Source organism: Acomys russatus, chromosome 32, assembly GCF_903995435.1.
Source record: "Acomys russatus chromosome 32, mAcoRus1.1, whole genome shotgun sequence".
NCBI classification, from domain to species: Eukaryota; Metazoa; Chordata; class Mammalia; order Rodentia; family Muridae; genus Acomys; species Acomys russatus.
Genome location: NC_067168.1, coordinates 5,031,657 through 5,103,745, shown reverse-complemented (window position 1 = coordinate 5,103,745; position 72,089 = coordinate 5,031,657). Strand labels below are relative to the sequence as shown.

At 39.9% G+C, this 72,089-nt stretch overlaps 1 protein-coding gene across 1 annotated transcript; it reads left to right on the top strand.

Annotated features, from left to right (window-relative positions):
• Positions 1-17,065: 17,065 nt before the first annotated feature.
• On the top strand, positions 17,066-63,410 carry Fam83b (family with sequence similarity 83 member B). The gene is made up of 4 exons (XM_051140527.1): positions 17,066-17,566; positions 50,680-50,844; positions 51,620-51,744; positions 60,914-63,410. Exons 1-4 carry the CDS (start codon positions 17,123-17,125, stop codon positions 63,222-63,224), a joined length of 3,045 nt encoding a protein of 1,014 aa, XP_050996484.1. The 5' UTR covers positions 17,066-17,122; the 3' UTR covers positions 63,225-63,410.
• Positions 63,411-72,089: the final 8,679 nt, after the last annotated feature.

The following is a 72,089-nucleotide window of genomic DNA, read 5'->3' as shown; positions in this document are numbered from 1 at the left end:
GAAAAGTTTTACTTTAATACACTATACATTTCCAAAAATCTACAACATTGTACAGAGGTTGAATACAAAGCAAATTTTACAAAGGGAACTCTATATAGTACATATTACAGTGCATATAATGATTATAAAAAAATTAACAGCCTCACTTTGACAGTTAAATAAAACATTAAACAGTGTATCTTCAGCATTTTACATCTTTAAAATGCCTGCTTTCTTTCACTAGAAGCTATACACAATGACCTTCGGAGTGAGTCAGGGAGGTTCTTCTTTGCCATGGCCACTCAATTCTCTCTGTGCTTACATTGTCCCTAACTTATGAGGTGAGCATCACCACAATATGGACGTTGGTTTTTCCATAGCCCTAAAACACAGAACTTCACCATACATCATGGTACTCCGTTGTGGGAGCAAGGCAATGAACGCAAATGATCGTGTAGGAGCAGCGTGCATGCCGACCGCCTGGTGGGCAGTGAGTTGGTTTACTCTGCAATTGGTGGATGGTGATCTAGGGTTATGTGAAAGAAAAAGTACTTTGTGCATCAGTGTTTATGTGAACGATTCCAGGCAGTTCAAAGGTCATGTGCTTAGGAACTATTACCTGTTGATAGCTGCTGGGGAGGGAGAATCATTCGTTCTTTTAACCTGTGCCCCTGGTAGGTTTCCCATGCTCCGGCATATGGCCCTGCACCTATGCACGTGTAGATGAGCACTAACTGGATTTAGTAGATTGCCAAAAAGAAAAAGAAACAGAAAAGAAAAGGAGAGGACAAGAGGGGCCATGTTGGAGAAGATGGGGAGGTGGTAGAGGTGGGAAATGGGGAGAGAAGTGAATCACGCCAGGTCTCATTGAATACATTTATGAAATTCTCAAGAATGAAAAAGAATTAGTGTATCTATATTTTTAAAAGTCTGACAAAGTGTAGACAAAGATATAAGGGCAGTCCATTTGTATGGATTGTTCATCCTTCTTTTAAAAAAAAATCACAGTAGTGTAACTGCAATTAAGAAAATTCAAAGTTTTAATATATATGTGCAGTTTCTATGTCAAGCAAAAAGAAGGAAGAAACATCATTCCATCCATCGGAAGTGTCATCAGAAGGGCGCTGGTAGAAAGCGTTGTTCTTGCAGCAGAGGGCTAGTCACCTTGATTTAAATCAAAAGCCATGACTCAGTTCTGCTGTTAATAGTGAGTATCCCAGCATCTTGACGTAACATACCTGGTGGAGTAGAGTCACTCTCATTGAGCATGTTAAATCTTGTGTGTCAAGGAGCTGCCATTTGAAATGCAAGAGGAGAAATGAAGGAAGCCTTTCCAAGGTCACGTGGTGCAAAATGAGTCTCTAAACTACAGGACCAGAGCCTTTGAGCATCCTAAGTGTGACCCACATGCCTGACCTTGCTGTGAAATCAGGACTTTGAGCAGCGAGAGAGAGAGAGAGAGAGAGAGAGAGAGAGAGAGAGACAGAGACAGAGAGACAGAGAGAGACAGAGAGAGAGACAGAGACAGAGAGAGACAGAGAGAGAGAGAGAGAGAGAGAGAGAGAGAGAGAGAGAGAGAGAGACTTTAAATGCATGCATATAGGCAAGTTGTTCTAAACAGACACCAAGGAGCCAGAACTCGAGACCTACGTGGCCTTGCTGTCCCCTCTATCACTGTCAGTCTGACTTGTGCTGTAAGAACAGATTGCAGAGAAAGAGAAGTATTAAAAGCATTTTCGAGTGTGAGTGGTTTAGATCTGTGACAGAAGTCTACGGACACTGCCTTGGTTTCAGCGTTACATCAAAGCCTTCCAGGGCAGCTCTGCCCTTGGGAGTCCACAGGCCAAGACATCCACACCCAGCAGCAGTTTTGCACATGTAAAGACAGCACTTTATTAACTCACACTTAAGTGTGCAAGTGGACTATAAACAAATGAAAGAAACCAATAAGCTGATTGAGAAAACAAGCCCGACAGAGAGGAGGCTAGTTTCTGATTTTCATTGAGAGTTTCTACAAATAAAAATAAGATGAAAACTGGTTTATTTCCACTATGGTGCAGCTGCCTCAGTGAACCTGCTTAAAAGGGAGGCCTGAGGTCCGTGACTAGCGAGGAGCAGTGACCTCCGAGTGATCCCGTTACATGCATGATTGTTCTCGCATGTTAAAGTCTTTCCATGGGAGACGTAATATCAACATTTACACTTTTCTTGGCCCTTTAGTTTCACAAATTTGTCTTCACTGACATCATTTCCAGCTTCTTTTAGGAGCCTGAGGTTGGTCTAGAGGAATAGCTCAGCAGGTAAGAGCACCGGCTGCTCTTCCAGAGGACCAGAATTCAGTTTCTGGCATCCACACTGGTGGCTCACAAGTGTCTGTAACTCCAGTTCCAGGAGATCCAACGCCTTTTCCTGGACTCTGCAGGCAACACACACACAGCTACACAGACTGGCATACATGCAAAACACCCATACATATAACATAATGAAATCAAAATAAAATTTTAAAAAAGAGCCTGCAGCTGTTTGGTCTGACCTTGCACATTTTGACATGTAATTTGTAGACTTTCACTCTTTCATAGATGAGATTCATTGCTTTTGTTAAAATTATTTGAAACACCGTTTGGAGAGTTCTTGTTAGAGCATTTATTTGCCTTGCCACCCTATATCATACGTCTGTAAATGCCAACATGTCCCTAAAATGACATTTTCTTAAGTAGATTTAAAAAGTGGGACAGCAGTGTTCATGACACATGTCAAACATTTTAACACCAAAGACCACATCTGGCCTGTGGTCTTTTGTCTAAATATGTTGTAAATTTTATTAAGGTTCCGACATTTGGGGAATTGTAGAGAGTGTTGTAAAGTGAGGAAGAGAACCAAGGCAAAACCAAGATGGGAGGCACAAGTTACACTCCTTATTTCTCCTGTATAGTTGCACAGTGAATAGAATTGAAAGTTGTTACATAAGAGAACAGTCCTTATCTTAGACAGCATTGCCAACTCACCAGTAAGTTAGCACACACCCCCTCAGAAGCTGTCCCAGTGAGCCAATGCGTGTGACGACATTTCACAGAGCAAGTACTACATATTAAATAAAGTGAGACTAAGCATGGCATGAGGATGGGTCCCCTTTAAATCAAGTTGTCTGGAAGAGCTCTCTCAGGAGATGGTAATGGGCGCCAAGAAATCAGTGTGAACACAAACCATTCTAGGCACGTGGCACAGCTAGCACAACAACAGTGAGTAACTGGGATGCTAAACAGAAAGACTGTATCTCTGTTGCGTGTCCAGGAAGCCCTCCGCAAGCCAATGGACATATGGGTGGGGACGCTGAGCAGAACAGGCAGCGGCTAAGGTTGGCCCGTGGCCCGTGGCCTGTGGATGTGACATTGGGTGAGGTTGTTTTGGGTGAGCAAAGAGAGGGAAGCAGGGAAGCAGAGCTCCTTCATCCCAACGCTGGCGACGAGGAAAGAGGCACCTCTGATGACGAGCTTTGAGGGAGTTCTTAAACTTTCCCAGATCCTAGCATTAGGATATGAGTCAGAGGCTTTCAGAGACCTTTGACACTCTTAGTTATCACTGTTTAAAAACCTTTCCCCCACATCTGTAGTGTCTTGAAGGAAAAGACATTCTTCTGCGCCATCCTGCTACTGCTTTGGCCTGTCACAGAGAGAGCTGGAAGATCGATTTATTTAATAAATCGATTTCTCATTGCTATTTCTTTAAGATACAAAATAGTCTCATTCTCTCTCTCTCTCTCTCTCTCTCTCTCTCTCTTTCTCTCTCTCTCTCTCTCTCTCTCTCTATCTCCCTTTCTGACAGGTTGAGTGTGTTGTGATTATGTTTACTACCCAGGGCTTCTTCTCATTCCCTCCTTTCACTCTGAACAAACTCCTTCAGACCTAGTCCCTCAGTGGCTATGCCTTTAGCGACAATGGCATTACTTTCTCCAGCAACCATTGATGTCATACACTCCTCAAGAAGGAATGGGACTTAGTGGGCAGCTTGTCTATCAGTAGTGGAAGATTGGAGGGCCCAGTTCTGGACAGATGTCTATAGCTGCTATGTGTTCATGGTTGACACAGCAATGTCCTATCTGGCTTTTCATGTCGCTCTACCCTATCCTCTGGCTCTTCAATTCTTTCTTCAGTGGTGTTCACTGAGCCTAGTATGTGAGTGGTGGGTTGTATAACGTGGAACATTCATCAGTCTCTTATTCTTAGCATGTCGACCAGGTTTGAGTCTCTGCACCAACCATCCTCTGCAGAAAGGGAAAGGGCTTCTTCAGACTGAGAACTGTGTTGGTGTGTGAGTGTAAACATAAATATTTAGAAGGCAGCTTAACAGCAAAGCAGTTGGTTACCTCTAAACTGCTGCCACTATTGCACCCATGGGCATACTTTTTATAGTGGGTAAGTATTGTAGCATTTGTATTCTTTTTTTTATTGAAAAATAAAATCATTCATATTACATCTCAATTGCTATCCCATCCCGTGCATCCTCCCATTCCTCCCTCCCTCCCTCCCTCCTACTTTCACCCCATTCTCCTTCCCTATGACTATGACTGAGGGGGACCTCCTCTTTTTGAATATGATGCTAGGGTATCAAATCTCTTCTTGGTAGTCTGCTATCCTTCCTCTGAGTGCCATTGGGCCTCCCCATCAAGGGGACATGGCCAAATATGGGGCACCAGAGTTCATGTGAAAGTCAGTCCCCACTCTCCACTTAACTGTGGAAAATGTCCTGTCCCTTGGCTAGATCCGGGTAGGGGTTTGATGCTGACTGCATATATTGTCCTTGGTTGGTGCCATAGTTTGAGCAGAACTCTTGGGCCGGGATCTTCCCATCAAGATATTCGTCTTGTAGGTCTCTAGGACCCTCTGGATCCTTCTATTTCTCCATTCTCCCATACTTTTCTCACCTAGAGTCCCAATAGGATGTCCTCACCTCTATCCCACTTTCCTGGTAAGTGAAGAATTTCATGGGACATGCCCCTTGGGCTAGTGTGCATTATAAATGAGTATATACCATTTGAGTCTCTCTGCTTCTGGGTTAGCTCACTCATTATGATCATTTATAGTTCAATCCATTTGTCCACAAATTTTGGAAATTCCTTGTTTTTAATAGCTGAGTAGTATTCCATAGTGTAAGCGTACCACAGCTTCTTTAGCATTTGTATTCTTTACCTAGACAAGATTCTGGATTAGTTTTCTGCCTCCCCCGCCCGTCCACCAGCTCCCCCAGTACTAGGCATGAGATCTTTGGCACCATGAACGCAGCCAGTAGTGGCTCTCCAGATCTGTTTCTTCTCAGTTTTCTGTGACCTATAATCAAAGAGTGTGGTGTCAAAATAGAATCTGAACTCTAATATAGTTTCCTCCAGTTTCATCTTAATGATACACAAAACTACAGAACTGTAATTAATTTTAATTCTCAGTCTGCCCAGTAACATAAGTTTATATAGAAACAAAACACATACAAGAAACAAGAAAAACGAGTCTTGCTCACATCTCATTGGAATCACTACTTGTATTGAAAACACAGTCTAAGGTCTTCATAATGAGTAACTTAAGTGTACAAAAGCTGTTTGCAGAGTGACTTAGACGTACTTAGGAAATGGAAACACAGGGTCTAAGTGATGTCTCTTTCATTCTTAGAAGGCTCCACTGAAGCTAATATTTGGCCTTTGAGTCCACCCTATGCGTTCAACGGGGCTGCTTTCAGGTGCACAGTGTGTTCTCACTGTTCTTTTGGAAGCCTGGTGTTTTGTACTACCACGACACTGCCCTTTAATACAAAACGCTGTGTCTTGAATCTTAAGAAGTTCTGCATCAATCGTTTGATTTTTAAATTAAGCTGCAGTATGTCCTAATGCATCATACTGGAGTTACTAAGGTAGTACATTATTATTATTATTATTATTATTATTATTATTATTATTATTATTATTATCATTATTATTATCATTATTATTATCATCATTATTATTATTATTAATCATTACCCAAGTATTTAACAGTTACTAGTGAGCATTCTGCATTGTGCTTAGACAGGCATGATTGATGCCCTCATTGTAGAAGACAGTTGGCTATTGATCTGGGTAGGCAGTGCTGTGACAACTCTGTGCAGGGACTTCCAATGACGTGCATCCTATTCTGTTCTGTTCCTTCTTCCCCTCCCTCCCTCCCTCTCTCCCTCCCTCCCTCCCTTTCCTTCCTTCACCCCAGTAGCCTCACCTTCTGGATGCTCTGTACTGTTTACATCACTGTGTAACGATCATTAAACAGATTTATATGTAGGATTCTGGATCACAGACTGCCAACAGTTAAGTGCATGGAAAGACTAAGTGGCTAAAGTTAAAAATAACTTCTGAGGCACTTCTTTGAAGATTTAATTTTCCTCCATTGCAAAATAGTATATATTCATCAATAAACGTCTTTAATTAATAAATGTGGAAAGAGGTTTCAAAAATTAAAATCTTCTCCAGTAATACCATTTACAGAAAAACACCTATGTGAGCTGGGTGCGCTGCTACAAGTCTGTAATATTAGAACTTAGAAGATAGAAACAGAAGGGCCCAGAGTTCAAGACCAGCCTTTGTGTAATAGCAGTTTTTAGATTACTGGGCTAGCCTGGGCTACTTGATGTTGGCTTGTAACTAAGGGCTAAACAGAGCACATCTCCTTCTGCCTTATAGACATCAGCAAGCACCTCTCCAGGGTGTCTTCCAGCCTGTGGCAAATTCCCAAGACAAAGGTGCTTCTGGAAAGAAATGCTAAGTCCCACAGGCCAGATAGCTTTATCTCTCTCTCTCCAGGAGCCTTTCCTGACTGTTGATTCTGGGATCTCAGCCCCTACAGGAGAGGTAAACAGTCCCTCTGAGTTTGTAAAGCAAACTCCTGATTCTTGGAGAATGAAAGGCATCTAGAAACTTAGAGGCCTCAGGTACGGAAGGGATGGGACTCATCCTTGGACTGTCCAGTAAACACACCTTTGGTGCCCTTCTTCCATTCCTCCCCCACAAACTATATTCCTTACATATTTCCCCACAGTGTGAGACACTCTCCACCCCCTTCTCCAAATGAAGAAACTATATTCCCCTGGCTTCTCCTTCTCCTTTCACATTCTGCCACACTCTCTCTGCCATTAAATAAACCTTGTTGTCCTAAGGATCGCCTTCTTGCTCCCTGCCCACTACCTTATGTGATCCCTTTCATATGAGAGTCATTCTCAAACTGCGAACCAAATAAATAAATACTAAAAATCCACTTTCATTTGTGGAATTATTCGTTTTGTTTTTCTGACAAAATTTTCCTCTAATTATATGTGTGCTTTGATTTAATACGTTTTAGCCTACTTGTTATCTAGGATTACTACTATAGCTAGTAGAATTTCTAAGTGTTACTAAAAGGCATACACAAAGCTTCTGACCTTCTGGCTTTGTTTTTGCATTCAGAGGCTAGGATGTTTAGTTTGCATCCACAAACCAGCAACCAAACCAGAAGTGAAGCTTGCACATACTTCCTCCTTGAGAGGTGTTGACTCCCGAGGGACAGCCATGCCCCAGTGCCTGGGAACTCCTCTTTCCCTCCTTTCCTGTCTCTTACCTGGGTGCCTCTTCCATCGGCTATCTTCCTTGGGAGGTGTTGACTTGCTAGGGGCAGACTAGGGCCTGGAAGCTCCCCTTCGGCCCTGTTTTCCTGTATCTTGCCCTGTCTTTCTCTTTCATTTGCATCTTTCTAAATTGCACCCTGTGTGATAATCCAGTGTGAAAATTTTCAAGTTGATTTAAAACACTTATGAAAAATATAGAAGTTCCAGAACATACTAAGCAATCTTGAAGGAGAAAAAAAAAAAAATAAGGTGAGGACTTCTATTATTTGACGTTAAGCTACAACACCCAAAAAATGCTAAAACTGACATATAAACCAATGAAAACACCCGAGAAAGAGAAGCGAACACTCAGAAACAGAAAGTCTTTTATGTAGTATGAGGCTTTCAGTGGACAGATAAGCATTCCAAGCTTTGGAGGGTATGATAAGAAACAGGTCTTCTAACCACTGAGATGTAACAAGAATAAATTAATTTAAAAAAAAATCACAAAAAAGAAGAAACAGGTCTTTTCCATAAATAGTCTTGAAACAAACGGACATGCATATGAAAAACAAATGCACTCTTACAGTGTACACAGAAAGTAATTCAAGAGGAAATGTAGACCTAAAATATAGAAGTAAGGCTGTCATCTGCTTAGAGAGAGTGTTCCTCCCAGACATAAAATGCATTCTGTGCATTACTTCAGAATTCCTTGACTTTTGTTCCACTTTCCTTGCCCTTAATGAGGATGCCGGAGCGGCTCATGTTATGGATGGAATTTTTATTCGATGAGCAATTAATATTTCATTCTCTAAATTATACTGAAATGTATAAAATAGGTCTCATAAAAATCCAGTATTTATAAAATTCAGGGGAACGGTAATCCACAAAATGATCACTCGGTTTCTTCTGCCTGTAAATATTCTGTGCATCTGTAAAATGTTGGAGGAAGTATTGGCCCCTGGGTGAAATGTTTAAAATCTAGAAGCAGATGGCCTGGAATCTTATCTGAGGTCACGGGTTTCCAGGCTGCTGGTCATGATTACAGGTGTGCTGTGGCCTGAGCCTTCAGGACACAGAAGGGAACAGCTGGAGGAAATATAAGCTAGCCTTGGAGCACAACTGCACAGCTCACCAGACAACAGGAGGAATCCACCTCCAGCCAGGAAGATGGGCTTGGGGGGCACTCTAACTGGTCACTACCCAACATAAGTCACCGAGGTGCTTTGAATCAGTGGCACCTGCCAGGTATTGAAAAATAGAAAAAGAAAGGGCTTAGTGAAGAAAAAGGGTGGAAATTTATAATTTTATGTTTATTTTATATTATTTTATATAAGTTTATTTTTTATGTAAAAATATTCACTGTGCAAAATAATGAGTCTTATTATGGCATTGTGTGTGTGTGTGTGTGTGTGTGTTTGTGTGTGTGCACATGTCTATATTTCTTCACTTTTGCTGTTGTTGTTATTGACAAGGTCTCTCATCTGAAACTCCCCACAAGAGTGGTTTCCAGGGAGTCCCAGTGACCTGCCAGTCTTTGTCTCCCGGGTGCTGAGACCACAAGCACAGGCCATCTATTGTACCCAACATGTTTTAGCATAGGTTTCAGGACTGAACTCTAGCTGACATTTTGCCTCATTGGTACCTGAAATAATTCATTAGGTTATTGCCTGGCAACTTTAAGCGCTATTTCATAGCAAGAAAAAAGGTGAGAAGCTGCATCTCATTTTATCTTTACAGACACTTTCTGAGGTTAAAACTGTTAAATTTACCTGTCTTCCTGGTGAGCATTTTGAGTCTTTGAGCCTTTACATTACAGAACTGAGGTCTCAGCAGAAGTCAGACCTGAGCCACGTTCCCACTAGGCCATCTGCGTTTTCTCATTGGGTCCTTAAAATAATTCTGATTCTTTATTTCACGTAATTGATCACTTTCTATATTAAGAATTCTCATTTTTCAACTAGTGTACATTAAACAATGAGCCACACAACTTGTGCAGTCTTGTATTTGTGTAACTTTCGGATGTTAGTTCACACTTCAGAATTTACTTTAGCTGACTTTGACACAGTTTTATTGTTCTTTTGGTGGGCAAATGAGGACTTAAGTATGTCACGTAAATGTGATATTACTGAGTTAACCCCCACCCCCAGCTCACCACTGTTAATGTTTATTATTTTGCCACGTTAGCACCGTTGTATGTGTGTGTGTGTGTGTTTTTTTTTTTTTTTTTAGTGTTTTCCTGGCATCCCTGTTTGTATGTATTTATCCATACATCGAAGTTTGCTTCGATTACTAAGGACAAACCAACATTGGAACACTTTAGTATAGCACAACAGACAATGGCACCAGGATGGCCATGTTCCATTCATTGTAGCTGCTAGAGTACAGAAAGGTTGGTGGACAGAAACTCAGGAATAGTTTGGGAATCTGTAAAAGCTTTGCTTACCTTATTTTCCTTCTAAACTTAGTGTGGAAAAATCCTGTGTGATTGCTTATGTGATTAAGCTTTTTACACAGCTGCCTTATTGTTTTTCTTATGAATGACTTTGTGAGAATTCCTCAGTATGGACTTCTAAATAATGCTTATATTTTAATGTTGCCAGTATTTACCATGGATTTCCTGCCAACCCAATATCTGCAGTTACCATATTAGATCAATGGCAAATGTATTGGATAACAACAAATATAAAGAAACCCTGAAATTATATTGATGTGAAAGTGATATTGCTACTTCCATCTTCTAACTTAAAAAGTTAAGGAAATTAAAAAATAATTAGATATTGAGTGGCTAGAATTTGCTTTGAGGTTAATAAAGTGAATCTGAGGTGTTCTAGGTTGACCTTTCCATGACCTCAAAAAGGTAAGGAGTTCTACTCACTGGACTGTTTGCACCCAGGCCCTGTGGCAAAGTGGGGTTTTCCTACAGGGGTCCCTTATGCTGACTAACATGTGCTTTCGAGCCGTTTCACTGTAAGTGTAATTATGAAGCCACTTTAAAATGATAATGACATTGGATATCAGAAATAGATATTACTTATATTATAATGAGTTTGTAATTTAATTATAGCATCTTAAATGTTTTATCATTCTAAATTTTTAGTAATCAAATTTGAAGAGAAACGCAATCCTTATACATAATAAATTAAAGTTAGAAGGGATCTAGGATTTTTTTAATTTATTTTTTTAAATATACTTTATTGAATAAAAGAATATTGATCTTGACCTAACAGAAAGATTGTTCCATATGATTTTCATTCAAACAACAATTTTATGCAGAATTATATAATATCAGGAACAATATTTTGTCTATTAATAAAAACATTCTCTAACTATAATAAGAAAATATTATTTAGTATTATACTTAGAATATGTTCAAACTTATAGAGTTTTCAAAAATACTTAAAATAACCATTGGCATTAACGTGTCCTAAGTGTAAATACTGATAGATTTATGTGTGTTAATACCTTTATATGTTGATTACAAGTAAACTTTAACATAAATAATTTTATTTAAAGCTAAATTTTCTTGGGACAGATTGTTTTATGTTTAGAACTTATTCAGTGACATAAATGTATGATTTCATGCAACATTTTGGTCCATACAGATACTGCAATGCTTTAAAACCAGCTTGCTGGAGTTGAGTTCAGATGAAGTTTGTAGATTAGTTTTAAATCTACTTATGTACAAGAGACAAGTTAGCATGTCCGAGATTAAAGAGCACACATGTTCATGGCCTTTTCATTTTAGGGGCACATCAAACGTGAATTCACCTTCATGAGAGCTGCACAACAGAGAGCAGGTGGAACGCTCTGTGGTTCTTTCTGCGTTGCCTCACATCTTCCTTGGTTAGCTCTACAGTGTTGACCTAGATACTCCCCTCTGACTCTGAGTTCACACTTCACTGCCTTCTTCCTAAAGTTACATTTGCATGGAAACTTTAAACCATTTCATTTTCTAGTTGATAGATCTTCAAATGTCTGGCAGCATCTTGGGGCTGTAAGATGGAAATGCAGACACAGCTGCCTGTTTATTCCCGTCTGTCATGTGTCTCTATAGGAATTCTCACTAGCATGCGCCTTAGACGTCTGTGCTTTACCTTACTCCGTCCTCCCTATCACTACTACTTACCACCTCCAGGCAGTGCACATTTTTTTTTTATTCATCTGTCATGGCAATGTTCACCAAAATGCTCCATGCACCACAGGAAAAGATAAAGGCTTTGAAACTTTGAAACATAAAGTCTGATGTCAACATTCACGTTTTTCTGTACATTCCTAAGTGAAAATTCACACAATATATTCTGATCACAGTTTTCCCTCTGCCATCATACCAGATTTTCCTACCTCCCACCCATTAAACTCCAAGCCTTTCTTGCTCTCACTTTAGGAAAACAGAGACAGAGACAGAGACAAACAGAGAGAGAGAGAGAGAGAGACAGACAGACAGACAGACAGATAGAGACAGAGAGAGAGAGAGGTGAAGATAATGTAAAAGAAACACATACACAGATATATTAAAGCACAGAATTAGAAATTTTAATATACAGACAAGACATCAGTACAATAAAAACAGTGTCCAAAACAAAGCAATATAAGACAAAAGTCTACAAGCACACCACTGAGTTCATTCCATGCTAGCTTCTTCTGCTGGACATGGGGACAAACCTTAAATGTGGCTTATACACCCAGTAGGACTCCATTGGAGAAAGCTGAGTTTTCCCTTTCTAAGCTGTTGCCAAGAGATAGGGTCGTGCTTAGGGATGGATGATGATGGCCATTTCTCCCTCTAAGCACTGGGACCCTGTCTGTCTTGAACATGTGTAGGCCTCATGTGTGCTGCCATAGTCTCTGAGTTCATGAGTCTGTCAGTCCTGTTGTGTCTACAGGACATGGTTTCTTGGTGTCTTCCATCCCCTCTGGCTCTTAAAATCATTCTGTCCCCTCTTCTGCAAAGTTTCCTGAGCCCAGAGGGAAGGGGTTTGATGGAGGCATCCCTTCCAGGACTGGGTGTTCCCTCACTCTCTGTACATATCTGTGGATTTTGGTATTGCTATCCATCTACTGCAGGAGGAAGCATCTCTGACAATGGTAGAGCTGATTTCCCAAAGAAATCTGTGAGATACCGCTCTCTGGCTTGTTTTATAGTCTTTGTAGTAACAGAATTTACATTTAAAATATCTATGTGCTTGCTATCAATGGCACGTCAAATTTGATACCTAGAGTATTTATACTTTATGATGCGTGGACTTTAAGGGCGTTTTCCTAGAATGAATCACTTTACTATCAGTGAATCCCACTAGTCAGCTCAATTTCTATTTTGCACTGAGACTTTCATTTTTCTTAACTCATTATTTCCACATAAAAAGAATGCATGCTTCCTAGCTATATTAGTTATTATTAATGAAGTACTCTTGAGTTTTGTGTTCGGAGCCACACCTAATTAAATTAGTACTCTAATAAACTTTAAGGGAAAGTTCAGAAAAATTCTTTAACTCTGTAATCCTGTCTGTAAGTAAATATAGACACTCTTTAGTTTCAATATGCATTTGTGAAGTGATATTGGTTTGTATTCTCTCTTAAAATCTGTTTGTAGCTGTTTTCCTTGTAAACAGCTCTTGTGATAAATCGATCTGGAGGGACACTGTTCACAAAGAAAAATATCGAATATGTTGTTATCCTAAGTCTTGTGTGTAATATCCAAACTCCTTACAAGTGGCTTGTGCACTTTCCCACAACTGCCTCCAATGTGGCATTCACACTGACTATTAAATGAACCTCCTATTATCTCCCTTTCTGGAATAGTTCAAAGTGCAGTTTTGTTCCCTTCTGACTAGCCTTTCACGTGACATCATCGGTTTTCTTTGTGGTCTTTTTCCTTTTACCCTTTATGGCTTCACACTGTATACACAGTTTAGCAATTAATTTTGCACAATTGCAAAATTTTCATATGCAGAATAAAAGCCAGGAATGAATGATGTTTTTAAGGAACTTTATGAACTTAACTTCCAAAATGGTTAACAGGCATCCAGGCATCTATCTTCACATATTAGAGAGATTCAAAAGTAAAGTTCTAAGAGTTAAATAAAATTGACCCTCAAATCTGGACTTTTTTTTTATGAACAAGTAGTTAGTTACCAACCACTTTTTACAATTAGATGATAGCTGGGATTTCTCATTCAGCCACACAGAGGCGTTATCAGGTGAAGACTGCTGCTCAGCAGACACAGGAAACTGTAGCTGAGACAGTCATTGAAAACAAGCTCTGTCTCCTTGTCCAAAAAGAGCATTAAATGAATATTGGAAAAGTAAGACTTAGTAAGGTGTCTTGTTCACTTGTTGTTGTTGTTGTTGTTGTCATGAAATATCTGAGGTAGAGTAATGTATAAAGAAATGTGTTTCCATCACATTCCTATAGGGCCAAGAGCTTGGTTTCCCATTAGGGCCTCAAGCCTTATCAGCTCTTAGAGAAAGGTGAAAGGGTAAAAGGAGTCTGTGTGTGGAAGGAGCAGCTGTGCTCAGAGGATGTTGACCTCCTTGAGAGCCACCCATTCTTATGCTAAAGAATTCAATTGCAAGGGCTCTAACTTTGCCTCAACCCCACCCTCTTGTCCTCAACCCGTCTCTACTGACAGTCTGCTCTTTTGTTTGTTTTGGTTTGGTTTGCTGACAGGGTTTCTTTGTAGCTCTGGCTGCCCTGGAACTCACTCTGTAGACCAGGCTGGCCCTGAGCTCCTGGCCATTCATCTGCCTCTGCCTATTGCCTCCAGGAATTAAAGGTATGCACCACCACCACAGCCCTGGTAACAGAAAGTCTACACTTCATAGAGTTCCGGGGACCTAATCACTGTTGTAGTCCCCTCTCTTGATGGTCCTAACTTGAAAGTCCTAACACCTTTTATTACTGTTCTATTAGAGACCAAATTTTCAACACTTGAAGCTCTGAGGTGGGAAAGGCTCAAACTACAGAGCTTGTACGAGGATAGCAAAGTGGTAACTTTTCAAATTCACAGCACTGGCATTTTGTGCCATGTAGTTCCCTACGGTGAGCGTCCATTCTGTGCCCCCGCCGCTTCGCAGCTTCCGTGGAAGGATCCTTGATCTCTCTTCCCACTAGATACCAATAGCATCCCTTCCTGCAAGTGGTTGCATTTGAAAACTCCTCTAGATATTGTTCTCTGGTGCAAGTCCCCATTAAGTAGTGAACTAGAAGGAAACGTGATCAGGAAAACACCAGATACCTATAGTGTTATGACTCTGCTTCCGGCTGCCTACCTGTGATGTCATTGCCCACCTCCCACTGGGCGTGCCCCTACCTAAGATTATAAAAGGACAGACCTACCTTATCCCTCTCTCTCTTACCTCCGAGGCCACCCATCTCTGTCTCTCTCTGGGGTTACCCCTCCCCCCTTTCCTTCTCTCCCCATGCTCATTTAATAAACGTTTCCATATAATATCTGTTGCCTGGCATTTTATTTTTTAAATTTCATTAAATATAGTAATTGAGAAATTTCTTAACATTTGCTATATATGTTACTGGACCATAGCAATAGATCAAGCCAACTCTAATTAAGTTGTAAAAGAAGCACATTTTATATCTCCGTGTTAGAACCCTCATTCTAACAGATTGTTCCTAGCTATACCCGAGTGGAAGTAGTATCTTCACAGTGGTAGAGCTCAGACGCTCCGCCACAAAGCAAGGATCCAGGCACAGCTCTGGTGTTCCAGGCTTGGCTTAAGCCATTACTCAAGCAAAAGTGATTCCAGGAAGCAGAAAAGAGCATGTCCTGTTTTCATCCCTCACTCCTGCCCCAAGCTGAAGGCTCAGGGTTGCTCCCAGGACTTTGGCACAAGCTACTGATCTGGGTCTCTGGCACCTGCTTCTGTGAGACCATCTCACTGTGCTGCCTAATTTGACTTTAGATGCAGCCCTCCCGCCAAGAGCCCCGCCCTCTCTCCCTCCCACCCTCTCTCCCTCTCTCCTTCTCCCTTCCTGTCTCCATCTCCCCCTCTTTCTCTCCCTCTCTCCCTCTTTCTTTCCCCCCTGCCCCCCCACCAACACCCTCCACTCCCCCACCCCCCACTCCTCATCCCCCATCCCACCCCCCACCCCCCCCACCCCCGCCAACACACACACACAGTTAAAGCCTCAGCATGTGATGGTTCTTCTGATCCTCGCTCATAGGCAGACTCTATTGTCTGTCCCCCTTACAACTTGTCTGTGAGTCTTGAGCGAGCCTTGTGAGGAATAGCAATGGTCTCCGGGCTTGCCCCCTCACAGATTGAATCTGAATGGATGTGGGAGGTAGACTGAACAAATCAGTTAAGGGTAGAATGTTAAAGTAGGTCAGAAGCACTGACAATGCAGCTTTGGTCAAATTGGCTTTGTGGTTCTTGTAACCCAGGCTGCAGCTGTGTTGTGAGGCCTACAATGGGCCTCAGGACTTCAGACCCACCGAGGCCGCCCTCCTCTGACTGAGATGAAGCCCCATGTCTCTTTCAGTGAGGCAGGGAAGGAGGGGTCAGCCATGAAGCCTCCAGCCAGAGCAGGAGAGGAAGATTCCAGATCTCCACACCCGGCTCAGGCTTATCTGCTCTGCTCTGTTTCTTACTCCCAAAAGAAACCTGTTTGCCTACATACCAGAAATTTACCCCCTGAGTCCTGAATACCCTTATTTTCTGGCTTGTTCTTTTGCCTGCGTTTTTTTTTTTTTTTTTTTTTTTTTGGCCTTGACTGTAATGAAAGTATCTTCGGCTGCAGCATCAGGTTTTTTTTTTTGTTGTTTTTTGTTTTTTTCTTGTAGCCCTAGCTTCACCCGAAGCCTGCCTCCTGCTCAGGGCTGCCCGTAACTCATTTATTACATACCGATCTCTATTTGCTTTTATCCTTAAACCAGCAAATATGACATGATTAACTAATAGTTTTGAATACTTAGTTATTTGGCCCTTCGATAGCTTATGATTCTGTTTAGAGCAATGACTAATAGTTTTGTATGTATGTATGTATTTCTATCCACTTGGACTAAATAGTAAATTCCAGAAAGAAATGTATTTTGTGCTTCTTATATCTCATCCAGCATATTAGCGTATTTGTATTCATGGGTAGCCAGGCCTTAATCCTAGTCCAGTGCGATTTGAATGTCAAGCCAGAAATGCCGTGTAGGAGTGTCCACGCACGCACGCACACCCTGCCCTCGGGTTGAAGTTGAGTATATGCTCTGCATCACCAGCGAAGGCAGCTTCATTGTGTCACATGACGTGCTTTCATTTGGAATGCCTCGATTTTGTAAGGGGAAATCCACTAAGCTGACCGTGAGACATGCTGAATAGCGGCTCTATAAACGTCATTTTGGATAGGATGTGTGTCGACTTGCCTCGCTAGCCGTTCAAACGGCAGTTAACGTGAATGCTGTCAAAGCGATATATGGCACATATCATAAATATCGGCACATAGGATTCTAACTGACCTTGATTTTTCTTATCACACGCCCAGGTACCTCTTGCCCTTGCACAGATGAATGTTTGAAAGTGGCCTCGTCTAACACCTGCAAACATGGAGACCTCCTCGATGCTTTCCTCCCTAAATGATGAGTGCAGGTCTGACAACTACATCGAGCCGCACTACAAGGAGTGGTACCGCGTGGCGGTTGACGCTCTCATCGAGCACGGCTTGGAAGCCTATCAAGAGTTCCTCGCCAAGGAGCGAGTGTCAGACTTTCTGGCTGAGGAAGAAATTAATTATATTCTGAAAAATGTCCAGAAGTTTGCCCAAAATACAGAGCGTGGTTCCGATAATTCTTGTGATGACGGCTCATCGTCAGGAACTTACTGGCCCATGCAGTCTGATGTGGAGGCTCCAAATCTTGATTTGGGATGGCCGTACGTGATGCCTGGCCTCTTAGGCAGTACCCATATAGACCTCCTTTTTCATCCACCGAGAGCACAGCTACTTACAATAAAGGAAACTATTCGGAAGATGATAAAAGAAGCAAGAAAGGTAGCGGTATATCTGTTTTGAAATGCAAATTATGAAATGTGGCCAAGTGCAATGTCGTGTATGACGAACACATATGCTAATTTTAAAATCTCAGGGTGTGGATCATGCCTGTTACTTTCGGGAAAATATACATATAGACATATATAGGAAGCTCTCTTAAGAGGTGTGTGTGTGTGTGTGTGTGTGTGTGTGTATGAATGCACACACATGTGCAAATGTATGCGGTTGCTGCTAGAGACCAAAGAAGGTGTCAGAGCCCCTGGTGCTAGATTTACAGGTGGTTGTAAGCTTCTCAGCCTGGCTACTAGGAACTGAACTTGGGTCCTGTGAAAGAGCAGCAAGTGTGCTTAACTTCAGCCATCTCTCCAGCCCCTACACTCACCGTATCTTATGTGTATCTGAGAAGAGCAATAGGTGCCCGCTGAAATTTCTTTTTCTCATAATGGACCCAAGAAACTTTTTGTCCTTGAGATGAAGGTACATAGGCTGGAATACAATGGTTTTTGACGTATTCACATGTTTAAAGCACTTCAAGTTTTCTTACTCTTTTCAGTGTGTGTGTGTGTGTGTGTGTGTGTGTGTGTGTGTGTGTGTGAATCTTTGCTGTAGAACTATAAACAAACTCTTGCTGTCAGAATGGTTCATACTATTATTTTGTAACCTAGAGTCCTGGTTAGCTTTTTTTCTGAATTATACATTAATATGTAAAATCAACATTATGACTTTTTAAAAAGCAGAGTTCTGAAGTACTTAGCATGTGAGGCCTTGCACTCTTCATCAAGTACTTATGTTGCGTTTTGGATCTTACAAAACATGTAGAATTCAGATAAAAATGTTAAAATATCCTTTTTTCCTACTTATTTTTTTTTATTAATTTATTCTTGTTACATCTCAATGGTTATCCCATCCCTTGTGTCCTCCCATTCTTCCCTCCCTCCCATTTTCCCCTTACTCCCCTCCCCTATGACTGTTCCTGAGGGGGATTACCTCCCCCTGTATATGCTCATAGGGTATCAAGTCTCTTCTTGGTAACCTGCTGTCCTTCCTCTGAGTGCCACCAGATCTCCCCCTCCAGGGGACATGGTCAAATGTGAGGCACCAGATCAATGCACATCATTACACATTTTTTGAGTGTTTCATCTGTTTGTTTACATATGCTGATCACCATGGAAGATATTTTCAAGTTTATGACAACTTTTCTCATATTTAAAATACCTGGGCCAGACTGGGCATGGCAGTACATGTCTGTAATCTCATGATTCACCGTCTGGGCATGGCAGTACATGTCTATAATCTTATGATTCACAGACTGGGCATGGAGGCACATGCCTGTAATATCATGATTCAAGAGACAGAGTCAGCAGGATCTTGAGCCGTATTTTGGGGCCATCTTGGTCTATATAGTGAATTATAGACCAGAAAAAGTCAGTAAAACACTGACTAGAGGTTTAGAAAAAATTAGACAAAAATATGATTTATTAATAAAGTATTTATTAGGTCCACCTTGTATAATAGAGAAATTTAATACAGAAAGTGGCTGAGGAAGTATGTAAAATGTGTTATCATTCATTTTCCATGTCAACATGACACAAAAGGACTTGAAAAACATAGTTTTATAAAGTTAAAAAAATATGTAAGGATCTCAGAGTCCTTAGTGATATTACAGCTTGCAAGACAGATAGCTGAAGACCTGAAAGTCACACAAGGGAGACGCAGTGTTCTTATGCTGGTGTTGGATGTTCTGATTTTTGTCCATACAATCAAAATGACATAAAATTAAAAAGCATTTCATCATATTGTATACATGCCAAGTTAAAGAGAATTATTTGGTGTTATTGTGTCAGGAGGTCAAATGTCCTAGTCTTTCGTCAGATGCAGGGCCTACCGAGGTCTAGCTGGCTGTACACACAAGGCTTGGTGCACTGGGGCTGCTGCATCTCACAGATTTTAAATTCTCTGTCAGACATCACTCCGCTTATTGCCAGATTTTTGAAAGAACCCAGTACTCTGGGAAATTTCGTAGCGTCTCATTCTTTTAAATTCACATTTTACTCTATGACTAGCCAAGGTGCTGTTACAAATTTCAGTATAAGAGCAATTATCAGTCAGATATAGCCTCTCAAACACACACACACACACACACACATACACACATAACCCCCGTATTTCAGATATGGAACAGGGGTACTTGAGATTAGCTTGAGCTCTCGTAGTGTGCTACTGTCTCCAAAGGCCAAGTTAGTTAACTGTATAGCATGGAAGAAAATGTTATCAAAGCCCGCACGTGGATTTTAAGATATGAAAACTGATTCTCATGCCTGTCGTCTGTACAACAGAAAACCATGCTCTGTTCTCATCCTTTAGTCCCATGGAAGCCTGCTAATCCATGGTAAACTTTACGGCTTGGGATTTTTTTTTTCCAGAGGATTAATTTACCTTATTTGTAACTCACCATATTGTCTTAATATTTCATTGCATTGGGATGATCTTTTCTCATAACGTTTTTGAATAAAATAGGTTTAAGTGAGTAGAAACAAATGCCTTGCTTCAGAGCTTCTCAGGAGAGTCTGCTGGTAATCAGCCTTGTAAAATTTTATAGAAATACAATGCTAAATAAATAAGCCTGGGACATGGGACAGCTCAGCCAGGACGTGGTCCCAAAGTTAGTTAAATTCTTGTTTACTAATCCACCAGCATCTAAGCTAAGACACTCAGGGAAATAAGTGCCTTGGTATGCAGAAATCTTATATTCAGGGAAAGAGTGTAAATCCTGCTGCTGCAGTGTCCAGACAGCTGAGGTCTGTTTTGGACACCAAGCTCACCTTCCCATTCTTGGGCAAAGGGATGACACTTCCACTGTATCATGTCTGTCTTTACTCACAATAAGTGTGTGTCTCTCTGTGGGTACTACAAACTTACACACCCCTTTCAGTTTTATGCTATTTTTCCAGTTGTTTTGTGTTTGGGATTGAAGCCAGGGTCTCACACGCACTGAGAATACACCATCTGCCGTTGAACTATTGATCCCAGTCCCTGAGTGCTTTGGAACGTCGCTAGTAAACTTTTCCTCCTAGCTTGTTATACAACCTACGAATCACTTTGCTTTTCTAACTAGAACATTATTTTATAGCATTTAGTTACTATCTAGGTTTTAATTTTTTCCGTATCTTTTTTTTTTTAACCAGTTATTGCTTAGAAGTTATTCTGTACCCTCCACTTCATTTTACATATTTGGTTATTTTGTTCTCTTTTGAATTTTCACTTTGGAAAAGCCAACAATAGCAGCTCTCATGTATGTTCTCTACAGCAATGTATCTCAACTTCCTAACCCCCTTCTATGTTGTCCTGTGCTGTTGTCATAGCTGCATTTGGATTGGCTTCATATACTCTGATACTGTCCAGCATGACTTTTCCCAGGCAACTATTAACATCTCAAGAGGCGTTCCCAGGATTACATATGCATATATGCTAATTACTGGGAGCTCCTCTTATGAAACACTTCTACTGATTACTTTTAAAGAGTTGTCTTTCACAGCAGTCTGTTTCCTAGTTCTTCTGTGGCACACATTCAGTGGGCTGCGGCATCTGATCGTAGCATGCTGTTTGCATCTCATGCTCTCACACAGCTTATTTTGTGAGGTAGAAATCTTACTCCTAGGAGTATGAATCGGGAAGACACGTGAGCAGAAGTGTAGTCTGAGTCAGGGTGGCGTCGCTTCTGCAGCACTGCATGCCCGAGGTTCAGGTCCCAGCTCCACCCTGAGTCACTGTTCCTGGGAGTGTTTGTTTGGCCTTGTTAGTTGCTAATGATGCAGAAGAATACTGCCCATCAGTGCACCCCACAGATACCAAGGGGAAGGCAAGCAGGAATCGCCTGGGAATTAGGCGATTATATAAAATCAGTGCTAAATTAGACAGTTGGTCACAAGGAACCTGTACTAACCAGTTCTGACATTGTAACCCTTTCAGCATCAGCATCTTCATTATTTCATAAGGAATGTGAAGCAAAATCTTGTTGGTGCATTTTTTTTTTAAGGTCCACCATCTCATTCTAAACTTCTGACAGTTCTCATCAACACCAGGTTATTATAATGCACTATTCTCCTGGCTGAGTTAACGTCTGCTATGAGTGAGTGAGCGTCATTGTGTCACAGTGCCCCTCCCCTTTGCCTCATTTCACAAACATGTCCTGTCTAGCTAAAGAGACATTTGAGTGTCTGTCAGCACCTCCGTTTCCCTGGGATCGTTCCTCTCCAAATGACTTCAGTCTTCGTGAAGACTCTCCTCTCTGATCTCTGTTCCGACTCTCACTGAATCCTTTCATTGACTTTCACTCAAAAATTGTCCCTTCCTGGAAGTACATTTCATGTCATCAGGCTTAACGACGTCACTATTCAGTGGCATTAAATTGAGTGTCTTTTCCTTGAGTGAAGTTCATTCTAAGGTAGTGCATACTTACGTCTGAGAATGTCTGTGAGAGAAAAAGACGAAGGGCAGGCAGAGAGATATGAAGAAGCTGAGAAGGAAAGAGAGGGCGGAGGTAGAGATAGAGTGAGGGAGATTGGAGAAGGAAGAGAGGGAGTGGGACGAGCCAGAAAGGGACAAGAAAGAGACATAGTGCTGACCATGCTGTGCATGCGGCTCTGTGGTATGCGGAGCCCTTGGAAGCTCCCACAGTTCAGGGGTGCAGTTTCTAACACTCAAAAAACCGGTGCCTTTTTCTGTACAGACTTCAGCCATCTGACTACTAATTGCTCTATATGGGAAACTCTTTTTATGCTAATCTCCTGGTGCTTTGCTGCAAGATAAGGTGGCCCACGCTGCTCTCGGTCACTCGCCCACATGCTTCTTCCGTCACCACCAGGCTGCTTTAGTGACTTAAGGGAGGGGCCACTTGGAGCACACTGCCACTGCCATGGGGTGGTGTCATGCTTCATTGATTGACTGCTTAGCCTTAAAGGGCAAAGTCGCCATCAGCTTTTTTTAATGGCTCTAATTTAAATAAAAAAATTTTTTTGGAAAAAAGGCATCATGGGATGGTCTTAAGGCTCAGAAACTTGGAGTCACTGTAAATCCCAGGTCACCTGCCTTTTACTTTTCCTTGAGATTGCATTTTTTTGAAGTGGGGGGACATGGTGACAGCCACAACCCCACAATCCAGGGGATGCTTGGGGGTACCGTCTGCTGAATTGTTGCTTTCTGTGGACTTAGAATCCCATATGGTGCCAAGCACTCCGCTCCCGTGTACTTACATTGCATTGTTCCAGACCTGACTTTTGCCGGAAGTCACCAATTTAGGCTTTTGACATTTGTCCTTTCAAAATGAGAACAGCCTTTAGTCAGCCTCAGTGTTTAGTAAGACAGCATTTTGCTTGAAATACCAGCTGGTATTATTTGAGATAGGACTGTGGCTGATGTGTTTGAAGATTACGTACAGCACACTGGCCATAGGGACTATAATGGCTCACAAATGGTGATACTTCGAAGGTTCACACTGGCAAAAGATTGCCTCAACATAAGAATAATTGAGTAAAGTCTACCACGAAGATCACTTTCGATGCTCATCATATATGTAAATGGATTTTTCCTTTATGGAAAACTGTGTGGGTATGAAAAAAATATGATTTCTCTGGACCTGAAGTGAAACAGAACTCAGAAGTGGTTGAGCAAGACAAGAAATTTTACTTACTAGAGCTTCAAAAATATATCTAAGTTTCTAGATGAAAACATACTGCTTTTCAACAACTCTCTGAAAGCCATATACATAATGTACCTGTAGCCCTTGTGTGGAAACTTTCCGTAGCTTTAGTTTTGTGGTAGGTCTATGGCAGAGCTACATGCCTAACCCAGACTCGTAATTTTTTTTAATATTTATTTATTTGTATAGGAGTGCTCTACTGGAAGTCCACTTGCATCAGATCACATTATAGATGGTTATGAGGCACCTTGTGGTTGCTGGGAATTGAACTCGGGACCTCTGGCAGAACAAGACAGTGCTCTTAACCACTGAACCATCCTGCCAGCCCCCCAACCTAGACTCTTAACTTATTCTGTTACTTACAAAATCTTTAGACTTTTGAAAAGCAACAGGGTATATTATCAAGGCTACCAAAATTAGTCCTCTTGCCTAATAAATATTTAGCTGCTTTTGGGCTGGAGATACAGTTCAGTGGTAGAGCATCTGCTTAGCTCCACATCTGCTAAATGCTCTTCCTCCAAAATTATGCTTTAACGGTAGCTGTCTTATGCTTTATGGAAACAAAATGTGGAATATGTATGAAAGCAATTGTTGCATGAGACCCTCCATGCTGACTGTGCACGAGAACTGTCATATGAGACCCTCCATGCTAATCATACATGAAAATCGTCAGTGTTTTATTAGACAAATTCTAAAGATCATTCTTGAATTTAATTTTCAACGTATTTTCACTGAAAACTGGCACCTTATAGAGTGGAATGTAGCTAGGGGAAAAGTATTTAGCCAAGCATAATTGAGAGTCTGGATTCAACTAACACCAAAATAAATAAGCTAACTAGCTTAGAAAACATAGTTTTACAAAGACTGTTTACAGTTATCTGTACAGGGAACAGCAAATATAGAGGATCCTTTCCCTTGCTAATATCGATGCAGAGCTCTATGAATACCGTGAGTTGTAGTGCTGAGTGGCTTGGAGCTACGCTACCTGACCATGGAAGGTGTTTCAAAGACAGCTTTGCTTTAGCCAGTTATTGCTGTTAGGTTATTAAAATGACCTGTTTTACAAAATAAGCCCTAAGAAACAACTCGTGTGGAGATTACACAGCATATATTGTCATTGTCCTAGATTGCAAGGGACGGTTACTGACTGTGGGACAAAAATTAGTTCTTTCGATTCTTGCATCTCTGAAGGCAAGTGCCTTTAGTTTTGTGATTATTTATATTTGCTCATTTTCTTTTCTGCTATTGTCTTAAAATAATGCGAGACCCTTAGTTACTTACTGATTGCATAATGTTATTTTTCTGATGATATACCTATAATAGTTTCTTAAAATGGTAAACAGTAATTGTCATTATAAAAATAGGATAATAAAGATCCTGAGATACAGGCCTAAGTAGCAACTACATTCTATTTATTTATGACTGGATTTTACAAGACAAAATTTCTCTGTGTGATTGTGGCTGTCCTGGAACTTGCTTTGTAGACCAAGCTACCCTTGAACTTAACTCAGAGATCTCCCTCTGCCTCCCGAGTGCTGGGATAAATGGCATATGCTATCACTCCTGACTGCAACTACATTTTGTAGGAACAGATTTTAGAAGCTTTACACAGTTAGATACCTTAATAACAATATCAATAAGAATAAATAAATAATTAACTAATTGGACAGATAGAAAGGAAGATAGATAGATAGATAGATAGACAGACAGACAGACAGACAGACAGACAGACAGATAGATAATAAGAAAAAAGAAGAAGGAACGGGTAACATACATTCCACCAGGGGATGAAAGAACATTGACAAAGCAGAGATAACACGTCCTGTTTACAGGCATGCCCATTTAAAACATTATACATTTGATAAGCTAAACACCTTGTATTCACCAAGGCTTCTTATCAAAGGCTGGGTGTGGTAGAATATACCTGTAATGGGAAGTAGAGGCAAAATATTAGCCCCATCCCCATTGTGAGTTCCAGACCAGCAAAGGCTACACAACTAGACACTACTATCCCAAACCAGCAACAGTGGCAACAAAACAAAATGAAAAATAACGGAAGTAGCTGTTTTTGGCTTTCCTGACACTACAGAGGTATTGTGTTACTTTGCCTGCCAGTCTTCTCAATGAAAAGTAATACAGGGGTGTGTGAGAGAGAACCTTTGATGTGGTGATGAGCGTGGATGAGTGTGAACAGGGCATTTATATTACAGGACTCTGCTATTCACTTTCACCATTTGGCACATACTTCTAAATCAGTTATTGGGATCCTTTAAGTGGTCACTCTAAATGATTGAAGAGGAGTTTTGAGCCAGAACAGTTGAGTTGAACCAACCAGCCAGAGTTCAGAAAGGGCTAGTAAGGGTGAGCCTATTCAGCAGTAAGTCTCAGAGGCTGAAAACATTCTAGGCCTAGATTTAGATTGTGCAGAGGCTAGAAACTTCCAGGACTAGGCCTAAGCTAGCAGACGGAGGCAGTGAGCCTCTTAGACAACATTTACAACAGTTGAATAAAAGTTACTTTTACAAAAAACAATTTAAAAATATATATGAAAGAAAAATGCAATACATAATTTATGTGATAAAATGTCACAAAAATAGATATTGGTAAGCTTATTAGTTCTGTAAATATAGACATTCATGATTTATTTTTAAAGTAATTTCAGAATACTTATATCTCATACAAAAAACAGTGAAAATAATAGCTAATGGGTATGAAAGGCAGTTTCTGGGTAGACATAATGACTATTGTTAGCATGAGAAAATTTCTTCCATATTAGCTAAATAAACAAATGTAAAGCATTGGTACCCACAACTGTGTGCTTGTGTGTGTGTGTGTGTGTGTGTGGGTGGGTGTGTGTGTGTTTGTATATTGATGTCCTTTGTAGATTTTTAGAATGTTAATTCTTTAAGTACCTGATACATATACATATGTGAATAATATGAAATCTTGACCTCTATCCTTTTTCACTTCTTCTTCTTCTTCTTTTTTTTTTTTTTTTTTTTTTTTTTTTTGTAATAAAACAGTAGAACTTGCATAGTGATGTGATGACTTAACAGTAGGGAACACCCTGGGTCCAAGTGATAACAGGTTCCCTGTTGTGTGGAGTTTTAAAAATTGCTGGTAATAAGGCTTCTTAGAAGGCCTCTGGCTCTTTATTACAGCACAGCAGAGGCAATGGAAAACAGCTTCAGTGATAAGGAGCTACTCATCGCGGTCCCTCCACCCATCTCTTACTCACCAGCATCCTGCGCACTATCCGTTCTGAACTGAGAGTCTCGCAGCAGGATTCCTTTAGGAATGAGGAAAGTCTCCTGACTGTGCATAAATGTTTGCTACTAAATAATTACTGGGCTTTTGAGTCTTAAAAAGCAGAGAATGTAGTTTCCTTCTTTCACAAGACAATACTTTCCTTTAGGCCCTGCTAATTTCCTACTAATGTCCACTTTGATTTTTTTTTTTTTGCCTCTTGCTTGAGATGCGGGGAATATCTTAAACAAGCAGATGAATGTGAAAGGCAAAAGCATTGCCATTTGGCTAAATATCAATCCAATATTCACTGCTGAAAAAATCCATAACGGACAGCGTCAGCATCACAGGAGTCATATTTCAGCAGGCAGAAACACTGGAGTAATTGATAGGAAAGCAAACACGATGCTTCTGTCTTTACAGACAGGACAAGCTGGAGAAAGTCCAAGAGTCCACAGCTCCCCGGCTGCTCAGTGACCATAAGCTCTCTCGTAGAGGCCTGGCTCTGGGTTCTTCTGCGTCACTGTGCTCTGCCTCCCCTGAGACAATGGCCTGCTGAAGCTCTAAGAAATAGGAAAACGAAGCCTTGACTCACGCTTCTGCATCTTTTTACTTCAAATTGTTCTTTTGTTACTGATACTTTTGAAATTGTTTGATTCTGTGTGTGCGAGTGTTTTGTTTGCATGTGTATGTGTACCACTTGAATTCCTATGAGCAACCACATGGGTGCTAGGGACTGAGCCCACATCCTTTGCAAGGGCTGCACTCTCGCTCTAACTCTGTCCTCTGCGCTTTTAATGGGCATGGTATAGACCAAGGCACCATGCTGCCTTGGCATCATCTGATCATGGGATCTACCGCAGACTATAGCGTATTAATTGTTCCACCCTGTCCTGGACAAGGATTGGGGTTTTGTGATTCTGTCCAGATCTATCCGTTTTTACTTATTCCCTATGAATGTAACCCTTCTGGGGGGGTCTCATTAAAAGTCCAAATATGTAGCTGAGTGGTGGTGGCACACAACTTTCATCCCAACACTTGGGAGGCTGAGGTAGGTGGATCTCTGTTCAAGGTCAGCCTGGTCTAATTACGAGTTTGATATTTTAAATACTTTATATTTTAAGATATTTACTGATACAAGGTTTACCATTAACACCACACCTAAATGTCACATATCTCATTCTGACATAAGTACAACATATATGGATATATTAAAGTATTATTTGTCTTTTAATATAAGTGCTACACAGAACCAGTTTCTAACTTAAATATAAAGTCACAGAAAGTACATTCCTCCTATGGTATTGCACAATGTACATTACATTCTGTTATTTCACTTTGTTATTTGTGTTCCTTTCTCAAGGATTACTCTTTGGATAAGGGAGACCCTTCCATGACTTCTATTTAACAGTATGAATGGTACTTCAGCCATGTGTTACCTTGACTCAGGTACACATGAGTATCTTGCCGCTGTACAAGGCATGGTCTCCACTGGGTTACACGGCTTTCCCAGCTGGTCAGTATCTGAAGGAGGAGCTGTCCCATGAATTTGTAAACGTAGCTTCCACTGATTTGGACCGTGATCCTCTGTTGACTTGATATAGACTGACAATCCCACAGGTAAATTAAGGGAAGAGACGCAGCTTTATATGATTTTAATATGTGTTCACGGTGTGTGCCAAGAAGAGTATGCACACACATGCCATGCAAGATACAGAACTATGACCTAGTCAGTTGACGTGTCATCTTTGAGAGGATTCACTTGAAGTGATTTTAATTAGGAAGCTAAGAAACAGAACTCTACAGGGGTTTGTCCCCAGCCATCTGGTGCTTAGCTTAATATTTTTGTGGGTTATTTCGCTGGATCAGAATATGAAGCTTGTTCCTTCTGTGTTTTTATTTAATAAATGGATCAGGAATGAGAAGCAAGTCTCTAGAAATCAGGATTAAGGTAAAAAAAAAATGATTTGTTTGACCAAAATGTATTAGAAGCGAACAGATACAAACTTGATATTATACCTTTAAAAAAGAATTTCTTGCTCTCACATTCACATGAAACCTGGATTCTGGGTAAGTTTAACTGACTTTGTGTCTTATCTTCACCGCCTGCCTCTATTATCTATTGGAGGTGATGCTGTGAACCTCAGGGAATATTTACGTTCACTGTCAAAACATTGTGGGACAGGCGTGTTGGCCAAGACTCTAAAGTCGATCTTTGATTCCCAGGGTTACGGTTTAACTCAGCTATGGCTGGAGCCATTCAAAACGCTTTGCTATGCAGACTGTGACAGAGAAGCAAAGTGAGGAAACACAAGTATCATCTGTGCTGGGTAATTTTATGTTGACTCAGCACATGTGAAATTCATCTAAGAGGAGAAAGCCTCAATAAGAAAAATATCTCCGTAATGCTGTAGACAGACAAGCCTCTAGGGCATTTTCATAATTAGTGATTGACAAGCAGGGGTCCAGCCCATTGTGGGTGGGGCCATCCCTGGGCTGATGGTCCTGGGTTCTATAAGAAAGCAGGCTGAGCAGGACGTGGGGAGCAAGCCAGAAAGCAGCACCCCTCCATGACTTCTGCATCAGCTCCCGCCTCCAGGGTCCTACCCTGTTTGAGTTCCTGTCCTGCCTTCCTTTGACTGATGAACAGCGGTGTGGAAGTGTACTCCAAGTAAACCCTTTCCTGGTGTTTCATCATAGAAACAGAGGTCCTAGCTATGACAACATCTGAAACCTAGCCACTGAGAAGGAGCATTATAAAGAGATCTTGACTAAGTTGTCTTAAGTGAGGTTGATTCAGCTGCAACTGTTTTGAACTGGGGCCCTGCAGAGGGAAACTCCCGTGACATTTAAAGCTCCCTTCATTCTTAGGAAAGACCTACTCTTCTCTCTCTGCTTCCCTGATCCGTGTGGGTTTATGTTTCCATGCGCATTGTCCTATCCTCCTCCTTCTTGGGCAGCCCTCCCAATTTGTCTTCTACTTTCATCTGTATATGCGGTGTGTGGTCACTTGTTCCTTGGGGAAGTTTTGACAGCTACTCATTCCAAAAATAATCAGCAGATACTCACGCTTTTACCCTCTGTTTCCTGTGTGTGTATGTGCACACACACACGCGCTGTGTATAATGGCTGTTTCTCTGAGGGGAGCCCTAGAATATACTGTCCTTGCTGGTAGTCTTACAGCTGTCATTTTCTTCCAGTACATCTAAATGACTTCTGTGTAGTATCTAGTAGTTATAAAAGAATAGTGCACATTTTCAAGCGTTTTCCATTAAAACTAACAGAATGAAAATGGCAAGATATTTTAATACTTGGAATCACGTTTTTATTACTGTCCGGAAAGCTCACAAGGCTTGAGACTACATGTCAGTCAAAGGCCTTGGACCTTGTTTGAGAACCAATTTCCTGATTAAACGAAACTGAAAATCATCTAGGTTTTAGAGGTCATAATGAAATAGTAGGAATTCAGGAGAGCGTGAAACCCATTTGACACAATCCTGACTGTATTCATATGGAAGGCACTGTAGTACTCCTCACTGGGATCCTCTGTGTTGGCAGTGGTGATGTTAACACTGTCACATCCTTCCAAGGTCTTCCATCTGAGACCCTTAAGGCAAGTCATTAATTTTCACCAGGGCTAGGATACTTTCCTGGCTAATCTTATACTATATTGGTATAGAAATAGCCAATGGCCTAGCCTAGGGAAATGTAGACAGATAATGTGATGTATATGTTAGCCACACACATGTTATCTGGATAGTGGTGAACTCACAGATGGGATACAACATTGGATATCATGATACAAACTTGGATATCAAACATGATGATAATGGCCATCAATATTTCTGTGGTTGCCTGTTCTGGGTACCTTAGATGTTATGTTGGGCAGCCGTTATAATGAGATTGAGATTTCCACCATCCATATGTTGTTTTATTCTCTAGAAATGCAGAGTAGTGTAAGAGTACTCAAAGCCATTTCATAGAGTTTGTCAGAAGGTCTGAAAGCTCCAGCAGGTGCCTCAGAAAGACAAAATGATTGAAAAACACTTGATTATACATTTATATACCTTCTGGGTCATAGTGTGCAACCTACGATTTGGTAGAGTTATAATATGGAATTTCTTAGCCACTCTTTGTATTTTTTTTAATGGAACGATAAAAAAATATTCCATTGACAAGAAAACATAATCAACTCAATAAGTACTCCACATGCCAACTTACTCTGAATGGGTAAGGATCGGACAAGGAGAAAATAGACATAGCTCCAAAACTATTTTGTAATCATCACATTCACCATAGAGCAGCCTTGATATTAAAAACAAAGCATAATTAATTAAACATTATTTGGAGTCAAAGAGAAGACACAAATGAGTAAAATAAATATCTGAATTATTATTACATAATTTTAACCTACATTATCAGGAATTTCACAGATTATAACATGAGTTCTTGTTTGATTATCTGTAAGTAACACATATCTTCTTTTCCTCATGTTGGTGTTTCTTACAATGCCTGATAATATATTCTTCCTCTCTTTGGAGAGTTTAGCTAATTTGAATATATATATATATATATATATATATATATATATATATATATATATATATATATATATATATACACACATATATATATCACATAATTAGATAAATATATTTATATAATATATAATTATTAGAAGTAGTTATATAAATACATATTCATATTTACCATAGCTTTCTCTGTGTTCTCCTTGTACAAGAGGCATCTGGCACCCTTAATCCTGCCCAAAACTGCTTTCTTGTGTTCTTCTCTTTCAAAGGCTTCTCCAGTTCAAACTGGGATTCTCCATGAGCCCCAGGCAGTATAGGGATTACATTCACCCCAGAGAGTTATCACTACCTCTGTCAAGGTGCAAAAGACCACTGGCCACTCCTTGTACTTCCAGGGAGTCAGAGATGGAGAAGGCTTGCCTTTGCTGCCACTTATCATGTGTTGAGAATTGTGACAATGGCCTGAAAGAATAAAACACTGCTCACAATCTTGGTTCATGTTAGTATCTTCAATACATTCGCATGGGAGTGTCCTGGAGACCCTAAACTTAATACATCCTCAACTGAGCTACTTGTCTCTTCTTCCTAACTGGAGACTGGATTTATTTTCTCAGTAGAATCATGTTATCACTATCTAACAACACCTTCAAATTACTAACCTTGAAGTCATTTGTTTAGTGTCTTTCCCTTCTATCTTTCCATAACCGCATGTAATGTTTTCTCAGGACTAATTTCCTCCTCCTCCTCCTCTTCCTCCTCCTCTTCTTCTTCTTCTCCTTCTCCTTCTTCTTCTTCCTCTCCCCCTCCCCTCCCCCCTCCCCCTCATCCTCCTCCTTCTTCTTCCTCTTCTTCTTCTTCTTCTGGTTTTTTGAGACAGGATTTCTCTCTGTAGCCTTGGCTGCCCTGGACTTGCTTTATAGACCAGGCTGGCCTCAAACCCACAAAGATCACCTACCTCTACCTCCCCGAGTGCTGGGATTACAGGCGAGCACCACCACACCACAATTAATTAGAGGACTAATTAGTTGTATCACTCACATATGTCTAATTGATTCTGGGTTTACTGTCCTTATCAGTGACATTGGTAGAGACAGATGCTGAGCCCTAGTACCCCTAAAACGTAGACTCAGTTTAATGTCCTCGCTATACCAATTAAACAGACAAGTTATAATGAAAATCAGAGAAAGGAGATTGATTCAATATAGCCTCAGTGGGGAGAGGAATAAGTACAGATCCCTTTATTTATCATGAAAGTTAGGTCCTGTATTGTTTGATTTCTTCTATGGTCCAGAACAATCTCAGTGTTTTTGATAAGCACTGGTGCCCGGACATGCTCGAGGAGACATGTTTTGAGCCCATGCCATCAAAGCACAAAGTACAAGGATGTGTCACCAGTTATCAAGTACGTGCCCCCTTCCAGCACTGGCAGCAGCACCTAGGACCCATGAAAAATGTGCTCTTGAACTACCACACACCTTTAGAATCTAAAACCCTGTGGTAGATCACCAAAGGCTGGCACTCAGAGTCCACATTCACAAAAATTATTGAGACTCTAATGATGTTACTTCAAAATCTTGTCCCCTGACTAGCAGGACTGACACCATCCAGGAACTTGTTAGAAACATGGAGCCTAGGATGGCCTTGAACTTACCATGTAGCCGATTATGGTGGTCTTGAACTCCTGATCTTCGTGCTTCTGCCTCTTGAGCACTGTGATTTTCCCAGCTGGCCAGTGTTTAATCAGGTGACTTTGGTCAGATGAAATTTGGGCATGGCGGCTGTGGGTTCTGTTGTAGCTGCACAGCACAATCACCCTGGGAGCTTTTAGAGAATTACTAATGCCTGCCTGGCCTCACCCTGACCATGAAACAAGACCTCAAGGGGCCTCTTAGGAAGTTCTCAGGAGAACGCAGGGTGCAGCCCAGACTGTTGACCAGCGGCTTCCTGATGCTGACCTCAGTAAGGAAGTGTGTGTGTGTGTGTGTGTGTGTGTGTGTGTGTGTGTGTGTGTGTGTAGGGAGCTTACCTGGGAGCCAGGACCCAGGAGGCTCCAGCTGTATCCCTACTACGTTTCCATACAGTCTAATACACCTGAAGTGGACGCCAGCTAGGATTGGTCACCAGCCATCTTCTTACTGTGTTCACTCATAGTGGAAGGAGCTGGTAAACTGCCTGGTGCCCAAAAGTCACATTAAATATGCACAACATAATGGCATTTGCGATTTCAAAAGCACAGTTCTAACTGCGAAGGGAAATAAAAAAAATTGTTAATTCTGAAGCCAAATATGAGAGGCCACAGCCCAAGAAAGCCGACTCAGGTTGCCCTAAATACAGTGTTCCAACATGGTTACAGTTTTATCAGCTTTGTATCTTAATAGAACAAAGAAAGTCATAAATCCAATTATATAAAAGTACATTAGTGAGAAGATCAGATAGACAGGTTATAGTGATGGAAAAAAGCTCCGATGTAGGCCTCCGCTATGATTTGATGACATTCTTAGCCCTTGGATGGTGGAACATAGGAATCTGTGTAATTCCCAAAAGGATTTTAGCTTATAGCAATGAGAATGTTAGGTCAAACACTAGAGGTAGACAGCAAGTGGGTGTTTAGTGAACTAAATGTGGCAGGACATATTTGTTCCTCACTAGCTGTGGACCTCTCACATTCCAGCTCTCCACAGTTGTAGGAGCTCTAACTAGTCACTCAATCTTCTGAAACCGTTAACGTGCCTACGACCATACCACCCTGAGCACGCCCGGACTCGTCTAAAACCTTTCGCACATAGCAGTGACGCCTTGTACAACATATATGAAGACCTGAGGGCAAATTATTGTTATGGCACATTTAAACTTACTGATGGGGTTTTCCTCTCTACGAAAAGCACACATATGAGCAAGTGAGATGCCTCAGTGGGTAGCAGCACTTACTTCTCTTTCACAGTATCTAGGTTTGCGTCCTCCTCCCCCACATCAAGTTTCTCACACTACCCATAAATCCAGCTCCAAAGGGCCTAATGTGCCTCTCTGGAAAAGACACATGCATACGTGCGGTGAAAATAAGCTCATGGCAGGAGTGCACCTATACGCATAATAAACAATGAACAAATCTTTCTTTAAAAGGATGCATGAGAGCCGGCCATGGTGGTACAAGCCTTTAATCCCAGCACTCAGGGGCAGAGGCAGGTAGATCGCTGTGAGTTCGAGGCCAGCTTGGTCTACAAAGTGAGCCCAGAACAGCCAGGGCTACACAGAGAAACCCTGTCTTGAAAAACCAAAAAAAAAAAAAGCAAGAAAACAAGAACAAAGAGCCAGTCTATTTTTAGATTGATGCCATTCAGTGGAATGGAGCAATCCCAGCCTCATCTGACCTCATGCCAACACATCAGAGACCCTGGTGATGGGGGGAGTTGTGGGGGGTGAGGGGGTGTATGGGATGGGGGCTGGGGGGTTGGTGGTATCCCCTATCAAATTGCTCAATCTCTTTGACCTCAGTAGAAAGACCAGATGTAATGTGAGCTTTGCTTGATGGAACTGTGTTCGTCCTAAAGATTGCAAAGGGGGGAGGGGTATTGCTGAAGGACAGTCATTAGTTTACCGTTTATACTTATTAGGCACAGAATTACTTCTATACTCAAAATAGAATGCTTATCACATAATTGCAGTGCTGAAGATTCTGTCTTTGCTGATAATCGTTGGTGACGCATGAGTTAAAATGTTGTGCTATAGATTTGAGTATGTCAGGACAAAACACATGGGAATGCATACTTACACACATGCATGCATATATACACGCAGACACGTGCATGTGAACACATTTGATTGCTATTGCATGCCTTAGGAAGACTTAATAGACTCTTAACAGACTCTGTAGCTCACAGGTGAGTTTGAGAAATTTTAAGTATTCCCTTAAGCAGGGACATGAGTGATGTCTGAACTGGTGGATGTCATGGGCATTTCCATCTCAATCCTGTGCTGCTGGTAAAAACAGCTGGAGCATGGGGACGCCTCACTGCAAGGCCCATGGCCACATGTGCACCTGTCAGTGCTAAGCTTATTATTGGATGCAGCTATAGTTCTGTATTTGGACATTAAAAGGCAATGATAGGTCAAAATTTACATTTTTTTTTCAATAGAGCATGACAGTTCTTTGACACTGGAAAATTTTGTTGACTTAATGGCAACCTCAGCTACTCTTCACATGTGGAGAAGAACATGGCATCTGCCTGTGTAGCCCAGCTAAGGCTCTCGAATATTCTGAAAAGACTCTGAGGCTAAAGATAGCAAATAATTCAAAAATATACTTTTATCTCTCCTACTTTCAGCCTATCACCCTTAACTACTGATACCCTTCTCTGAATTCATTCTATGTGTATGTTCCTCTTCTAAAACATTAATACAGCGCTGAAATCTAGTAAACACCTATGTCCATGTAAAAAGTCAGTAAGTAAAATGTATCTTATTAACAACAATATTCATGTTTACAAAATCGTCTGTCTGTAGTCTTTCTGTCTCTGCACAGTTATCCTCTTTCTCAAAAACTCTGTGTCTGTTATAATGTGGCAAATAGAATTCAGTCTTATCCACCATCATGTTAAATAATTTTCTAATCTGTAAAAATATGTATAACGAGTCATGTGGTAACAGAAAGAAGTGTTTAAAAAAGCTGTGGTGACTCAGCATTGTAAGACACAGAAAGGTAATGGACAGTAAAAGGGTGTTCTTCTTAAAGAATGCCTTGCTTTCTTTACTCATTCCTGCAAACCTGGAACAGAGGAAAAACAAAAGGGTTGTTAACTTGAACTATGCCACAGAGATGCTGAGCACGACCTGGAAGACAATTGTATGATGAACACACGGATGGTTTTTATTAGCCAGGTATATATAGAAGTAATGCAGGTAATTTTGTGCTTTGACAGGTTGATCGTAATGGCAGGATATTGTTTTATGACTAGGGGATAACTTATAGATTATATTTCTTTTCCTTAAGCCATGCATTGCCCCATCCCTGAGTCTCTGTTATTTATGGATAAAACCTACTTTTGATTTGTAATCAGTTTGATTTTATGTATCTGAATCACTTTCAGAAGTAGCTTTTAATTCAACCCTTTGGGTTGAGTCTGAGGATTAAATGCATTGCCTGAAGTTCAGTATTTTGTTCCGATACTGGCACTGGGATCCACACTGTGGGATTTACTAGTGAGATGTTTCCTATCTGATGACGCCATCACAGACTACCAGGTGCCGTTTCAGTCTTCAACTCTGTTTTGATTACAGTGTTTCTAAAAGGTCTGCTCAGTTTTTCCTTTCCCTTTTGGAAGGCAGTGGGTACCTTTCTTTGCTAATTTAAATGCTTTGAGAATTCTTTTCTAATTTAAATGTTTGGAGAATCGTACATATGAATAATATATTTACGTAGCTTCTAACTTCCAATGACCCCAGCTCCCTCTGTGCTACCCTACTCCTTGTCAAACTCATGATTTGTTCTCTTGCAATTATCTATATCTGTATCATCAATATCCAGATCTATAGATAGTCCGTTTAGTGTTGCTCCTCTGTATAAGTGTTCAGCACTGACCTCGTGGGATTAGCGAACCCATCAGAGACGTTTTCCATGCTCGCATGTTAACTGATGATGTCATTGTGCAGGTCTCGTTTAGGTGACCATGCTGTTGCTATTTCATGAATGTGCAGCTCTCTGTGATTTCTAGATGATTCTATCGTGTCACAGGTGTCCTGTTGCTCCAGGTCTCTGGGTCTTTTTCTTGGTCTCCCTGAGCCTTACTTCTGAGATTTGATGTGACTTTGTAGGTTTCATCCCAATTTCTAAAAAGGTAGTTAGAAAAACATGATATTCATTCATCTGCTGTTATGGTTTTATTCTACTTTTCATTTGTTTAATAGGCACATGTGTTGTTCTTAATCAGTTTTTTATGGAAGAGCTAGTCTTATTGTTTCTATTCATGTAATATATTTTCTTTTAACCAATCTAAAATCATCCTAATAAAAAAAGTATTTTGAGACAGGAGAGTTGCGATCCCTGCAGTCTGGAGTCTGACGCAAAAGAACTGCTATGAGTTGTCCAAATACAGCCTTGCTGCAGAATAGGATCCTGTCTCATAAAAGAACAAAGAAAGAAGGAAAGAAAGAAAGAAAGAGAGAGAGAAAGAAGAAAGGAAGGAAGGAACAAACAGAAAGAAGAAAGAAAGAAAGAAAGAAAGAAAAGCAGGCAGAGAGAGAAAGAGAAAAAAGACAGAGACAGAGAGAAAATGAACAAGAAAACACATGGAACCAGCTTTTTTACTTACTCTTCTCTACCTTTCTCATTACTTTCTACTCCTTTATTTTTCTCATCCCTGTAGCATACTACTTTATTTAACATAATCTTTTTCAATAAAAAATTTCTCTGATATGTTCTGTATATTCACACAGTTTTTCCATGCAAACATTAGCCTAGTTGCTCCATGTGTTCATACAGCAGGGATGAGCACATGGTCTAATGTCACTCTGGACAGTCCCAGAGCATCACGTCATGAGTGCTCAGCCCTTATCTGTGAAAATGAGTGGAGGGCTCATTGCACTACTGGAAACTCTGCTGCACTGTTTTCGTTTCAGCCTAGCCAGTCAAGACAGTTTCCTATACACCTTAAGTCTCTTTTGTCCAACCCCAGATAGTGTAAACTATGTTATATTTTGTTCAACACCAGATTAAACAATAAGTTACTGCTATTTCTTTTAAAACACTCTACGAAGTGTTTTATCCTCACCAATATTTAGTGGCTTAGTAGGCAGTGAACAACCAAGGGCATGAGCCAGCATACAGCCAATTATCAAAAAAAATCTATTTTAGAATAAAAACTGTTCAAAGCCAGGAAGGAGCATCATCTTCCAAGAGTCCCGGGGTAACCTGTAGACTGTATCCGTGGGCACGTCCTTCCATTCAGAAGTACTGCTGTCCAAATATTAACCGTTAGTCTAATGGAGATCATTGCTGCCCTCGATAATAACATTTAAACTAGACATTCCTCCTCACACCTTTCCCCTGGCTCCAGCCCTTATGATGCATCCCACACTGGCAAGCTCAGTACATAAGCACCTGTGTGGCCCTTCCTATGCCTAGGATGGCCATCACCCTTCACTCTGTGGATAGTCAATGCAATCCTGGTTGTTAAGACATTACACTACGAGGGACTGAGGTCTGCAGTGTTGTTATTACTAGAGCTATGAAGTCAAGGACTTGTAAGAGCCATAGTCTGTCTACGGTTGCATGGCCTTTGTGAAAACCAAAGTTGGAAAACTAGGATTGGGTGGGAAATAGTGAGAAATTTATGGACAAACAAAGCAGTAAAGAGATGCAAAGAAAAAAGAATACCTGAAGGACTCCCAGACGCAAAACCAGTGGAGGTAGGAACCATCCAGGCAGATATGAGGAGTGGCTGCAGACGCCTGATACTCACACGCTGTCTCCTCAAGAGCAAAGTCCTGTCTGCCCTCTTCAGAGAGGGAGAGCTGAAGAAAAGGATGCTGGGAAACCAGGGAATGCTTGCTTGCTGCAGAGAAAAGGAAAGCTGTGGAGCTGATTGGAACTGCTCTTGACTCTTGTGATGCCTCTCAGCAGCTTTCATATATGCCAGTTGCCGGAAGCACTCTAAAGGAAAAGTTTCCCTTTAACATAAAGTCATCAGTGTGTTTCTGGCTGTGCTGTTCTGATATATTATGTATGTGTATTTAAGATGGAGAATGTGAAGGGTTTTTTGGGGGGGAGGGGTTAAAGGTGTGAGCCACCACGCCCAGCTTTTTTTGCTGTTTTGTTTTTTGAGACAGGGTTTTTCTGTGTAGCCTTGGCTGTCCTGGACTCGCTTTGTAGACCAGGCTGGCCTCAGACTCACAGAGATCCACCTGCCTCTGCCTCCCGAGTGCTGGGATTACAGGCGTGCCCCACCACGCCCAGCTAGAATGTGAGTTTTTTAAAGCATGCGAACATTTTATTACACTTATTTGTTTATTGTGTGTGTGTGTCCTGAGGTGTGCATGAAGAGGTCGAAGGACAACTTGCAGGAGTCAGTTGTCTTCTACTACCAGACTTGTCCTGGGAATTGAATAAGGTGATCAGACTTGATAGCAAGTATCTCTGCCAGCTGAGCCATCTTGCCAGCTTCCAGTATAATAATATCTTAATATATGCCTTGTACAATACAAATTATTAAACAGAGTTAATATATCAATTACTTCCCATCATTATAACTTTTTGCACTGAGAATTTTAAATTTTTATCAACAACTTAGAAACATACTATTGTAATATAGTAAGCAAGGTTGCTATATATTAATTACAATTAAATACTGGTTAAATAATTTAAAACCTATATAATAACATAAAATATTATTATTACTAAGTATAATCAGTGTGATGTACAGTATATATCTCATAAATGTGTTGCTTCTGTATAATTGCAGCTTTATAGAAGCTACATGACAAGATCAGAGCCAAAAACTGGAAGAATATAAACAATCTGGGTAGATTTTTAGAAATTACAATAAAACTAAAACAACATCTAGATTTGATCTTTCACAACCTTTCCTCAACAACTGTCCTTGCTGCATTATGAAGCCTGCCTACTTTATTTATCAGTCTATTTTTTGAGATAGTATCTTATTATGTACCTTAACCTGTCCTTGAACTCTGTAGATCAGACTAGCCTCTGACTCACAGAGATCCTCCTTCTTCTGCCCACTGTGTGCTGGCAGGAAAAGTGTGCGTCAGCACACGGTGCACCTGGCCACTTCTGATTGTACTCACACAGGTAAACATATTTTTCCTATGTAGAAAAACATATGCCTCTTACTCATTCAGTTTATGTTAGCCATGACCTTTACACTTTCATTTCATAAGTAACAGTCCCTAAAAGGTAACTTATACATATATTTTTCTTTTCCTCTCTTACTTTCCATTCATCCCAATATACCTACCACTCTATGTGTCTGTGTACATATATGATGGAATATGTATATACATACACGCACATGCATGTATTTGTATATACATATATATTATGTATTCTATGTGTTTCCTTCTACAATATAAAAGCACCCAAATCTATACTCGTGACACCATATGGATAGAATATATGGAGCCAATTGAGTTGGTGTTTTGGTATACATGTCATGTGAGTTTATCATCAAAACAGTGTCACTCTGGGGAAGTCACTGTCCAAACATAAGCAGTTGTGGGGGAGAATTCATATTCAAACCACACCAGTATTAAACCAAGCAGAAAGCCGTTCAGACTAACAGTTCCAAATAGCATTTTAAGAATTCACATATTGTTCTGTATATTACTCCAGGTGGAAGATTAGAGATCGAAGATTCAGATACACAGATACTGTGTGTTTTCTTTCTAATGAAAATAATACCTCATATTTGACCATATTTGAGGGTGAAGAGGAGTCAATATTGCTTTAAGTGTGTGGTACACATGTGTGAAAATATCACAGTGAACCCTACAATTTCGTGTAGCACATGCTAATAACAAAACGAATCTTAAAAACCAAGACCAAGAGCTTGCTCCCTAATCCCAAGGAGCTATAAGGACCCCAGCCTCTCTGGACCATAGATGGTTGAGCCTTAGCAGACTCAAAGCCAAGCTCCTTTTCCCCAGCACTTAATCTAAATTATTTCTTTCCCTGATAGCTCCACGGCCATTTAGTTTCTCATTCCAGAAACCTCCAAGTTGTTCAGGAATGCATTCTCCTCTGGAGTCTCCTTCTCCTGTTGACTGTCAAAACACTTACTGTCTAGTCCCCAAATATCACCGCTGCCTATTTTGTGCTCACAATCCTCAAGCATGTTTCTCTACATGCTTTCCCTAGCCTTGTGGTGGGATTTATTTCCTTCCTGATTTTCTTTGTGATTTTGAACCTTGGGGCTTCTCCTACTGTGGAGGAGGTTGTCCAGAGGGAGGCACCAGCCAGAGAGGGAGTCATTTATTTGTTTTTCTTTGCTCTCTTCCTGGTCAACCACTAGAGCTCTCTCTTGCTGTCTTCCTTAAAGATGCACGTCCATCTGTTGATAGGTTGTTGTTTGTTTGTTTGTTTGTTTTATGTCTTAACTACAAAAGCTCTTAGGAAAAGTTGCGTTCCTTCCAGAACTCTGAATGGCAGAATCTTCTGCTCCAATTAGGTTCAACAATCTGTTCTGTATATTTTCAACAGATTTTGACTCATCTTTATCTTCAGGCTGCCTTGAAAGAAAGGCTTTTCCATGTGTGGTCATTCAACATTTTTTAATGAGAAGAAAATACCCTATAATGAGAAATATGCAACATACATTATTATGTAAAATGACTTTACCTATATATAAAAATGAATACATACCAACACATTATTCTTTGAGACATTAGGGATAGGTCTCTTTTTTCCTTTTAAGTATTTTTATCTTAATAGAATCTACATGCTCAGGAGAGGAAGGGGAGGGAAGCACAGACTGCATGGTGGATATTAGAAGTATTTTTATAATATTTTTTATGTCTTAGGAATGTTACCAGTACTTACTTGGCATTCTAGAGTTGAAAGGGATGCCCTCTATTTTACATATGTGGTTTGCATTCAATGTTAATAGTAAACAAAATCCAATTTAGCATAGTATTAGGTCGGTAACAGCAGTGAGATTGTCTCTGAATTTTATAATCACTTTGTGAATGAAGGTGGAATCTTTTTTACATGCTCATTAATTGTAATTTACTTTAAAACTAAATTATTGAAAATAATGCAGCCCATCGGGTATTTAATTCACAAGAGTTCCCAGGCTTACCATTTCATTTAATCAGCTCAATAATGCAAGCTAAAGGGTAGATTTCTCCTTACACTGTTTCACAGTTTAATAATTTGAATAATTTTTCCTCTTCCCTGACTTCTTAAATGCTTTAAAGAATATCTATATATTCCTGTTACACCCTTTGATTTATTTGCTAACCAAGTCTCAAGTAATCTAAATTTTAGGCATAGTATAATTGCCTCAAAAATATTCTGCTTGACCAAATTGAAAGTCCAATTTGAATTTTGCTAGCTAGAATAGATGCGAGTTTTAAAGTGGTATTTGTGCATATGTATGAAAATTGAATTTATTCACCATTTGGAAATTCACTCAGAGGTTAAGTAAGTTCTAAAACTGTATTTTATATTGCTGAAGCAACCAAATTTGATGACTGCTGCACGGTAATGTGTGTATAGATATCCGTCCCCATTCTGATTTATCCTTTGCTCCCCTCTTCTTTAGTAATCAGCCTCCACTATGTTCATGGCTTAACTGTGGGCTCTTGGTTGTTTATATGGATCATTTATTTTCAAATAACATGACTGCAGAATCCCAATGAAGGGCGATGCACACAGGCAGACCGTTTCTCTAATTGTTTTTAATGAAGCTGTTTGATTTAATCTAATGAGAATGTTTGGAAAGCATGTTGTTATTTCACCTTTTTGTTGGTGCAGTCACTAAACGTAGAATATGAAAGGAGCAAAAGCAATCTTTTAACCATCAACATTTTTAATGAACTAGTTGAAGGAAAGTAGTTATTTTATATTTTTTCCCAGTGTGAAATTAATTTAAGAATTGGGCAGGGAGATTTTAATTATAGTCTTGAAGAACTAATGTAACAGAGTACCAAATCTGCAGCTTTCATCTCAAAGCATTTGCTGTGTTCTATGCCTGTGTGCTGCTTGCTTATAAAGTGACTATCCTTAGATATTCAAAATACTGAAGAAACTGGAAATGGTGAGGGGGGATTCAATTAATATTTTAAGTAGCATGGATAAACTTCTCCAGTTTAGCTTGACATCCTGAAAAATATTTCCCATGTTCCCTAGCTTTGAAGGCAACTGTCTTTTACCACCAGATATGCACTTTGAAGCTCCGGCCACACGTGATTTAGGAAAGCTGATGCTGTGCAGATGCTACAAGGGATAATAGGATAGAGTGAAGTATAGGGTAGAGTTAAGTACCTACAAACTCTAGCAGTTTGATTATAATTTTATTATAATAAACGGCATGGTGCTTTATAGTTCTATGAATTAATGCCTCATCTAACTATGCTTCCTGAGAAGAGATGATATTTAGACCTTGTAATTATCAACATTTGATATTTGTCAAGTATACTTACCTCAGAAGCTGTGTATATATGAAGAAATACAGTTTGGTTTTGCAAATGAATTATTTAATATAACATAAAGATTTCATCCTGAACATTTTCACATAACTCTAAAATGATATCTTAAATTTTCTGCTTTTAAGTATTTTTTCATAACTTATTTCCATATTTAAATTAATTCTAATACTCTCTCATTTTAGTACTATGTTTATATATGAGATTAATGAAATTTTAAATGTTTGTTATATTCTTCCCATGTTGGACATAATTTGAATGATTTTTGGGTTCAGATTAATGATTTAAAATACTATTCATTACAATATATTTATTTTCTCCATAATAAGTTTCTTTTAAAATGTACAATTATTCAACAAGGACTTAAGTAAAGAAATGTTTATTAATTTTAATAAATGGCTCCTAGTCTCTAAAAAACATGCTCTGTTTTAACATATTACTCTATGCCTTCTCTTGAAACCTCATTAAAAGTAGTTAATAACCATGTCTATCTATTTTTTATTCTAAATTTCGGTCCCAAATCATGCTACTTATCTGTGAAATTCAATAAAATATAACATTTTAAAAATATTGGCAGTAATTCTAGTTTTTTTTCAGTTTTTCTGTAGGTTTGACAAATTTAATAATGAAATGTAAAGCAAAGTTTATAATATGATCTGTAAATATGATGCTTGGGTTCTTGAACTCTGTGGTAGGGTGTTGCCACCAAACATCTGTTGCCTCTCTGCTATCTGTACACCTTAAAATATTAAAGTACAGTAATTGGGACTAGTTTTGAAGAGTCATGAGTATGTCATGATTTGCTGGTAACACCAGTGATCGCTAGTGAGTGTGCCACGTTGTCTGCTTATGTTTTATGTGCTCCTAGAATTCAACTAAACATGGCCCCCATTCTTTAGCAGGACACTTCTGAAAGGACAGCTTTGTAATTATTCAGCAATAATTGTTACTTTTTAATTCTTAAAATTAGTCATTGTAACTGGTAGAGATAGACTTGTACATCTTAATAGGGTACTATGTGATGCATGCATTGTAATATCACATTAAACTTACTTCACATGTATTGCTTTATTATGACAAAATATTAAAAATTCTTTCCGGCTGAGAATGTAGAGCACGTAATCATATCTGTAGTCATTCTTCCACGCAATAGCATATCAGCAGTCCACTTCTTCTTTGTCATTTTCTTCTTCTTCTTCTTCTTCTTCTTCTTCTTCTTCTTCTTCTTCTTCTTCTTCTTCTTCTCCTTCTCCTTCTCCTTCTCTTTCTCCTTCTTCTTCCTCTTCCTCTTCCTCCTCTTCCTCCCCCTCCCCCTTCCCCTTTCTTATTTCTTCTTCATCTGTTCTCATACTTCAACGACTTGGTCCGTACACATAGGTCCACATTTCTCCTACATTATGCTCGTATGCTTTGATTTTTTTTTTTTTTCATTACTGAATGACCCCTTTCCTATGTCTCCTCTTCACGCCCTGATATTGTTCTCCCCGTGATGTGTTCTGTTAAGGAGGCTTTTCGCGGAGGCTTTCATTTCACCTCAGCGTGGTTCTGCTTCAACAGTTCTCTTCATCGCAGTATACTCCTACTTACATCTTGAGTTGACTTTATTTTATCCAGCTGTTTGTTTTTGTCCTCTCTGAGTACCTCACGCTGTCTCTGTGTTGACTGCACATCCTTGTAATTGCTCTTCTCTATCTTCTAAGTCACTGCCATCTGAGTCCATTCCTATGAGTTGGTGCATTTGCGAATGTAGGTGTTGCCTTTGTTTCTGCACTGAGACTTTTGTGTCTGGGGTTAGTATTAACTGAATCTTTTTTTTTTCCCTCTCCTTCTTTCCTTCCTTTTCCTCCTTTCTCACTTTCATCTTCTTTTTTATTTGTTTTTTTTTTTTTTTGTATTGGGGTTTGCCATATTTAGGAAAGATCTAGGCCATTGGAGTGCTAAAATGTTGATTTCCTCTGTGGAGCTGGTTTTTAGGTCTTGGGGACCCATCATTGATGTCCCCCTGCCTCAGCAACTGTCTCCAGTAACTGAGCAACTTTCCATGGCTCAATACACGCCTAGCTGAGGACCCTGCTTTTATCACCTGGTAGTGTGGCTTTTCCATATATGGATATCCTACCCTGAGACAACTCCAGCCTGTTCCCCGTTTTCACTGCCTCTGCCTAATACTGTCAGCCCTATGCACCTGGGTGCATTAGTCTCACTTAGATCTAGTTTGCTCCCTGCTTCCTCAGCTGTGCAGTGAGCACCCCAACCTGCGTCAGGACTAACCCACACTTTGATTCCATGTATTCTACAAGCGTTCTGGGTCCCCCACTCACCTGGAAATTCTTTGTAGTTATATAATTTAATCATTTTTAAATTTTACAAAAATTTTACAAGAAGCTTTCCATCATTTTTCCATGACAACTATACTGATTTACCTTCTAATCAAGAGCATGCAGTATGCAAAGTGTTTCCTTCCCTCCACATTCTTACTAGCACTTTTTATGGTTAATATTTTAGTAATACCAATTTCTACTGATGTGAAGAAATGTATCATTGTAGTTTTAAAATACATTTCTTTGATCATTAGTAATTTTGAACAATTTTTATACCCGTTAGCTAGTGGTATTTGTACCTATTACATTTTGTGTTAATTTCTGGCCAATGGTGTTATATTCTGAAGCCTCCTTTTAGATCAGGCTATTTGTCCTTGTGCTATTGAAATATTGGAGCACCCTGCATGCTCTGGATGTCAGCCCCCTTTCAGGCGTGTAGTTGCCAAGTATTTTCTCTCATATTTTGCATTATTTCACCACTTTGATTCCTTTTGTTGTACAAAATTTTTGTTTATTTGTTTTAGTAATAAAATGCCTTTTGTCCATATTTGGAGAGAGCTTCATTTTTACAAGTTAAAATAGGAGAACCATGCCATACTGATTTGTAGTTTGTGGTGTTGCCCCAAACGTTTTGCTCATTCTCTGCTTCTGACTTAATACTTGCACACTTTCTTCTGGAAGGATTCTATTTTGTGGTCTTATGTTTAAGGTTTCTATCCAATTTTACTTGAATTTTGTGACTGGGAAGAACTCTATCTATTTATAGCGCATCCTTTTGATGCTCCCAGAACTGGCTTGCACACGGTTGGAGGCATTTTAATTGATTGGTTTTTGGGAGGACAGAAGCTGCTTTGGTGTTCCGTCCTCTCCAATTCTGCCCCTCTAACTTTGCCTCTCCACACAGTTCCCTGTGAGGCTTTGGAAGGCAGACTATGTGATCCCATAGCTAGATTATCTTAGTAGAAAATAGAGTTGGGGGGTCTTGAGGTAAGTTTTCTTTTCCCTCCACCTCTGCCTTGTCTAAGGCCCCTGACACAATTGGTTTTTCTGGTCCAAGTTTCTGAAAAAATCAAATTGAGAGAAGCATTCAGAAGTCAGAACACGTGAAAGGATTCAAATCAAAGAAAGGAATGTGGGCCCTTTGCACTTTCATGTAGGCTGTCTTCTGTCTTGCCTCATAACTACTTTTCAAGTCTCTACTAAAGTTATTTTCAAATAAGGGTGCTTACTTGTATAGAGCTGCTGTGAGTTTTTGCTTAAGTAAAATAAAGGTAAAAGCAAAGATCTCGTGTTTACATTGAGCAGTTTAGAGCCTATATTACGTAAAGAATGTGAGAAATCCTTACGCAGTTTCCCCGTGAGTTGACGTGCATATGTATCCATTTCATAAGCTACAGCTATTGCCAGAGTCCTTACTCTGCCTTCGCTTCTTCTTTTGATTTTTATTATATTTTCTATATCAACATTTCTCTCACTTTCGCCAATCAGCCGTAGGTCAGGCTTTTTAAAGCTGTGTGCAGTGTATCTTGCTAAGTTATTAAAGAAAAATGAAATATGTTTCTTTGCATACTCTGTATCATCTGGGCTACAGGCATGAGGTTGGGGTTGCAGGATGTAAATCAGGTTTGAATAGTAAGCTCCTGAAAGCTCTAGAATAATTTAATTCTTATGTTCAATACGATAGAATTAAGCTGTTTATTATATTTCACTATAGAAGGCCTTGTTTATATTATATGAGCTGTCTTTATTAGGAGTAGAACGTTGCTGCAACATAGAATTTTAGAATTTAATGCAGTGAAAGGTCCTCTGTAGTTTAATTGATTTATTATGGACAGAGTTATTTCAATGACTTCTCCAAGATCATTTAATTCATGGCAAATCTATGAAGCTGATGTACAGTTACAAGCTATTAGTTTTTACTTAAGCTATACAGGAATAAGGGCCAGACACATTTATTCCCCATATTGGCTTCATTTTGTTTCTTGAAACCCATTAGCTCATTATTTTTGACAGGTTTTTTACTGACTTAGAAATATATGTCCCTTAAGTGATCATTTCCCTTGATTTTTATTACTTACTTCTTAAAAGTTTTCAGTTGTGTTTGATTATATTCTAAATACTTTTTTTTTTAAAAAATCACATTAGTCTTTTTTTTATTTTACAAATTACTTTACTCCTTCTGTCATAAAAATAATATATCTTCCTGTCTCTCTTCAGACAATTACCAGAGAAGTCAGAATCTCTTTAAATTAAGATTTTGACAGTGGTGGCAATTAAATGAATGCAGAATATAATCCCCAGATTACAATGGTCTGTTACTAGGTAGCTGGGTCTTATGAAAGCATGTTGCTTGCTTGTTACCGAGGGGAAACAAAATAAGACTCACAAAGAAGAACCTGGCAATGCTGAAGCATATTTTTTTTCCTGAAGAAATTGAAACATTTATCTTCAGCATCAAAAGGGGACACTTTTCCTTCCAACATTCTACCAAGTTTCCAGTTTTTTAAATATTACCACTGATTTGTACTGATTTGTGTTGGTTTGGATGAAAATGGCCCCCATGGGCTGATAGGTTTGAATGCTTGGTCCCCATCTAGTGAAACTGTCTGGGAAGGATTGAGCAGTGAGGCCTTATTGGAGGAGGTGAGTCACTGGGAGTGGATTTGAGGCTTGAAAAGCCTAGGAAAGGCCCAGTCTGACTTTCTCTCTGCCTGCTGCCTGTGGATCAGGATGTAACACCCTCAGCTACTGCTCCAGTGACTGTCTGCTTCCCAGCATTCCAATCATAAACTCACCTTCTAAGACAGTAAACAACCCCCCCACCCCAATTAAATGCTTTCTGTCCTAAGAGTTGCCTTGGTCACAGTGTCAGTTCCCACCAATAGAACCGTGACTAAGAGGGCATGCTTATGTCCTCATGCACTTACAAAGATGAACATCATGATTCCATTCGTAAAGTAGGCTTTGCAATCCCCCTCTGCCATGTGTGTGACTCTGTAGAACAGGTATTTTCCATATGCATATTTCTATCAGACACTTTTTTCCAGTAGGCTGCATTGACCAGATATTCTATTTTCAGATTTTGTATTGTATTTTATATCAAATCTTAAACAGAACATTTCTATACTTCTTTCTTTGTGGTCATTTTCTACAGCGCAGTGAGTAAGTGGGCGTGCAGTACTTTCAGGTCAAGTTGACATACGTCATTTCTGATCAGTGTTCTGTGTCAAGGCTAATCCAGTACAGAACAGCTCATTTTATCCTGCCTTCCACAGCGTGGTGGAAGCGTTGCAAATTTAATACCAAACACCAAGTGAGGGTACAGGAAGCAGATGCCCGGGAAGCCGCCAGACTTGGTGGGCCCCAGATAAGCTTGTTGCAGATGTATAACTTTATATCCTAGGTCTTGGCTGAGTCTGTTATCTGTCACACAGACAGACTGGCATTTGTTCTACCTTCGGTGTGACTGAATACTTCACTGGCTGAGCGACTTCAATTTCTTTTGCAAATAAAGCCCTGTGAAATGGGCTTTTGATCATTTTCAAAGTCTAAAATAACTTGTTACACGAGAGTCTCTGGCAATTTAAAATGGCTTCATATATACTGGTTATAAATATCATTTTGGGCAGTGCTGTTTCTTTATTTAAGCATTTTTCCTAGCAAAAAGATACTGTCAGACTACGTCAAGAACCTATTTTAGAGTTTATTTTTATCAAACGTGAATGAATTTTTAAGAGCTTTATCATTGATGTTCATCAAATCACTCATTAAAGCACAGTAAATGAATTAACACTTGTGGATGCAGTTTGAGGAATGACCTCGAGAAAACAAGCAAGATGGTCTTCCCCTTGCTTTTCTCCTCTTCTGGCCCCTCGTAGCAGTCCATATATAGAAAGCAAAGGAGATGCTATGGTGAGTCTGTTCCCTCCACAGCTTGACTGCAATGACTTGTATTCATATTGGAGGAATGCCACCATTTCATAGTCTAAGGACCACCCCAGTGTCCTGCCTATATGTCATATAGGGATAAACGAAGGTAATTTCGTTCTTCCATGACTTTTCCTCAAGACGTCCACATGGACAGCATCACTTTGCTTGAAACTACCTTTGTGGCTGGGATCCCCGTACTGAGCCTGTCACACAAGTCCTCCATGTCAGGAAACCCTGATCCTTTATACTTGCTGTTCCATGTACCTCAAAAATGTCTTTCCATGGGTTAATGCAAGATGTGCAAGGATGAGGACTTTTTCTTAGTGACTGTCACATTGTAAGTTGTAAGTATGTATGTTTGGCACTGTCAGTGCTAAGTCAATTCAGTGATTTTTCTCTTTCTTCAGACTTGATTCCACTCTCAGCTCTTCTGAGCATCTGCCCTCCCCCTCAAAATTAGTCCAGATGCCTCCAAGTTAGTAGCCTGGTTTTTAGGGACTTTCTTGCTTTGTCATATTGCCCCGTTTCTTCTTGGTTTTGTTGCTCTTGTTAATTTTTGCTAACTCCGTCTGTGTGGGTGGTGTTAAGTGCATAGATACGGTGCTCTGTTCTCCACGCCCCGGCATCCCCTTCATCTCTGACTTCTGTCCTTTTCTAGATACGCATCTCTTCCAGCCCTTCACCATTTTCATTGAGAAAGCATAAATTTATCCTGCAGTGTCTCTCTTTCTTTCATCAGTCATCCCACCAGCACCTTCATTTTTTTTCAGTTTATCTATTTTAATTAATTAATTAATTCACTTTACATCCTGATCGTAGCCCCCCTCCCTCCTTTGCACCTGGCCCCACCCTCCCTTCCTCTTCGCCCATCCTTCATTCTTACAGTTTCTACAATCCACCTTTTACTGGATGCCTTCTAAGAAAAATTTATAAACTTCTTTACTATGTTAGGTTTATAAACAGCTCTGGAGACCATATTAGGATTTCTCTTTAATTGCAGATTTGACTGAGATGTAGATTCCCATGAACCTAAACTGATAATGAAGATTGTCTAGTTATAGAAATGCATTATTTTATTTGTATTTATTATCATGTATTTTTAAAGTGACACATGCATTTATGCATTTCTATTTAATATATTTAATTGCTTTCTTTTTCTTTGATTTCTACTGAAACTAGTTTCTCAATGTTTATTACCTTTCTAAAACTGCCTTATGTCTTTGTCTTTAACAGGTGGTTGCTATAGTGATGGACATATTTACTGATGTGGATATATTTAAAGAAATAGTAGAGGCATCAACGAGAGGGATATCTGTATACATTTTACTTGATGAGTCCAATTTTAATCATTTTCTGACTATGACTGAAAAACAAGGCTGTCAAATTCAACGTCTCAGGGTAAGAAATCAACTTTTTTTCCTCAAGTACTTTTGATTACCATTTTCATTCTAGTCAAATCTGAGTCTTGTTAAGATAAATTAATCAAAAATATTTTACAGGGGGAAGAGGTCCCCCTTAGTCACAGTCATAGGGGAGGGGAGTAAGGGAAAAATGGGAGGGAGGGAGGAATGGGAGGATACAAGGGATGGGATAACCATTGAGATGTAATATGAATAAATTAATAAAATATATTTTTAAAAGATGACAAAATAATGACAAGAGAGCAATGACTGGAAGAATTGTTTGTTCTGGGATGTGAAGATGCCTCTGCAGTCTTGTGAATTGGTTTTGCCATGAGGAATAGTTAGAGATCTGTTTCACATATACAACTTTCAAACCTCTGGCAAGTGACTCCATAGTTTAGCATGTGTTGCTTTGCCGAAACATTTGACATAGTGTTGTCAGTTACTTTTGACTCACAGAAGGGTTTTCATGCTATTATAATCTGAAAGATTTCCTCGTAGTGAAATCTAATATCATTCATGAAATCATTCTGTGTAAAGAGAAAACATATATCCACTTAAGCTGTGTTAAATGTATTTTTGAAATGGTTCTTTTCTTGGGTATTTAGTTTTAGGGAAATGTTTGCAGTTTTTATTTTATGAATATTTATGTGTTTAAACTTTGTTTCACATAAGTGTTTTTTGATGTGTGTTTTGATTGTAATTTATTTACTTTCCAAAGTGTCTCGCTTCTAGATATAATTTTACTTTATGTTTACATATAATTGTAGAACATTCGAGTACGGACAGTAAAAGGCCAAGATTATCTTTCAAAAACAGGAGCAAAATTCCATGGGAAAATGGAACAGAAATTTTTGTTAGTTGACTGCCAGAAGGTGATGTACGGTTCTTACAGGTAAGAATATGGGGTTTGTATTAAGCGTTTCCACCCACTGAAATAAGTTATTATTTTGAGAATTTAGCACAATCAACTTAGCTGTATTTTAAAAATAAAGGGAAAAAAGAGGCTCCAGAGATACTCAGCAGTTCAGAGAACTTTTTATTTTTACAGAGGACCCGAGTTTGGTTCCAGGACTCACAACTACCATTAACTCCAGCCCTGGGGGATCGAGCTTTCTTTGTCCTTTTCTATAACTGTACTCACATTTATAAAACCCACACAGCTAAATACACATAATTATAATTCTTTAAGAATCCTTTTTAAAAATTGAAAAATGATTGAGAATCTATAGCATGGAGATTTGGACTTTGCTAACATCTTCATGGCACTTGCGCTGCTCGTGTGACTCTGGGCAATCCTGGAACTTGGCTTCAGTTTCTTCGCCAGAACATTGATGGAGTTGGCTAACATGTAAGGTGCTTTGGAACTCTATAATGGCAAAAGTGGATTAACTCTTGCAAAGGTAATACGTAATGTGAATTTAGAAACAGTCATTTAAACCAGTATTGGCAGTACATGCCTATAATCTCAGCATGCAGGAGGATTGCCACAAGTTCAGTGCCTGCCTGGTATACATAGCAAATTCAAGTTCAGCTAAGATTAGAGCACGATCCAGTCCCAATTACCAAAATAAGAGCTAAAGTGATGACTTGGCATGTAAAGGTGTTGATTACTAAACACAATGCTTTGAGTTTAATCCCTAATACCCCCTGGTAGAAGGTGAGAACCAATACTCACTATTTATCCTCTGGCATCCATATATATACTGTGGCACACACATACACACACATGGGCACATACATACATACATACATACATACATACACACACATGCATGTGCACATACACATACACAACATAAATAAATGAATAAAATAAAAATTACATATTAGACACCTATAGAAACAGAACAATGATTTTAAAAACCCAGTTGTTCAGCACTTTGAAGAGCCCACTAGGAGATCTTCTTGCAGGATTGTTCAGTGTCTGAGAAAGTCAGATCTGCAACCCAGTCTCGGTGTATACATTGCGCAATAATGTCCAGTAAACCATTATTCCTGAGTGTGGTACATGGTAAATTCGTATCAACAGGCAAATAAAATCTCCAACAAGTGCTTCTAAAGCCCAGGACACTGAGACACTATAACTTGTCACAGACGACATGGGGAGGACTGTAGGAAGCTGCAGATGCGAGCAGGCTAGTATAGTGGAGCCATTGCCCTTTGATAAATTTAACTATCCACAAGGAAATAATACCTTGATGTCTTGAGCAAGAGGCTCAACTTGCACTTTCCTTTGTTTATAAAAAATTAGCACGATCATGGATCACACTACATGGCATTACTGTGTAATTACATCTCCCAAACAGTAATGTTAACTATTATTTTAAGACTTTTTTGTTAATTTTCTGCTTGTGTTTGCTGTAGGTTCAGGGAGCCCCTCTTCCCAGACTCCCTTTCTCCTTCCCTCCCTCCTTTAAAACTGTCTGGAGTTCCAAATGAAAACTTGTTAAGACCAGAAATTACAACTAGACTTGAAATTAATGAGTCATTTTAAAGTCTTATTTATATATGTATATATTTGTTGAGACGCACTTAGTTTTAGAGGGTTTTTAATTGAATCTTTAATTAAGATTGAGATTACTTAACTTACACAAGGCGTTTCTTATTTAAGCACAGCACAATTACTCTTTCTGTTTTTATTCTTTGACTTGATGTGTAATATTATATTCAATGCCGAATTTATCTCGTGTGCTGCTGCCACTATGAGTTGATAGTTAAATGTTGTAATGACTGGAGCTGGGCTACTTAATTTCATATGGATAAAAAAACAAAAGTACCCCAACATCAGACCACAGGGAGGAGTGGAGAAATATATGAAATTTCCAGGAGCTGAGAATATTACAGTTCATCTAAACCTTTTGCTAGCAATTCCATTCTCTGTATTATTTCAAGACCATTTTAAATACACTTCTCTTAATACTTAACAGTTACAAGTCATTGTCCCTTCTGCCTTTTGTTTTCTTTCTATCATTTCTTATTGACACAGAGCATTCAAGTCTGTGTTGTGCACTGAATGTTTCCTCTCTTCACCCTTACCCTCCCCATCGTCACTCCTTGCCGTTCCTATTTATCTCCGTAAATGATTTTATTTGTTTTATTTTTAAAGATTATCATAAAATTACAACATTTCCCCTTCCTCCCTTTCTCCTCTCACACACACCATTCCTTGCTTCCTTTCAAATTCATGCCTTCTTTTTAAAAAATTAATTGTTGTACATACACACACACACACTCACACACACACATACATATACATTCCTCAGGACATAAATGCAACCTGCTCAGTGAATATAATGTAACTTCTATTTGTGTTTTAGAGCTGAAATTGGGTAAAACCAATTGGTGTGCTCTTCCCTTGGGAAAGCTATTCTCCCGCTCTCAGCATTCTTTAGTTTCCTGTAGTACTTTGATTATGATTGAAGCTGCATGGTCTCCCCTGTGCCCCCTCCCCCTTGCCCCTCCCTCTCCCCCTTACCCCCTCCTCTTGCCCCTCCCCCCTTCCCTCTCCAACCACTTTAGCTTGTTTGTTCTTGTTGCTCTTGTTCACCTCATGCTTAACCAAACTCAGGCCCCCTAGATGATCAATACTACGCCACCTTTCCTGTCCTCCTGACTGAGTGGGTACTCTTGTATTTGTCATCTTTTTCTTTTTCTTTTTGTCGACTTCCATTGTCTCCTTTCCTCTCTTCCTTCTTTTCTTTAGTTCTTTAGCTCAGATTGTCTGTGAGCAGCTACGTAGTCCAAGCTGTCCTTTAATTCCCACTATTCTAGATCTTTCCTGGCCAATGTTGAGATTACAGGTGGTACCACTACACCCACTTAAAATGTCTTCTTTAATTGGTACCCTCCCCCTGGCCTGGAAGCCACTGAGCTCTAAAGTCTCATCACTTGTACAGATGCCTGCCTGAACCCTGTAGTCACCACAGCTATGGATGTGCGACAGCTCACATTACGAAGGCTTATCCAGCAAATGCAGAGTTTGCTGTATCCTGATGAAATCATGTTTTAGTCAACAAAAATGATATTTTGAGTTTTGTATCCCCACTGAAATTATAAGGGATATTTTGAAGATATTTATAAGGGTTTTACATAAATTAAACGCTGAGTGGATTTTTTTAAATTTGTTATAGGCAGGACTTGCAACTTGAGGTCTGCCTGCTCAGCCTCTAAGTTCCACTGAAAAAGAATTATTGTAACCTTCTATTTTTAAAATATTGCCTCTGTAAAATTTACAAGAGTTTTACTAATTCTGGTGTCTCCAAGGTGCCATTTTCAATCAGGCATGAAGATGGTCACATTTGAAATCCATGCTACAACCAATATACTTTTGCTACTCAAATCCCAAAGCCTTCATTTTTTTTCAACCTCACTGCTAGAAATCCAGCTTCATTAGTCACTTTTGGCATCTGGTTAGGGGGATGCGAAGTGTTTTTAACCCAAGTAAATATCTTTGTATATTTTTAAAAGGTAAATAATATAAAAGGCACACAGTTCAGAGCATGGTGGTTGCTCTCTATCTTTGGTTGCCCTTGGCCCTGGCCTCCAGAAGCAGTGACTCAGTTCTCACATCTGGGTCTTCAGATGCTGACTCCAGTCTCTTAAATAATCTCCTAGACTGCTTTTCCCAGTTCATGGATTTCTGTGATTAGCTCTCACTGTTTCATTATGATGACTGAGGTGTATTTCCCATCTGCCCGTGCTAACTTGTCCTTTCTTGTCGCCATTCTTGCAGTACAGTATTGCCACGAATTTGTCCACATATAGAAGTCCAGCTTTGCATTATTGAAACTGGTTCAAAACTGAGCTTTGGTGAAGTTGTTTCACTTTCCTTCACTTTCTCATTGGCCCAGAAGTCACCCTAGCTGTCAGCCTGTTTCTGACTCCTCAGGCCCTTACAGCAGGCTCAGTTAATTTTTGTTTGTTTGTTTGTTGTTTGCTTGACTGATTGTCCCCCCCCCCCCATATCCTTCTCTTCTATGCATTCCTCTTGTTTTACAGTTGATCGCACATATTTTACATCACATAAGTGACTTTTCCAAGTGCTCAGTTATGGACAATGTGTTATATGCAATGCAGGCTAGCAAGGTCTAAGCCAGGAGCACAGGCTCAATTCCAAGTATAGTCCATATTTCTGGTGCCTAAATCCCATTTGTCTTTGTTTTTCTTTCTCTGTCTCTTTCTGAGTTACTTATTTATAGCTCAGCATGAGATAGAATTTTTCTAATTTCTCTCATTCTGTTGATGTCCCTCCACTGCAATCAGAAAAGGATGTTTGATAATTGCAATCTTCCTTTTCTTGTCTTTGGTTTTAAAATGGTCTATCCTAGGAATTTTATGGACATTGAGAAGAATGTGTATTCTTCTTTCCCAGATGTCCTGAATGTTTCTATCATGACCTGTTCTTCCATAGTGTTTTTCAACTGTCTATTTATAAATCCATTATTGAAAGTAGCTACTATTATATTTTAGTTACTCTTTCAATTTCATCACAGTTTGCCTAATATATGTCAAAGACATGGTGCATAAATACAATTGTTATTAATGATATTTACTCATTGATTATGAATGAGTGCTATTGAGATTTTTTCCTTCTTTATTAATTTATTCAGATTACAACTCAATTGTTATCCCATCGCTTGTATCCTACCATTCCTCCCTCTCTCCCGCTTTCACCCTACTCCCCTCCCCTAGGTCTATGACCAAGGGGGACCTCCTCCCCCCACTATATGGTCATAGGCTATCAACTCTCTTCTTGGTAGCCTGCCTATCCTTTCTTTGAATGCCACCAGGCCTCCCCACCAAGGGGAGGTGATCAAATATGGAGCACCAGAGCTCATGTCAAAGTCAGTCCCTGCTCTCCACATAACTGTGGAGAATGTCCTGTCCATTGGCTAGATCAGAGTAGGGGTTCGATGTTTACTACTTGTATTGTCCTTGGTTTGCACAATAGTTTGAACAGACCCCTCTGGACCCCGATCGACTCATCACGATGTTCTTCTTGTAGGTTTCTAGGACCCTCTGGGTCCTTCTATTTCCTCATCTCCTATATTTATCTTACCTAGAGTCTCAGTAGGATGGCTATTGAGATTTTTAACAAGCATTATCTTTTTGATAAACTAAACTTAACCCTTTTATCATTATATGATGCTTCTCTTTCATAACTTTTCAGACTTTAAAGTCTGCTTTTTTTATGATGCCATGATGCTTTCTTGTCATTATCCTAGGCATCACTTTCAAGGTGCTCCTTTTCTGCTCTTTTGTTCTCAGCTTGGGTCTGGAGTTTTTAATCCATTCCTTCCATTTATGTGTTTTGGTTGGAGAGTAGGAGAAATTCTTAGCAAGAAGTTGCCTTTGCATTGCTGTTTTCAGGGCAAGCTGGGACTCCTTTCTCCTCTCTGGTTTCTTTTGTTTTGTTGACATTTTTATTTATTTATTTATTTGTAATGTCTTGATTCTCTTCACTCTTCTGTTCTTGTGTCCTATACATACTTTCTGTTTTGTTGTTTTTTGAGACAGGATTTTAATTTGTAATCCAGGCTGTCCTGGACTTCATGGAAATCCTTCTGCCTCAACCTCCAAAGCACTATGGTTTGCAAGCATGTCCTGCCACCTGAAATTAAGTATGGTATGCTACTTCCTAGGCTTAAATGGTTCACTATTATTGGCACTGGACTTATACAAACATCCTCTGATACAGTCCCACTTCACCACAAGTTTAGGTTCTTTGTCATGATTTTTGTTGTGTTTTGGTTTTCATCTGTGGCCTTGCTTGTCACAATGGCTGTCTTTGATACAGTGTATAAGAAAGAAAAGGAAACCAATGTGTGTAATAACAGATTTAATTGAACCTTACATATTTTCTGCCAATATAAGCATTTCAGACTTTTAGGGGTTCTTTTAACTTTAAAAACAATAATACCTTTATTTTATCACTAGTTATCAAATATTTAAGTATGTTCAGGGTACCATACCTGGATATAAAGATCTCAGCAAGCTATATGGGGTCCCTGAGATGAATTTTACTTTAATGACAGAGGAAATGATTAATAAAATTAAGGAATACAAAGAAACATCAGTTATTAATAGGAGATGTTGGAAGAATCTAGGGAACTAGGTAATAAACGGTCAGATAAACACTCTGGATACAATGGTTGCAAATTTCTAAAAGGAGATGAGTCAGCAATTCAGAGGGAGAACCATATTACCAGGAAAGAACAACTACAAAGATCCAGGATAGAGGGAGAGCGGTATCATCAGGAACGAAAAGCTACAAAGATCCAGGATAGAGGGAAAACTGTAATACCAGGAATGAACAGCTACAAAGATCCAGAGACAGAAGGGAAAAAAATACATGGTTGAAGAGCTTAGGCAAGGGGTAAGCTACCCAGGAAGAATCAAAAAAGCAAGCTGGCTGTGGTGGTACTCACTTGTAACCCTAGCATTCAAGAGGTTGTGGCTTGAAGAGCCTAAGCCCAGGCTAGGATAAAAGCATAGAAAAGCATTTTCTAAGGCCAGGTAAGGATTTGAATTTTATTTTAGGTAAATCAGAAAGTTTTCTACTGGACTATGACAGGACCCAATCTTTATTTTGTAAAGATGACTTCTGTGCTGTGTCAGTTGACAAATAAGGACATGAAGAAGCTAAGATTCAAATTGGCTTATGACATAATGATTTGGGTGACATAGAATTGTGGGAATTTTGCTATCAATGTTGGCAGAACCTGTTTATTTCTGTTGGTTCTGAGAACCAGAATGTTCAAAGCTGACTCCTCACGTTGTCTGGACCACTAAAGGGATGCTTGAAAGAGTGACGTAAATAAGATGGAGGTAGAAAGAGCTTTGTGTGGGCGGATTGCTTAAAACTCTCTTTGAGTCACTGTCTCAGATCTGACCAAAACAAAGACAGACCTGGGGAAGAATAATGTGAGATGAAAGTTCTCGAATTGGACATAGAAGTCTGCTGAGGCTGGTTCATGTTGCAACACCAGACATTGACTCTACAGACACAGAGGAGCTCAGTACTGACAGGACAGGTCTATAGCCTATACCTTGTAGATGATACAGTTCTCTTCACGTGACAGAGAGGCACAGGAATCCCTTCTCACACTCTCCAAGTGCCTTGTTGCTCCATTCAGATTCACCTTTGAAACACTCAACTGTAACTTGCGATTTTATGGTAGCATCCTAAAGGAAACTTTTTCCGGTTGTCCTATATTCTCAGTTTCCTAAACTCAACTACTGGAGCTTACTTTACTCCATAACCTTTGGAGTTGTGCTTTATTCCAATGCTTTACTCTTTATAGTAAATCCAATCCCTGATCTTTCTAGTGTGTGCTACAGTCACTAGAAAAGTAATAACCAAACATTTCTTTCTCTTACAATATATCTAAATTTGGGAACAAATCTGAATCAACCAAACTTTCTGCTTAGCTTTCACACCTACCTACGCACTTCACAAGTCCCTCATACCACTTCTTTACTCCAGATAAGTATACTGTGTGTGTGTGTCTGTCTGTCTGTCTGTCTGTGTCTGTGTGTCCATCTGTCCATCTGTCTGTCTCTCTGACTGACTGAATAAACTCTGACAGTTTCTGCTTCCTCTCCTTTTCATTGTGTTGCTTCCAAACTGCCTGCTCCTATCTTATGGCTCCCACTGTCCCTGGGGAGTTCTGCACACCTGCTAATTTAACATTTATTCATTGCTTACTGTTGCCAACATTGCCTTATTCATAGCTTCAGTTTGACTGAAAAGAAATTCTTTATTAATTAATTAATTTATTTTTTATTTCCCCACTTCTGACTGATTGCCCAGGCATTTTCTTTAACCATTGATATCCATTTCATTTCTTTTATGTCATCCTGCTGGCCCACACATTCACGTAAAGGGTACCTAAGAAATAGGCTTCTTGTGCCATGAATTCATGAAAAGTAACACACAGATTTTGAGCATATCAGAATGACAAATTCTCAAATTCGAGAGTCTCACTTGTGATATTTTATTAAGTTTTATTCAGCACATTTAAGAAATGTTTATATTTGTATTTATTTTCCTTATATAAATATTACTATATCTATATTTCCGTATATAAATATTACAGAATATATAAATATTCAGTATAAAGAGCGTCTCACTTTGTTTTTTAAATAAACTCCATTGTGTCATTTTTTGATATAAATAATATTAACTATTTATTTTTTCCAGTCGGTGACTCTTTCTATTTAATTTAGAAGTTCAAAAGTTAAATTCAAAAATTAGTATGAAATTTCAAGATTCCTCTCATTCAAAACTAGGTAGGAAAGGGCTTGAAAGTTATATAAAATGCTGTGAGACCATTACAAACTTTAATGTACAGAAGTTGTGTACTGTACTCAGAGATCCTGATTGGCATTTTAATAGCATATTTTATCAGGAGCATTGTAATCCTGTGTGGACTGAGTACAGTGGGGCTCATCCACCAGTGTCCCCCAACTGATCTATTTATAGCTCTCTGCATCTCAAATTACACTGAATAACTCACAGAGATGAGAGTCTGAAGGAACTGAAGCTCAAACTGCATGCTTCTCCCGAGCTTCTGTGTGTGCATCATGACGTGTGAGAGCATTGCCAACCTGATGCTATCCGTGTCTTCCATGTGGACACGAGGGAAGCCGACCCAGCACCTTTTGGCTACAGCTTTGCAGAGGCCAGCGAAGTCTCTCATGTTTCGCTCTAATACTGGCTTTCTCCACACCCTGCTGGGTTGGAATATGTGAATTATACTGTCATTTTTAGCTCCATAATTTCTTGGCAGATGTAGATGCAAAATATACAATCATTTTCTTTCAGCTTGTGGAATGTAGTATGAAAATTTTTGAATGGGCTTTAAAAACCACAAGTCGAGTTGCTTTATCGATTAAGATGTGTGTGTTCATTATAAGCATACAGTTATTAAAATATTCTAAAGATGCTAAGCAAAAAAAAAAAAAAAAAAAAACAAGCAAATCATTTAAATGACACTTTCAGAGCCTATATGATAGTGTTATTAATCTCTTACCTGACTTGTGTCTCCTTTTGTTTTCAGCTATATGTGGTCATTTGAAAAAGCTCATCTCAGCATGGTTCAGATAATAACAGGACACCTTGTGGAGTTATTTGATGAAGAATTTCGAACACTCTATGCCAGGTCCTGTGTCCCAAGCTGCTTTGCTCAGGAAGAATCTGTCCGGGTGACGCCAGGCAAAGCCCTCTGGGAGAACGGCTTTTACCAGCGATCCGTTTCTTCGTTAGCCTCCGTTTCCAGCCAGAGAAACCTTTTTGGTAGACAAGACCAAATCCATAAACTAGATCCTGGTTTCTTCAAAGGCAGAGGAATATATGCCGTGAAGGAACATGACAAACAGAGCCTAAGAAATCATGGATACAAGCCTCTTTTTGTCCCCAACTTCAATGGTCCAAACTCAATACGTCATTTTCAACCCAGTCACATCAATGAAAACTGGAAAAGACATAGTTATGCTGGGGAACAGCCAGAAAGCACACCATACCTGCTGCTCAGCAGAGCCCTGAATCGACCCAATAACGCTCCCGGGCACTGGAGAAGGCCTTCAGACAGTCTCAGTGTGGCGTCCTCATTACGGGGAGGCCAGGCAAGCCAGCAAAACATGCCTGCGCAGAGTTTCGCTGATCGGCTTGCACAGAGAAAAACGACACATCTTGCGGAAAGGAATTCCAATGTGCGCAGGTCATTTAATGGGACAGATAATCACATCCGCTTTTTACAGCAACGGATGCCAACTCTGGAGAACACCACGAAGTCTTTCCTGCGGAGTTGGAGAATTGAATCGTACTTAAACGATAATTCAGAAGGCCCACCTGATTCGAATGGCTCCACCCTGGGTGACAGATTCGAAGGCTATGATAATCCTGAGAACGTGAAAGCCAATGCGCTCTACACTCATTCGAGGTTTCGGTCCTCTTTCGTGTTTAAACCGACTTTGCCTGAACAAAAAGAAGTCAACAGCTGTACAACTGGCTCCTCAAATTCCACCATCATCGGTTCCCAGGGAAGTGATACACCCAAGGGAGCCCCAGATAGCTCCACAAAGGCGCTGTCCTTGGCAGAAAAAAATGAGCCTGAATCGATGCCCAAGCTCCCAACACAGTCAGAGGCACCAAAAACGCACAGCTTGCAGATTCCTGAAAAGCAACCAGCAATCTTAAACCAAACAACAAATGGCCGAACAGAATTAAACAATTGTATATATACAAACCTGTGTGGAAAGAAGGAGATGAACATAAAAAACCAGCAAAGCGAGAATATGCTCAAAAGGCGAAGTTTCCCGTCCTTTGACCACTCAAAGGTCAATTTAGACCACGGAAATGCCAAGAATTATGTATATAGTACCCTGACCAGAAATCGAATTCGGCAACCAGAGAAACCCAAGGAAGACGTGCTGAAGAGTTCTAAAAGCATGCACAATGTGACCCACAGCACAGACGAAGACGAAGGCGAGGTGGTCAAGAGAGACCTTCCCAGTGGCTCGGCCACCAAATCTATGTCCATCGCTGCTTTGTTGGATGTGAACAAAGAGGAGCCCAACAAAGAAGTTACTTCCAAGAAGGAAGCCAAAGGCTCCCCAAGTTTTTTGAAAAAGGGGTCTCAGAAATTAAGGTCCTTGCTTAGTCTCACCCCAGAGAAGAGAGACAACCTATCAAAAAACAAGGGGTCCGCATTTTACCGAATGTGTAGCAGCTCAGACACTTTGGTTTCTGAGGGTGAAGAGAATCAAAAGCCGAAAAAATCCGAACCCAGAGTTGACTCATCACCCAGAGGAAAGCGTTCCTCCTCCTCAAATTCTCAAGGCAGCATCCACAAGAGCAAGGAATCCTTAGCAGTTAGCACATGTCCCGGGATAAATTCCCAAGCAGAGGAAAGCAGGAGAACAGCGCCTTCTCCGAGTCCTGTCGAGAGGAGGCTTTCAGAGAGAGCCGGAAACGCCTCTGCCCCAAGATTTAACACGGAGCAGATCCAGTACCGGGATTCAAAGGAGATGGGCGCAGCCATGGCCCCTGAAAGGCGGCCAACCTCTTCTCCGGTGCTAAAGCCCAGTGAGCTTCTGCGATCTCATTCAACCAATCAGCGTGTTTACAGTCGATTCGAGCCCTTTTGTAAGATCGAGAGCTCTATCCAGCCAGCAAGCAGCATTACAAACACACGCGTCAACCGCCCGGAAGTCAAATCCACAGCTGTGGGCGGCGGCGGCTATGGCAGGTCCAGCCCCAGCCCGATGCTGAATTACAAGGGTGCAGCTTATCACTCGTACAACCCCAATGAAAACAAGTTCCGAGGATTTATGCAAAAGTTTGGAAACTTCATACACAAAAACAAGTGAAATGTTTTCATTTCCAGTTGCAATTGAAATATTAAGTGGATGTGGCTGTAAATGTTTGCCCAACGAACACTCTGTATAATTTTTTGTACCGTGCCAAGAGTGTTTTATATTAGAACTGGAGGAATGTATAGCAATATACAGAAAAGCTATTATTTTGTGGTAAAATGAGTTGTACTTGGTTACCCTACAAAGTAAACACATTAAAATGATGTTTTTAATTAGCTTTTTTAAAAAAAGGATGGGATTCACTGTTTCCTATCTGCTAAAAATCTTGTGTTTAGTTAGAAGAAACCTCAGCGAAGAGACCGTATTTGGGTTTTTCACCATTCATTCCAAAGACTTCTTTTAAAAACAGTTCATATTACTTATCACTGGTGCTTTGTGATATTCCTTTATGAGTTTCTCATATTTTTAGAGACTTGGGGAAACAGAACAATGTTGGCATATCTGTTTTCGCTACTCTATTTGGGTTCTTATTTCTACCACCCTTCTCCGCCCCAATCCCTTCCAATACTTGGACACCAGGTAGGAGAGATAAAAGGTTAGAGCGGAGGTGGGGGGGGGACTGAGACCTTAGACTACTTCCTGCTGGTTAGGAGCCTTGTGTTCCTTGAGGCAAGTCCAATCTGCCTCTCCTCAGGGTATCTCCAACTGTTTCTTGCCTCTAACCATGTGACAGCAAGAGCAGGAACCAGTGGGGGAGCAGCCACACCTTTTTCTTTGGGCTGTAGATTTTTTTATACCCTCTCTAGAGTCCCCACAATTAAACTACCTTCAGCTGGCAGAATCATGCCCCTGTCAGAGTGCGCAAGACACAAATAGTCTGCTCCTATGGACAGTCTGAGTCAGCCCTATGTCCCACACTGGACTAAAACAAAAACCTGTTTACATGACATAACTCAGTTTTTTAAAGAGGCCACAACTTCTCACTGTAGAACAAAGCCTTTTTGTTGATAACTTCTGTAGGATAATGTAATATATTGTATTGTCTCATTATCTTTCCTATGCAGCATTGCACAAAAAGAGTAACATTTGAATTATGTAGGCCAGCACTTTTCATTGAGCCTGAAGTGTGCTGTCCGCCAGCCTTAAGCCTTAGCCTTGGATACTGTGGACACACGTACGAGCTTTATTTTCTAACTCTCAGGAGCTGTTCAGTGCTCTGCTTTGCGCATCTTCTGTAGTCAGCCCTTAATTAAACTTTAAAACAAGTGAATAGCCTGGGAAGGCTTCCATCCTAACTGTAAAACCTTCTAAAACTGTAAAATTCTTCCCACACTTGTGTTAGGTTGACGTGGCAATGCGGGAATGTTTTTGTCTGAAAATTGTTTACTTCTTTAGAGTTTGGGTTGAAGGCAGCGTGGACACTGCTTCATGCAGCCCAGATCCAGATGGTGGCAGGGAGAGCCAGGCCTAGTCTCTCATTGTCATGTAGCCAGGCTGGATGAAAACATGTCCATACTTTGGTTTCATGGCTCTATTCAAGCCATAAGATACCATTTGCCATTCTTAAAGAAAAAAGAAAAGCTCCCTGTTCATAGCAGAAACTTTAACGTGAAAGTTGTTTTATGTATAACATGTAAAATTCAGGAAGCGAAAGACAGTGGGAGAGGCATGCTTCAAATACACTTTCAAGACTGCTAAGCAGAACACGGTATTGTTTGTTGTTTTTAAATGGTAATATTCGGTTGATACCATCAAATGTCAATGTCTATGTTGTTGAAATCATTTGCCGAAGAATCCTGATAGCAGAGGCTATGGAACGGAGCACCTAGCATTTTCTGGCACTTGCCTATAGCCAGGTCATGTCTTACAAACTTATGCTCCATCACATGTTTATGATAACATTTATAAATTATTGAGGTTCCTTTCTTTCTTTCGTTTTCTTTTTTTTTTTTTGGTGTTTTGAGACAGAGTTTCTCTGCGTAGCCTTGGCTGTATTGGACTAGCATTGTAGACCAGGCTGGCCTCAAACTCACATGGATCCACCTGCCTCTGCCTCCTGAGTGCTGGGACTAAAGGCATACGCCACTACCATCCGGCTAAATTACTGGCATTTCAATTGAGACGTGAGACTCAGATAATGTTCCAAGTCACACACGCAACGGCTGTAAATTATAATGTTCTGCATGACATTAGCATACTGTCCCCATTAGTCCAATACCTGCCCTATTAGAACGGAAGAAAGCATTTACTTCCTAACTGGAAATCAACCAGGAAAAGTTTAATTGAATTTCACCAGATAACAAGGACACACTGGGACCAAATGATAATCGTAGATAACGTTGGAACAGTAAGACAAGACTCAGTTCTGATGTGCTTCTGCAGGGCCGGGTCTTAATTGCTTCGTGGCCATTTTGATCTTCCGGTTGAGGGAAGACTCTGGCAGAGAAGGTATTTGGGGGCAAGAGGGAGGAGCCCGGTATTAAATACTTACAATGGTATTATCAAGGCCATCCATTTAAATAAAACAACACCTTGCAGAAGGTATGTATTTTTCAACGTATGCCTGGCTCCGAATACTGTGGGCTGGATTTCAGCAAAGCCAGGGTTTTAGAACAGCACTGCATGCCTGGCTGGTTTCTTGTCTGTGTTGTTTTGAGAACCTGCTTTGGAAGCGTTCAATCGCCTCTCTCTTTTGCTCAGTCTCACCTTATAATCTGCAGAAATATGCTGATGCCTATATAGGAATAATATTTTATGAATTAGAATCCAGAACAGATGTTGCGTTTTACATCATTACAAAAGTAGCTTTATGGCCTCCCATAAGAATTAAGGAAATTGCCAGGTTCTGGGCTTCTGGTCTGATTCTGTTTGAAATATAAGCGTGAGGAACTTGAAACCGTCCACACTGACAACAGTATTAAAATAGAGTGATAAGAAAGACCTCTTACTCCTCATGACAAAGGAACCAATTCATAGAAACTTTGATATGCATTTCCTTATAAGACCAGAGGTTCATATGCAAAAGGTTAGTGCTGCCTAATACAGCAGTTCCCGTGATTTCTGAAAATATAGTTGGCTTGGAGAAACATCCCTTTAAATTGTCGCTGGGCTCTTCTTTGGGAAGTGGGGAGCGGAGGGCGCTTCATCCATCTGCCTGGCAGGTCCCTGAGGCCCTTGCACAGCAGATCTATTCTCCTCGATCTCTTTTCTTTGATTATTTCCCTATGATGTCTTGCTCCACAAGTGTACATAGTTTTCCAAAATGTCCTCTCAGAGAAACTCCCCTCAGTTAAGACGGAGGAAACACATAATGCTTCACAAAATTAAGCATGGTTACAGGCTTAGTGGATATAATTTCAAGCGTCTTTTACCTCCCATGTTGATACCGGTGGAAAGATGTTTCTTACGTGTATTTTGGCATTAAGCTTTGGCGATGCACTTAGGGCTCGACTTGGGGCTTTAGTTTCTAAGCAGAAACATAAGGAGACAGAGTGTGATTTCTAAGTGGTTCTTGGCAGGTGGCATTAGAATAGCACAAGAGATGCTTATCCTAACAGATTCATATCCTTTCTCTCTCGTAGCTGAGCCAGACCCAACCATGCCGTGTTGACATATGGGCACATGCCAGTCTGCATTTGTGAATACACACTGACAAGGCTGATTTTTTTTCTTTTTTTCTTTCTTTTTTTTTTTTTTTTTTGGTCTTTCAAGACAGGGTTTCACTGTGTAGCCTTGGCTGTCCTGGACTCGCTTTGTAGACCAGACTGGCCTCGAACTCACAGCGATCCACCTGCCTCTGCCTCCCAAGTGCTGGAATTAAAGGCGTGTGCCACCACCACCTGGCCACAAGGGCTGAATTTTAAGGAGCATTTGGTTTCATTTTACTCAAGAACTATCTTTGTGCCGCTATTATTCCACAAATATTTTTGTTTTAAGAATATCTGTTGACTCTTAATGTGCCTTTAGGTAAGGGCTTTAAAGTTGAATTGTCATTTTATACTAACTAAACTCATGATAAATGTGGGATTGTGTTTAAAATTAAAATTTGGTTCTTTAAGCAATTTTCAAAAGTTCTTTAAGCAAAAGTTCCTTAAAACAAATATGGTAGAATTATAAATGAATCAACTTGTGATCTTTTTATATACATACACTATTACCAAGAAATATTCTTCCAAATTAACTTTTTGATTAATAAATATTAAATAATTTTGTACAAATATTATATTGTTGAGTTTTTTATCATTATATCCTAGATTGCTTTGTTCAAGTATGCTCCTTTAGTAATTATAATCAGGAATTTAGAGCATCTTTTATTAAAAATATTTCTCAAAAGATAGATAAGTGGATAAAGCACCCACACAAATATGAGGGTCAGAGTTTAGCCCTCCACTACCCACATAGAAGCTGGAAGGGTGTTGTGGCATTCATGTAATCTCAATACTGGAGGGAAGGGATCCGGAGAGGGGGCCACAAGATGGCCTGCTAGACTTATCATTTGAGGAGCTCAAGTCTCAATGAAAGGCTCTGCCTCAGTGAATAAAGCAGAGAGTGATCTAGGAGACACACAGTGTCAACTTCTCCTCCATACACACATGCATAAATCCTCCCAAGAGCATACACACACATCTACAAACATGAACTCACACATATACATGCAAAACAGCAATGTTATCTCCCAACTTAAAAACATCTAAAATGCATTTGAAAAACAAATTTTCATCGAGCACTTTATCCATATTTGAGAGTCAGTAACAGCACCTCACTTCACATGTTCATTTGGTCAACAATGGGCCATGTGTATGTGTGCCGTTGTATGTGCGTCTAAGAGTCCTACTCTCTAGTGTTTAAAGTACAATTTTTCTATATGTATATATGTTTCTTTTTTATTAATTTATCCAGATTACATCTCAATTGTTATCCTCTTGCTTGTCTCCTCCCATTCCTCCCTCCCTCCCTCTTTCACCCTATTCCCCTCCCTTAGGTCTGTGACAGAAGTATGTTTCTATACACCAAAGTCACTGTGTGCTCACAGCCCTCCGTACTGCAAAATGCTATTGCCTAGTTGCTACAAACTATGCCAAGAGTCTAAGTTCCCTAAAATATCTTCTTAGTAATGAATGAAATACCCTAAATGCATCTCCATGGCGACAAGAGCCAAGACTCATCCTCCTTATTTCCATTTCTACTGTAAGGAGTTACTTGAAGTAATTTGACTGTAAATTCATAGAATTTTAAAAGACATTCTTGTAGCTCACTTTTACATAAGTTGTTAGCATTTGGCTTTGGATGAAATTTTCTACAGATGTATTTGCATTACAGCATTAAACAACCTAAATCTGAAAATTATTTAAAACTCAAAGTTCCACAGGTGGAGAAAGTGACAAACCAAATTGCAAGATAGTTGAAGTCTATGTATTATAAGTGAAAACTTGTGTCCCATCAAAGGTCAATGTTATTTGTAGTCCCTAAAGTGTAATGACAAAGACAAACACCACACCACCCCGCCCCACCCCATTCATGGAGGAGCACAAACACAGTGATTGGCTTTAACTTGGGATCCAACATTGTGGCTATTGCCGTCAGGCTGAATTGCTTTGAAGAGTCTAACCAAAGACATCTGGACACACCCGTAGACCAACGGTTTTGTGGCTGGCTAGCCTGCAGAGTACCTTGTCACACCAAGGACACTAGAACATAATGAAGTATCTGTGTTGGCACCCGCTTGTCCTCTCCATGGGTTCAATGGCTTGTGTGGTTGTTGTCTTCAGAAATGGGGCCTTGGTGTCAGTTTGTGAAGAGCATCCTATTGCATTGAAACACCCTGGCTTGTCTGGGGATTTCCGCTGGACTCCTTTGGCAAACAGTTAAATTGGATGTAACCCAGTCTTGGTACTGAAAGCTTTGTTTAATGATAGGAGACGTCCACTTGAGACTCTGTCTCTCTTATTATTTGGAGACTTCATTAGGATTTCTTTAATATATTTTAGGAAGTTTTCACTGCAATAGTTTTCCATACCACCCCTCAAATGTTCCTCAATTCTAGCTGTCTTGTCAACCCCAGCTCCTCTCTCCACCTGATTCTCCCTTCCCTATCCCCTCCATCCCAAGTCCATCCACAAAATGTGTTCTCTTTCCTCTTCCAAGGGAGATCCGTGTATTGGCCCTAGGCCCTTTCTGTATACTTAACCTCTCTGGGTCTACAGATTGTAGCTTGTTTATCATATATTCATTTTGCTATGCTCATAGAACAGTGCCTTATTCAGCCAGCAAAGAAACTTTGTCCCTGCAGAAGATGAGAACAAATACAGAGATCCACATCCAAACATTACACAGAGAGAGAGAGAGAGAGAGAGAGAGAGACAGAGACAGAGACAGAGACAGAGACAGAGACAGAGAGACAGAGAGAGACTTTGGAACAGCTCTAAATGGAACCGTCTCCATCAAATGCCTCCCTTCAGAGAAGGGAAACGTGGGAAGAATAGGCAGGGGCAGCAAGCACAGGGCCAGTAGTGTCTGCATCAGGTCCTCTGCATATATATTATACTTTTCAGTTTAGCATTTTTTTCTGTTAATACACGTGTTTTATTATGCAGCACTTTTACTCCTATGAATGCCACAAATCAGCAACATAGAAACCATAGGAGATATACAATATTGATGCTCCAGAAATAGCACATATGCAAATTCACGTACTAATAAAACAGTCTCATAGATGAAATCCTGAGATAATTCACTCTGAAGTTCACATTGCAATTCTATTAAAAAAAAAAAAAAAAAAAAAAAAAAACTTCTAACATAAACAATTAAACCCACTTACAGACCAAAGCAACAAAAGTAAATGATGTCAAATTTGTAATTAATATATTGTATAAAGATTTTTTCACCCTTTGAAACAACTTTAATGTTCAAAGTTTTTGCAGTTACAATCTTAGTTTTTGTGCATTTTTATGAGACTCCTGAGTGTGTGAGCCACGGGTCTCTGCTTCTTGTGCCTCCTCTTGGAGTTCTTTTTTCTTTTCCTTCTGTGGCTTTGCCTTGTCCAACTTCAATGTGATGCGTTTTGTTTCATCTTATTACATTTTATTTTGTTTAAGAAATAAATATTTGTTTACCTTTTTAAATAAGTTCTTGCCTGAGATCCAAGTCATATGAAATGAAAAGACAGAGACTGGCTGGAATAAGGTGGCCCAAGGCAGCATGCCACAGTACACGCTGCCGTTAACTCCTCCTGGGTCGAATCTGTGTATCTTTCTTGAGGTGTGGATAAGAGCCAGTCCTTCAGGCACAATGGCAGAGTCCAGTTCCTCCTGTTGGGATTCTAAACACCAGTTCAAGAGATTGGAAAATTATATTCAAAGAGCCTGATAACTTGTTTTTAAACTACCTCTACCTCCTGTCATGAATTTATAAGAATTTCTGAGAGTCTGACAAAATGCCATACCTCTGCTTAGTTAAAGCAAAACTTCTTTGCAAAGTGTGGCGACCAAACTCTGTTATAGTGGGCACTGGTACTGGTTACGAACGCTTACACGTTTGGCTCCGTATTGATTCATGCAAGTTCTTGGAAGGCGCCCTCTAGCATGCCTTCATCATCTCTCATCACACGGAGCCACTTATGAGGCAAGGTTTGCGAGCTTCCCAGTGACTCTCTCTTCTGACGTAGACACTATCTTGGTCTTCCTCCATCAGTGTAAGAAATCGAGGATTTAATTCAATATGCGTACTACTCCCCCCCCCCCCTTCCCTGCCTACTTCTTCTCTCCAGCCCTTGGAAACAGGCAGTGTTCTTGGCCTAACCAGTTACCCAGTCTCTGACTCATTTGCTTAATAATTATTCCACTCTTATGAACAGCAGGAAGTAGCCACAGGCAAATGCTTAAGTGGACATTAGATCCTTTGTAGAAACTCAAAGAAATATGAGAAAAAATTACTCTTTTCCAGAAACAAACTTATTCTCATAACTGAAAAAAGGGCTTTTAAAGCCAGACAATAGTGGTGATCCACAATGTACGACATAACATTGAGCCTTGCACTGTGGATCTGAGATTAATTACCTCGAGTATCTCTGACTATGATTAAGATCACTTTCAGACACCAAAATAAGACTGAAGTAGAAGTTATTAAATTGTAGAGGTAGGACACACATGACACTGTGAAATACTCCATAATTTAGTTGAAGGATTAAAATTAACAAAGAAAACCTAGTAGTGTGTGGAAAATGTATTTCACTAAACTCTCAATGTGTCTACTCCCTGGTTGCCAAACAGATTTGCCAAATTTCCCCATTAGTGAGGACTTGGTGCAGACCAGAGGCTCTAGAGTTTAGGCATATGTCTAATCTGCTTTGAGAGCATAGTAATACACCACGGATGTCCACATCTCTGCCCGGGGTGAGATGGCTGTTCTGGTCTGCATTGGAGTCCAAGAATCCGTGTTTCTAGTAAGTCTCCGCATGGCAGTCACAGGTAGCCTCGACATTTAAATTTCAGAACTACCAAGTACTAAATCATTGAGTGATGCTAAGAAAATTAGCCTTTGTAATTCCAGGAAAGGGTGCATTACTATAGTAAATGTTGAAATCATAGCGTTTAACTTGAATAGATTTCACAAAGGTAAAATAAGATGTGCTTCTTTGAACTGACATGTCTCCTTTTCAATATCCTATAATGCCGGCCCTTACACGAACTTACATACCTATGATAAGAGCTTCCTTTGACTTAATAAGAGGTGACATTTTCAGTCAGTTCTGTATTTCTGACCTCTCTCCTTCTGCCTTCCTCCCCCACTTCTAACAATGTCTTATTAAGTAGCCTATGCCCCCACCAAAATACTTTTAAAGGTGAATCATCTTTCACTGGATCAACTGACTGTTCCTCTAAATATGATCACTACTGCTTTAACTACCAGCTCTGTTCAGGC

What these genes read in the sequence shown, in the direction of transcription:
- Fam83b (XM_051140527.1), top strand. Translation starts at nt 17,123, where the DNA reads ATGGAGACCTCCTCGATGCTTTCCTCCCTAAATGATGAGTGCAGGTCT. An exon ending in GTCAAATTCAACGTCTCAGG is followed by an intron (nt 50,845 to 51,619) that starts GTAAGAAATCAA and finishes ATATAATTGTAG; the next exon opens with AACATTCGAGTACGGACAGT. An exon ending in GTGATGTACGGTTCTTACAG is followed by an intron (nt 51,745 to 60,913) that starts GTAAGAATATGG and finishes TTTTGTTTTCAG; the next exon opens with CTATATGTGGTCATTTGAAA.